Here is a 72,089-nt window from a genome sequence, read left to right on the forward strand (position 1 = left end):
GTAGGGGTACAAGAAGGAGAAAGAACCAACACAAATTAGAGCAAAGCAAAGTACTAATTTCTGATGCATTTGTATAGCTACTATGAGAGAGAACATGTTTTCATTCATCAAAAGTCAATGATAGATAAATATGAAATTTGTTTTGAGGTAAAAAAAAAAAATGTACTTCTCCCTGAGAACTATATGTTTTGAACAGTGTGTGTTTCTATTTTTTGGTGTATTGTTTACTGACTGATTGAAAGTGTATATCATTTTGAACACTTTGTTTATGATTTGACAGCAGTGTTTGATTTTGAGCACAGGTAAAACTGTTTTGAGGCGAAAGTTTCATTTTGCAAGAGGATTCAGAGGTTTTGTAAATAGTGCTTGAAGATGAGGTTTTGTGTTTAGCGTTTAGAGAAAATGAGTGACTGTTTCAAGAATGTGTTTTAGCAATTGTAAAAAACTGTAATACAAATCTTGGCTCAGTTCTGCTGGGGGGGGGGGAAGATTTATCACACTCCCATAAATCCTAGACATGCCTTACATTCTGCCCTCATATTTATTTCTGGGAATAGCTATGGTACTCACCATGGTGCCCTACATCATAAAGTGGGTTGGTTATCTCTAGCAGAGAAGCGAAATAAACATTGGTTTCTTTTCATCTATAAGGCTTCACTTAATTGGTTACTGCTACTGACAACGGTCCCAGTTTGGTGTAAAAGCTAGGGCCATCTACCTTGCTTTGCCCAGTACAGATTTCAGACCAGTCCTGTAAGGCCCCATCACAGAATGAGTCACCTTCAAACCCATGTTGACCCTTGAAATAGCACCATCCTCTCATCTGAATATGGTCCATATTGTGAATACATTTTCAGGTTCCCAAATACCACAACTCAGAGTCATGGTTTCTCGCTGAAGACGAAGCGTAATGAAGGCCACTGTGTCAATATCAAAGTTTGGATAAGTTTGAAAACACATCGATTTCTGTCTCCTGTCCTTGTTGAAACAATGACATGCTGTACAGAATGATAATGCCCACCATTACGGGTCTTATCCGACTTTGCCTGCCACACATTTAATGCTGCTGTGTATCGAAACATACATGACTTACTTATGATGACTATACTTACACTGTGTCACAGCCACCTTCTTCTTTAGTTACCAATACAAGCCATTTGTGGCAGCAAGCATGATCGCCACCTAGTGTATTTTTCCATCTGTAGATCTTTTGCAGGCATTATTTCTGTCCAATACCTAAATCCAATGTATTCTTTCACACAAAATAGGAGTAGTCAAGACAAAATAACAAATAATATACAGCGTATATTTGCTGAATGGAATGTGCAGTAAGTTGGATGAGAAAGCCTTGAATAAAAATGAAGAAACCTACATTAGGTTTAACATTAAGGGGAACTGGAGTTCAGCTATGGTCCTCAGATTTGTATATGGCTTGTGTCGGGTCCCTCAAGGCTTTTTCTTTGTTCTTTTCAAGCATGTTGCCACCACTCAGGAAGCCGACTCATCATTGTCTGCTGAATACTTATTTCATTATGATGATGCATTTTACCACTACTGCAACATGAGGCTTCTGGCACAGCTGTTGAGATGTATACACCTGACCCTCTTCGTGCTGTAGGTGTCAATGGTGTTGTGATGGACTGTCGTCATGGATGAGTATGTGCTCAAGCTGCCATACCAATGAGCATGGCTTCTCAGCAATGTGGTCAAGGTGCAAGTTTGGTACCCACAGACCATAGAGGGACCCTAGAGATGGGTGAAGCACTCACTGTGGGGCAAGAGGATGTGTAAGGCATGCCTGTGTGCGTATGGGCTTCCTGAAGAGAAGGGCTGTGTGACGAAACAAGGTCACTATTGATGGAACTGGAAATATTGCAATTTTTTTGTTGTAAGACCCTACCCTATGCTAGCATTTATATTCAATATACATTATTGCCTCCACCGAAATGTTTCTCTGTCCCTACATCCCTTACCCCTGTAACAGTAACCCTATTGAAACAGTAATCTGGTCTTGCCTGTATCATGTACTGTATTTACCACCAGATGTATGTATACATATGTCCAGTGACCAAATGCTGGCTGTGTATAACCCCTGTTGCTTCCTTTCCCCTTCTGCCACACAACCCTTCCCCTTCCCCCCTTCCCCCCGTCCCACCTTCCTGTCTCCACCCGGCCGACCTCAAGCAGATGGGTCCCCCCTTATGTGCCGTGGTTCTGCTTAAGGTTTCTTCCTGCCCAACAAGGAGTTTTTCCTTGCCCCTATTGCCGTTGTGCATGCACTAAGGGGGTTCAGGCTCTTGTATTGTTATGGCGCTATACAAATAAAATTGAATTGAATTGAATTGAATTGAATTAACAACCAAATGGAGGGAATGATCAAGTCTCTGTTAACTATGTTTTCCTTAATATATACAGCTGCAGAACTGAGACCATTTTCCCACTCAGATTGAGACCATTACAGTTTTTTACACTTGCTAAAACACTAAAACCCATTGGCTGACCAAAGTTCTCAGTTGCCTGGACTCATGAAGCTAATTGGGCAGTCTGTTGTCAATACCTTAAACTATTTCTCATGGTAAAACACAATTTGCTGATCTCACTTAGACTTTTTAGCAAAACTCTAAACACATGCTCAGTCTCAAAACACATTCTGCACTCTAATGCACATGTCATCCATACTGGTAAACACAAGTGGCAAAAATCAAATACAAATAGAGAACAAATGTCATTGATTGAACACAACCACTCAAAATTGATTTAACTTCTATCAAATGATGTGACACAACCAATATGAGCCAGTTTAGAGAGCAAACAGGTTGTTGAAGGTGGGAAGGAGAAAGTCTGAGAATGAATAGAAGAAACAATGTGAGGGGAGGAGGACAAGTAAACACCACGTTGACTCCTTTGATTTGTGTCCCTTTTACAGTACTGTGGTAGTGTACATTGTAGTAGGCCTACAGTGCATTGTAGGCTGTATAAGGACATACGTAAACAAGTGGTATGGCCCTGAACATTGTGCTTACTATTTGGTACAGTAACAGAACTGATTCCTCAAAAGATTTTGACTGGTTGCAGGTTCATATCAACAAAGAACAAGAGTGAGTTGTGAGTAGTGAGATGCAGGGTTCAGTACTACTGTATAGGGGTACAAGAAGGAGAAAGAACCAACACAAATTAGAGCAAAGCAAAGAAGTAATTTCTGATACATTTGTATAGCTACTATGAGAGAACATGTTTTCATTCATCAAAAGTCAATGATAAATATGAAATTAGTTTTGAGGTAAAAAAAAAAATGTACTTCTCCCTGAGAACTATATGTTTTGAACAGTGTGTTTTCTATTTTTTGGTGTATTGTTTACTGACTGCTTGAAAGTGTATATCATTTTGAACACTTTGTTTATGATTTGACAGCAGTGTTTGATTTTGAGAACAGGTAAAACTGTTTTGAGGCGAAAGTTTCATTTTGCAAGAGGATTCAGAGGTTCTGTAAATAGTGCTTGAAGATGAGGTTTTGTGTTTAGAGTTTAGAGAAAATGAGTGACTGTTTCAAAAACGTGTTTTAGCAAGTGTAAAAAACTGTAAAATGAGTCCAAACATCATGCAGAATTACTTTGCAATCTTACATTCTGGTTTAACCCTCTCATCTCCAACCCCTTGTCCCAGGCTGCGGCCTTGGTACGGGAAAACCCCCACTGGACAACTGAATCCACAGGGTGTGAGATAAGGGCTCCTTACCGGGGGTAGGTGTCGATAGAACATAACTTTATGCAAACCATATGCTCAAAACCTTTTGTGAGTGGCCCCATAAACCGATCCTTGCCCCCCAGCACTGAGTTCATTACCCTAACACAGATAGAGTTCAAAGCATCCTTGAGAACAATGGGTTCATTCTTGGTCAGAACTTTCTCGTTAGATTCCAGCAGATTCTCCGGACCCATCCAAAATGCCTTACAGTGCGGTACCGCTGTAGACCCAAGGCCTGTATATGTAACTGTAGACCCAAGGCCTGTATGTGTAACTGTAATCTTGATTCTACAACTGCACCTACTGATGTGTAATATGACTGCCACTCAAAGCGAGAGAACGAGTATGGACGGATTATGAAATCAGATCAAATCAAATGAACGAGCATACCCACGAACTCCAAGGCATGTGGGCACTCTGTGCTTAAATTACATAATCAATACCCACCCAGCTTTACCTTTCACGACCAATCAAACATTAACGTATCACAGCGTTATTCGAAGCACATTCATATTTTTTACTATTTGTTAACTGAAAATAAATATGCCAAAAAGTATTAGTTTTTCACATATTTAAAATTCCCACATATCCTTAAGGTACAGGATTTTAGGGGTTAGAGTTTAACAAGCGTCTATGTGTGTTGGAAGGTCGATAAAAGCTGCACACGATTGCGCAATTGCTGTTGTTTTTTTTCTGGCTCGAGTAATTCACGATGCACGGCCATGGAGCACCGAACGAGAGAGAGAGAGAGAGAGAGAGAGAAAAAAGAGAGATTGCATGCTCCGCCTACGTATAAATACTTCCAACTTTCCTAAACATTCTTACTCTCGATGTAGCAAAATGACAGCAACAGATTCTGAAACGAGATGCGCTCCCACTGCGTCTGGAGATGGAAATTGTAAACAGGTAGGTAGACCTGTAGGATCAGACCTACATTATCTTTCCCATCTTATTTTTAAGGGGGCAGAACTTCTTCTATTAACAACTGTGAATCGCGCCAGGGATGATCAAGAAATTAAAGCGATCCGAGTTCTGAATCCTAAATAGTTTTACAATGTTTTTTTCTATGTGCAGACACGTAGGGTATCAGCTTTTATAAGCTATAAAGTGTCTTGTATTCTTCAACGTGCTAGCGGCCTGTTGGAGCCACGCACATCTAGAGTTGAAAGATGTAGGCTAACGGTAAGCAATCGTAGTCTGAATCGTAATTATTTTCCAGGCACCTCCTGGTATCCCTTTGTACAGAAAACTGTGCTATGCAGTCGGAGGAATGCCGTATCAGATGACTGGCAATGCCAAAGGTTTCTTCATGCAGATCTTCTTGCTGGATGTTGTGCAGGTTGGTGAGACTGACTGACGTATGAGTTATCTTCACTTTTAAGGGTGTAGGTTCAAGTGTGTTGGAGCTTGGGTGCTGTTTAAAAAAAAAGTGAGTTAGCCTACACAAAACTTTTGTTCAGCAACACCCTAGTTTTAAACGTTGCATTTGCTCACTCTTCCTTAATGTATACCAACTTTGTACTTGTATGAAGTAGGGCTTCACTAATTTGACACGAAGAGCAATTTACATTTACATTAACATTTAGCAGACGCTTTTGTCCAAAGCGACGTACAAGGGAGAGAATAGTCAAGCTAAGAGCAATAAAACCTGGTGTAACAATAAATACTACTTTTTATTTTAAGAAATAGAAAACGACATAGAAAGAAAAAGAAGTGTGGGACTGTCACTGCTTGAGTGCAAGTTATTAGAATTAGAATGACTTATCTGTTGGAAGCAGAAGTTTCCACGAAGTTCCATGGACACAAAGCATAGAGCTACCAGAGTTACCTTGAATGCACAAAGCAAGAAAGAAACCCGCAGCTTAAACTTGTTGAGAAATTAGTGGAGTTTATAGAACTTCAATAGATGAGCACATGCAAAAAATATTGCTTGGACATGGAGAACTGTGGTGTGGCTCTGTTATGTGTACAACCCTATGAGTTCTTTTTGGTGGGTTACTTGATGGTGTGCAAGTGCATGAAAGCCACCTCTTATCATTGGATTGTTTTCCAAGCTTTTTCATTTTGACCAAGGTCATTATTTGCGGTCATGTCACCATAAATAGCATCACAGTCCACATAATAATTTCTAGTCATAGGTTTGGCATACATTATAGCAAACAGTTTGTCAGGTGTCCAACTAATCTGTGGCCTTATTGAGCTCTTGATATAGAAGTTCATTTAACAGACATTTTAAAGTTTATTTGTATGTGTCCTTTTCTTTTGGTGTTTGCCCAAATTTTGTTTACCAGATGACCCCCTTCTATGTGTCTATCATTCTCTTCCTTGGCCGAGCCTGGGATGCCATCACTGACCCTCTTGTGGGCTATGCAGTCAGCAAGAGTGGCCGGACTCGCATTGGCAAACTCATTCCGTGGTGAGCAAAAATAAGAGCGCCCATTTTGGACACATTCAAAATGTATCGACAGTATGGTACCATTAGACAGTAATAATTTGGCCATACCACTATATTAGAATAAGGACATGATTATGATTTTAATCTTCACCCCATCTCTGTGTCCATTAGGATTGTGTTATCCACTCCATTTGCGGTTCTTTCTTACGTCATGCTTTGGACCACCCCCAAGGACAACATGACTCCTGCCTCTAGTTTCTACTGGTATTTCATCTGGTGTTGTCTGTTTGACACCTTCATGAGTGTAAGACCAACCCCTTGTCATCACAGACAAAATATTAACACCACTCTTGCCACTTTAGCATCAAATTCTTCATCAAATTCAGTTTTCCTGTAACAAAAGGGCCTCAGTTTCCCCTATGCAACATTACCATGGTAACAGACCATGTTCTGTACATGTACTGCACATATTATCTTCCTTCCTTGTTGTGTTTGCTTAGTCATAGGATGCAATCTTTTCTGTTGTCCTAGTGCTACCATGTTCCTTATTCTTCACTGAACATGTTCCTTGGTGGAGACCAGAGAGACAGAGACTCTGCCACAGGATACCGTAAGAGGAAGTTATCTAAGTTTTTTTTAAATGTTCAGTACATTACCATGCTTGAGGAGTTGTTAAGACTGGAGAGTTAAGCCAATTCTGTGATTTAGTGTGAAGTCATTGGGATCTGACACTCTGATGTAGAGGATATCATTTTATAGAGCAAGAAATGTCTTGGGGTGATGACCAATGAATAAATAGATACATCCTGCCAACAACAAGCCAGAGAAAGGAAGTGTTTTGAATGTCACAAGCTCTGGGGTGACAATTAGTTTGCTTTTTTCATCAGTGGATCTCTTTCTCTCGTTTTTTTTCTTCCTTTCTGGCTCTCTCAGGAATGGGAATGGAGGTGTTTGCAACACTGGCTGGAGCAGCAATTCAGGGTCAGATTGTCGGGGTTTACCATGCAAAGAGGGCCCACGACTGCAATATGCTAAACCAAAGTGAAATTCTTGGTCCATCTGACTATAACAGTACTTCAGCCCTTACAGACACCCTGCACAATACAGTGAGCTGTTCACACTGTTGACATTCCTCCACACAAAAACACATTCATGTTGTGGTCTAAAAGAATAACCTGACTAAAATCTCATTCCTACTGCCTGTTAGGAAATGAGAATGTGTGAAGTTTGTTTTTTGCTCCACCAATAAGTGCACTGAGGGGAGTGGTATATGGTTTGACTGGCTGTGAAATCTGCCTGTTCAAGGCTATTTATATGAATAGTTGCACATCTCTTAAGTAACTGCTGTAGTTATTGTTAGTTGAAAAACAACAGCTACACACATTTCTTTTTTTTACACTCTTTAGTTCTTAGTAAAACTTCTTGTCACTTGATGCGTGGAGAGAAAAGGGAAGTACAAACTTTAAAAATATCAGGCAGATTAAAGTGTGAATATTGTATGAAGATTGTGAGGAAGCCTTTTTAGTTTTGAGGCCTGATGTTGATGTTGATCTTACAGAGAAACCCCTTCAATAACCACAACTCAAACAATTTCCCTTGATCCCAATGGACTTGATTATTTACAGAAACGATTCTATTCCAAAAGACTTTACCAACAATGGTTACTTATTAAAGGATATCCTTACAGCCGCATCGCAGCCATGGGGAAATCATTTACCAACCCCACTCTCACTTCCGTCATATTGATTAAATATAATCAAAACAAAAATGCTTTGCCCATACTGACTTCTTAATCCGCCTTGTGTTCATTTCCTCTCCATTTTTGTCCTAGAGGAGGGCCTATGTGGTGGCTGCCGTCATCTTGGCTGCCCTGTACTTCATGTGTTGTCTTGTGTTGTTCCTGGGAGTGAAAGAACAGTTGGGTAAGTACAGTGTGACAATTCCATGTGTCAGCCATTTGCAGGCCGAGATGGTTTAACTGAAAGGGGCCTGGTCCTCTTGGGTTTTCTGCGGTCCCAGAACCTCAAGCATCATCTAATTTAGCTCCAGGTCCCTCCCAGTCATCTAACTACTCACTGCTGTTGTAGCAACCATAGCTACCATACCGGCTTGCATTTTGTAAGACACAGGGAAAGGAGAGAAAACCAAACAGGAGCTGTATGCCTTTTCCCCAGTACACACTTACACAAACATATACACCTATTCATGAACCCATATCCCCACATTTGAGTAAACACAACTGTGCTGTGATATAATTAATGGACATTTTCAAAGAGATAAATGTGCAGACAAAACTTCTTTTCTTTCCAGCACTCTTACTTTTTGAATATTTTATTATATGTCGTATCGGCTCCACCCTCTGATTTGCATACCCCGCCCCTTCCAGAGCGGGGCTACCCTACTTAAGGGCCAGTCACCCCACAATCAGCTGCTTGAGTCTACCCCACTGCCAACGAGAGACCCAGACAAGCCACTGGAATTTGGTGCCTACGCCAGAGCTCGCCCCCTAATACCGTCTGCGGTGGCCCAGGCTTTGCCGGTGTTCTAGGAATTTGCACCAAGCTCCTGGAAAAGCCTCTGTGAAGGATTCCCTTCCAGTCGCTTCCTTCTTGCCATTCACAGCCATTGCAGGTTGGCCAGAAGAATTCATCATTCGCATTTGCTGCTGTGTCACTGCGTCTGATGTGGCTCAGTCAGACAGCACTGAAGTAGCATCAGAAGGCATCGCTAATCAATGCTCCCCTGTGTCCATCCCCCTTTGGCCCACTGCTGGAGGCGGCTGTTCCACAAAAGATTGATAGGAGTGTGGTGAGAAACGAGTTTTGACCAGCCACTCGCCGGTGGGAAGACTCGAGTCTCAGTGGTCAGGGTGATGTGTTTCTGTTTGTGTGTGTAGCGTCACTATCGCGACCTAGACAGAGGTCTGTTGTTTCCTTATAGAAACCTAGTAAGTCTGATGTGACTTCAGGACATGTTTTGTCGATTCAGTCACGCCAGAAAGCCATCATGTAGATTCTATGCCGACAGACATTGCTCCCCCAGTGTATCATGGCGGCAGCCATGGCCCTTAAGTATGGTACCCCTGCGATAGAAGGGGCGGGATTTGCAAATTCTTGTTGCATATGTCTTGTTTGCAGTGCAGCATGTGGAGTAGCATAGCCATTGGGGGGTTCTGTCCACACGTGTATAACTGGAGTGACATGGCTAGTAACTATGGGTCTATACTGGAGCATTCAGCAGTTGAGAGGTAAGGTCACCAACTTCCCCTCCCTCACCTGGGGCAAAGTTTCTTCGTTATTTATATCCTTGAGTGAGCTCAGGTACTGCCTTTTACTAACAGGCTTCACCGTCGACAGTAACCTTCCACTGAAAACAAGTCGTATAATCACCGAGCAGAAGAAAAGCTGTGTGTGTTTTCTATATTGGGACTCGCTCTGCTGAGACCTAAATCCCCATTACCAGTTGTTTATCTAAATCCAAAACACAGAATTCCACCACATTTACCACAACCTTACTGGGAAGAAATGTGGACGGAATGTTAGAAAAACACCATTTCTAAGTCTCCCTTTGAGTTCAGTTGTAAAAGTATTTATGGTGAACATGGTTTCCTTGTTTTGTAAAGCTACTCTGTCCTACTAAATGTGTCATTAAGTAATGCATGCAAGTCATAATGGTATACCAAGGAACCGACCACATACAGAAATTTGCATGTACTCAAATACTTAAATACATTGCATGCCACAACACATTTCCCTATCTCTTTCCATGGAAGAAACAGTGATGCATAATAGTTTCTATCTTACACTGCTGCTTTCATCATGAAGTCAGAGTTTCTCAAAGATATCACAGTAACAAAATAATCCAGTCTTATTTTCAATGGGTTTAGGAGTAATGTAGCTTTTGAGAGACTTTGAGGGTCTAAATTGTTTAACCAGATCTCTTAGGGTGTAGTAACCAGATCTGGGCATGTCTTTTTGTCACTGGTGGCTGACCAAGTTCTCCCCCTTCTGCAGCCCCACTGAGTAAACTGGATCGCATCCAAGTGCCATACCTGAGCGGTATGAAGATGGTGTGGAAACACAAACCCTACGTTTGGCTGGTGTTCGGCTTCCTCTTCTCCTCACTCGCCTTTCAGGTGAGATGCCTCACGCCTACGTGCGTTTCCATAACTACGGTTATAGGGGAGATCATTATGATGATAGTGAAGGTTACTGTCTTTCTGTGAAAGAATGCTTGGTTGTGGCATTTTGTGCAGTGACTAAAACGCAATGATGCCTCTGTTTGTTGTTGATGTGCAGATGGCTCAGGGTAACCTTGCACTCTTCTGCACCCATGCTGCTGGAATGGCAGGGTATTTCCAACACCTCGTACTCATCCTCCTGGTGAGAATGAATCTTGCTTTAATATCAACAACTGATTGGGGCAGATGCGGTGTAATGTTTTGGTGGTATATGGTCGTGTCGTGTGAAGATCATGATGGGTGGTATATGGTCATGTCGTGTGAAGATCATGATGCTCATGACATGAACGCACCTTTTGTCAGTGCTAGCTCTTCTGCTGTTGTGCTTTGCAAGGCAAATGTTGCCCGTTAGATAGTTTGCTAGCACATTTGTTAGTTCTAGAGAAAAAAAATCAATATAGTCTCTTTAATCAATTGTAATTCTTGTGGCATGGTGTGATATTTCAACAGCCTTGGAGGACATACACTGATGACCAATATGTACATCATACGTGTAAATGAGTAAATGCGTTTAAACTGATTACAGAAATTCAGCTGTCAATAGACTCCAGAAATAAGATATTGGTCATAGCTTGCTAAATCCCTGTCTGGGAAACCATTCAACAGGATTTGAAACACATACCAACAATAAGCCTCCATTAATACCATCAGTACATGGTGGATAGTCAGACAGCTGCACTGCACAGATTGTTGTAAGACTTAGTGTTCAAGTAGCTGAAGACATCCCTGTGTACAAAATGCAAACTGCTCACTGATCTTTTAATGTCCTGGCAGACAGCAAAACAATTACAGCATGCATAAATACTCAACAGCAGTATTCGATCTTAATGCTCTTATGTAATGCTTACAGGCTTCAGCCACCTTGGCCATCCCAGTTTGGCAGGCTGTGCTGGTGAGAATTGGCAAGAAGACTACCATATTCATCGGCCTGTCTGTGAGTCCCTGTTCCTAAGAATGTAGTGATGCAAACGAGTATGGGGGTTAATGACCGACATTGGTGTGATGCTTGAGAGGTCCAGTGAAAACAACAGAAATGCATGAATCCTAAAATGTAAAGAGCATTTCTGTAGTAATTCAAATCATAGTTTTAACTCATCTAAAGGGAAGGGGTCCTGCTTTCCTTTTTGTTAAATTATTATTTTTAATTAGGGCTTCATTAGTACTTTAGTTTCAAGGGTGTTATTGTGGAACAGATTCACTCACTCATTTTTTATTTCTTCAACTAGAGTTTATATACTGGAGGGTAAAGGAAGAAAAGGATAACAAGAGCTAACCTTGTTAAGTAATGTAATTTAGTCTTCCAACCTCATTTATATCATATTTCAGTGACTCATAAATAGCACAGTATGAAAAAATGAATGGCAAAAGTAGGTTAGCAACACAATGCTAATAATGAGATGATATCACGTTTCAGTACATCTTAACTAATCTTTTCTCCCCTAACTCTCTGCCCCCCCCCCATTCCCAGATGTACATTCCTGCCTTGGCAGGGATTGCCATTGTTAAGAGTAATCTGGTTATCTTCATTCTGATGTCAATATTGGCTGGATCTAGTCTTGCTGCACTTTACCTTTTACCATGGTGAGTGTCATTTGCCACTGATTATTCAAGGACAAGGCACTCATGACGTGTGGGGAATGTCCTCTTGTGGGTTGAGGATGAGTCACATTGAGTTTTGCAAGTTCCTGGTGATCAGAAAAAAGGATGTATAACCTTTGAAAGCTCTTGTGAAAAGGGTCTGTGGCCTTGTATGTCTATCTGGACTGTGGTTTTTATTGTATGACCGCTGTTGACTCATTAGTTGTAGGATGCTGCAAAAACACATCAGCACATCAGTTCCTAATCAGAACCCTTTAATAATACTGCTTCAATATCCTCAATACCACTTAAATATCCTCAACATTTCAGGGAATAAGAAAGTAGGTTTGTGTTTTGATTCATGTTACTGTTGTCAACACTGACACAAACTACTCATTTATTTGACAGTCAGATTTATAGATGCAAAATACAAGTGAACAGTTCTACAAAGATAATGGACGATGCAGGGCAAAGAACTCTACGACACGCAGCGGAGTTGCTCCGCAAAGTCCAAAAATGTTTTTATTATTATTATTATTTAGAATTTCCTTTATCTTTAGGAAACTTAAGATGAATTCCTGATTTGAAGCCTAGTGCTCCCGTTAGAGAAAGTAGTGAGAAAGTAAAAAAAAAAAAACGTTACGTTGGTTGTCAATGGTAACCATTCAAGAGCATTGATATGGAACTGCGATTTAACTTTTCTACTGGGACTACGTCCAAGGTGTCCGGTTATACAAACTAAATGAACACCCCATTAGCCAATCAGAAAACAGTATTTCGTTCCAGAGGTAGATAAAAACAAATGTTATTCGCCTGGGCAAAGCAATATGAAAACAGCTGGTTGCTTGTTTCCTCAGGCAGTTTTCTCAGTCATATTGTCAAGAGCGAAAGAACAGGAAAGCTTTAATCTGTTTCTCATTAGGTACTTATTCATTTTGTTGTGATTCAGTGGGATCCTCATTTTGTGATGTTATGTGATGCCTAAAACCCTTTTCTTTGGACAATGCATTCCAAACATTTCTATTTGCTTTAACCAGGTCAATGCTCCCAGATGTGGTGGACGACTTCAAGGTCAGAAATCCCTCTTGCACAGACCTGGAGCCTATGTTCTACTCATGCTATGTCTTCTTCAACAAATTTGGAGGAGGCATGGCTATAGGAATCTCCACGCTGGCTCTTCAGTGAGTAGTGCATTTAGCACAGGCTTCCCTGGATACGAGATGTGATGTGATGTGATTTAAATGTATATTATGTGATTCCTACTTTTGGACTGGGTCTCTAGAAACCTTCTTACAATACGTTTCTAGAAGGGCAAAAATAAACCCAGTGTAAATAACATTAAGTCAAACTTCAACTAGGCTCACAAATAAAGGTGATTTGTTTTTTAAATTGTGAAAAAAAACTCTAACACACCATGTATTCATGACTAGCATTACTTGACACTGAGCAACTCTCTCAGCTTATTGTACCATCTTCTTCGTGCTCAGTTTTGCAGGTTACAAGCCTGGTGTGTGCAAACACAACACAGTTGTGATCACAACCCTGCATGTGCTGTTTGCCCCTGTGCCCATCTGTCTGATCCTGGTGGGCATGGCCCTCTTCTACTTCTACCCCATCAACGAAAAGCGACGACAGGAAATCAGGAGTGCACTTGAACAGGCAGCGTGAGTAAAATTCAGCTTTATATATGATGGCAGAACAGGGGAATTTTTGTCTCTTCACCGCATGAGTGTATTTGGAATTCATGAGTGTATAAGTTAACACTATTCTTTTACTTTAACTGCTTCCAAACACATTTAGTGGCATCCACTCCACTTATAATTCTTATCACATCTAAAATCTGACATACAGCTAAATGCAGAATGTCGATTCTGAAAATGGATTTAAAACCAAATGAAGGAAGTAGGTGGTAACGATGTAATATACTGCCCATGAATGTGAGGGTATGGAACTATGTCCTACTGTATATCTGTGTACAATACACTCTTTACACTGTCATCAAAGCAAGAGGCTGAGTAATGTCCATACTTGTCCATGTCCATGTTTTGACGATGTGTTGGTCTACTTTAACAATCTTTATAGGCTGTGAACCACACATGTCTGAATAGATATTCAAAGTAGCTGATCCAAAGGAACACATCAACAAATACCACCACCTTTGTTCGTTTTTTCTTTGTTGCAATCTGGATTTAAATTAGCAACTGAAACGTCTTTCAGATTGTTTAAACTCATCATGTGGTCATGGTTAGCAAGTCTGGGGCTTTGAAATGGAATGTGCAGCTGATTCCACACCCGAAACAAATACGTTTCTCTTGTTCTTTTGAAGCCTCTTAGGATCACTCGCATCCCAACTTACTCCCACTGTTGTGCATCAACTTTGCAGTTTTGCTGAATCTGTTTTATACTACTTAAAACGTGGAGGACTTGGTAATCACTCTGAGATTTAAAAGACAGTGAGTCGTTGAGAACTTTACAAGTGTCTCCAGCTTAACTGATGTGGACAAGACCATGACTACCACTTATGGGGAAATCGGAGCTAGTCTATCTAGGGTCTATCTTACATGCTAATAGTGACCTCGGTATCAGACAAGTTTGTTTTAAAATGTCCTTAAAATTCCCTCCAGAGGCTACTTATCATTATTGCTGTTGTTGTTGTCGTTATTATATCATAATAAAAATAATAATAATAAAATTCTACAACAGTCCAAGTTACAGTGTCCTCCAGAATGATGATTGAAAGATTATTGAAAATCCTTATATAATTATAATTACAATTTCACTTTATCAGTTATTAATGTTAATGATATATTGAAAATAGAACTAGAATCTGACCTTTATTTGAGATCAATTTAGTCTGGAGTAAAGTAACCATTACTATCACACAGGTATTCTCGAGGTACTAAATCAAACAAAACACTAGACCAGCCCATAACAGTTTGCTGTCTATCACTTAGGCCATCCACTGCAATAATATATTCTTCCTAGCTACATATGTAAGAATACAGAAGAGTCTCTGGTTATTTAACATTACATATCTAGCAGGGAGGCCTAAAATAAGAGACATTGGATCCATCTGTAATTTTTGCCCAAGTATCTTTTCAGTTTCTGGCATGAGGCAATGGGTTAGAGCAGGGGTTTTCAAAGTGGGTGCTGCGGCACCCTGGGGTGACATGACACATGCTCAGGGGTGCCGTGGAATGGCCCAAGGCTTGATCATTTAATATATATCAATTTCAAAATTAATTTTATTGTAATTATATAAATAAAAAAATGTATTTGCAGCGCAAACAACAATAGGCTACAGTTTACAGTTGATTCAGGGCGTAACATCAACAACAGCTCTCTCGTTGACTTTGTTTGTTATTCCGTATTGACAGCAGTGAAGGTAGGCGCAATGGATAAACTTTTAAAGAGAGTGCATCCATCTCCACAGTAACAAACATCGGAATCGAATTTAGCAAATAGAAAAGTGAGCCATTATAACGACCCGTACCTCCAGTATGTTGCGAGTTCTGCAGGGAGACGTTGGCTAATGCAGACATGGTGCCTAGCAAGTTGGCAAGGCACCTGGAGACCAAGCACCCGACACACCACAACAAAGACTAGAATATTTTGAAAGACTTAAAACGCAGAATACCACACAGAGCGAACGCTTTCTACCGTGCGTGTCAGTGGCGGCTGGTGGTTTTTAAAGTGAGGGAGGAAGGACTGCGCGCTTGGTTGCCATTGGCCCGTTTCTACTGTTGGTGGCATAAGTATGTGAGGCTCAAGTTGTTTCAGGGTGTTTTGGTGAACTACAGCACAAAATAGCCGGGAGGGATAATTATGTGAATAAAATTGATAAATTCACCAGTGGCAGCATTGTACTTAGAAAGCTGGTGGGCAGCATGTCTTTGATGGACTAGTCCAGGCCAGAAGGAAAGGATGCAAAGCCAATAAGGATTGCTAATATACGTCGTGAAACGCATAGAATTGTGGGTACGTTTGGCCAGGTCGCTGCTTGCTGCTTGAAAACAATTGAAGTCCAAGCAGCAAGTAGTGAACTGGTCTAGTACGTATTGAACATACAGTAGCTGTAAGCGGTCAGTTAGCAGCTTCAAGCACTTCAAAATCACACCAAATGCAGCGAGAGAAATTAAACATTGTCGGGCCATACAGACTAAAATTAAATAAAGACGCAAAGACAAGGTATATCGAAAAACTCAAAGGAGTCAAAGGAGTTGATCCCTATGAGCACAGCGACTGGTCCGGGGACATCAACCTGTTGCCCAATTTCCAGAATCCATATATCTATAATTATGCCCGCGCCGACTTGTTTGTGCCGCGGATTCACAAAATGCTTTGCGTTCATGACGTCACATTAGCAATCTCTATTAGTCAAATCAGGCCTACTCTTGATTTGTAAAACTAAAAGATTCTGGGCCAATCATTGGGCCTATTTTTTCAGCTCAATGACTGAAGCTATTGGTTGTAATTTGTCTGATTATTTTCAGCTACAATTGTTTTAAGAAGAATGAAGACACAAGACCATAATTGATGCCATTTCAAATGCATCATGCTCTGAATCATTCACTTACATCCTTTTGCGCAAGTATTATTGGCTAGAAAAACGGCGCACGCCGTTGACTTGACAACTTTGACAACAACGAATGGCTGGTGTCCTCCGCCTACGTCAGTACATTCGGGTGTCACGAGAACGTTGATTACATAGGCGACTGTTGAAGTTTAAACGCAGCAGCCTTGTCGGCGGTTTCAAAAGTGTCGGCGAAGTAAGTTTAAAATAACCTTTAGAGTAACAAAGGCAACAAGTAAAAGAACAACATGAACATTATTTCACAACTATTTACATGGGTAATATAACCGATTGTTGATAATGCTACCAGTCAGCCACGAGTATCTAGCAAACCATGTAGCACTCACGACACTGACTCTGCCGTTGCTTTTGGTGATTTCAATCTTTGGAATTGGTCTACCTGTTGCTTTAATGGCCAACTTGTCATTGATTGTAACTCACCCCATGGAATGGTTTCTGTAATAAAACATGAACAATGTCCTCGGTTTCCATAGTTTACTTTATTTGCTAATTTGCTAATGTGTTCTCATTGTTAAAATGATCAGGGGCCGTATTCACAAAGCCTTTTATCTTTCCACTAGGAGTGCTCCTAACTCGCGCTAAAACCTTTTATGTAGGAGTAATTTCTTTAAAGTGATTCACAACGGCTCTGAGACCTACTCATACTAAGGATAATACCAACTCCTAAGCTTAAGATAAAAACTCCGTTGCTATGGATGACGTCAATTCTCATGCACGAGTTTAGAAGGGGTGAGGACGGTGATTGGTTGTTGATAGGCTCTCTCATTAAAAACTCATTTGTGACGTCCCTCTAACAATCCCACTATATCAACTGAAAATAAGAGAATAACCTAGGCTTCAAATTAAGTCATATTAAATAGTTATGGACAGTGCAGTTAGCAGAATGCACACGCATGATGACAAGTTTGTGCATCCAACGGGAATGACACTTTGCACGATAAGATAATTAGAAAGCGATCAATATATAATATGGCAATTGCATGTAATCAAGGCAGTAATAATTAAAGCACCCAGCAAACTGTTAGGCTATTATATTTCCAGCCCTTGACCACTTCAAATATCAGCACATACGGCCCTTCAAGCCCTCCAATCTTAATTGATCAAAGCGAAACGAACGTGAACCGTAGCCTAGGCGAAAGCCTACTGGTCCCAGGACCAATAGCCACTGTCACCCCAGCGGCATCCAGCTGGTAAGTTCTCAAAAACCGGCGACCGCTCTCCGTTGAAATGCACGAGTCATCGGTACATCCAGGCCACGGTGGACGAATTATTGTAATGTGTGTCCCGTCACTGGACATTCCTGCGATCGCCATGGAATTTACTTTGATATTGTGTAATAGGCGATTGTCCAAAAGCAACTGGATAAACTGTTGGATTATGTGGGGTCTACAGTGCGTTGATAGTTTGATGAATTAAACGGCTGACTGATGATTCCCAGTGTCGTCATTTGCGTTTTCCGCGAAGCCAAATAGGCTATCTTTATGTTTCCAAACATTTCACTTCGGGACACATCGTTGTTTAAAGGCGTCATTGCATCCTGCGCTAATTCTACGACAATATTAATACCTTCACGGTTTAAGCAATGTCTTTAATCAATTCCAAGTCGGCTGCAGCCATCTTACGATTTTTTGTGAATAGGTCTTATTGATTTAGGAGTCCTCATGAGGAGTTTTAAGCTGTCCTAGACTTAGGTGCTACTTTTAGGGATAAAATATTTTGTGAATTGCTCTTAGTAAAAAAAATTAGGAGTCCTACATTTAAGACTGACACGCCCATTATTTTTAGGAGTTTCTCCTAAATTCGCCACTTATGAGCTACTTTTAGCCCTAAGATTCTTTGTGAATACGGCCCCAGATCTTCTTGCTTAACTGTGTCTCTTAGACTGAGCAGATTATCTTTCGTAGCCTAGATTTGAGGGGATAACCCCACCCACCATATCCAGGGCTTCTGCTTATTGGTTCATAGCACAGACGTGACTCCAGCCTATGCGTTAATAGATTTTGGCGCTATCCAGACCCCTAAACTAGTCACACCCTCTCAGAGGAGGATCTTCCTCCTCTCTGCCATTGAAGTGAACGCATTCCACCAGCCGCCCGTGCAGGCAGAGAAATGAATGGGAGTCAATGGAGGGTAGAGGGAGGAAGGTCCTCCAGCAGTAATTTTCGATAGCGATAGGGGGTGCTAATGTCATCTTTACCCAGGGAAACTAACATTACATATACAAAGGTATTAAAGTAGTCATATTTAAGGGTTTTAATTAATCACAGTAGTCTGGGCAAAGTACATTTTTATTCTCAAAATGTTAAGGAGGATCTTCCTCCCTCTCCTCAATGGAGAAGCCTCCACTGGTGCGTGTGTCTGAGAAGGCACAAAAGACTAGTTTTTTAGTTGCCGAGTTGCTTGCCAAATCTAAAATGCACACACTTCAGAAAAAAATCCCCCTCTGATAACACGATCAAACGTCGCATTGATGATATGTCGGAGAACATGGAATCTGTACTGAGTGAGAAACTACGGCTAAGGGGGACATTTGCGCTTAAAATAGACAAGTCCACTGATGCTAGTGGCCTTTGCCAGATGATCGTTAACGTGAGATACGGTGTGTGGATGAGGACAAATTTACAGAGAACTTTATTTTGCAAAGAACTGGACAACCATGCTAAACTTAACGGGACACATGTGCCCGTCTTTGACTGCAGAGTTTGTTAATGGGAGGAGGGATTGTGGACAGTGCAACACCTGAGGCAAAGGCTGTCAGTTGAACAGGACCTCCGTGTTGCACTGTCCACAATCCCTCCTACACCTGAGGCAAAGGCTGTCAGTTGATCAGGACCTCCGTGTTGCACTGTCAACAATCCCTCCTTGCATTAACAAACTATGCAGTCAGAGACAGGCACATGTGTCCCACTCAGTTGATAAGTTGTCTGAAGGTTTGTTCCTGCTATGTTTTGTTACTGCCAGCTAATTTCTCGATTATTACCCATACGTTTTGGCTGTGATATAGTTGTGAGAGGGACGGACCTTGTCTGTTCATATTCTGACAATTTATTCAAAAGTTCTATTACATTAGTTGAATTAAAGAGAGTGGTTAATTTGAATATAACAAAAATTAGATAAGCCTCACCTTCTTAATGTAATGCCTTTAATAAAAGAAGTTATAGCCTATTCAACACATCACACATTAAATCAAATGGCCTAAAGTACAAATATGACATAAAAAATAGGGGTGCCGTGGATGGAGAGAGATATGTTTAGAGGTGCCGTGAGCCAGAAAAGTTTGGGAACCACTGGGTTAGAGTACCAATCCCTGTTTTACATTTAAGACACATTGGTGACAAAGTTGGATTGAAATGATGTCTGCAGTTGGGGGATATATGCATTCTATGTACAATTTTTAACTGTCTTGATTTGGCGCGATTACAGACTGAAATTGATTAAGCGTAGGTAATAAGGGATATTATATTTCTCAACCACTTGTTACTTGTCCACTTGTTAAATGACAATGTATTATCAGAAATGAGTTCTTTCAACACATAAATGCCACAATCACGCACGCCACTGTCTGAAGCCAGCATCAAGTAGTCCTGGTTGGAAATCGGGATTGTTCAAAATAGGAGTGAAAACTGTTTTGACCTCCCCTGAAGTCTACATGTTAGTCGCTAAGCCTTAATTGTGTTGAGAGTAACAATATTGTCACAGCATGACCTAACAGTTTAAAGCTCTTGACAAACAGCAGGTCCTTCAGTGGGTATTTTGACAGGGAGGTTTCCACATCCGGCCAGACAGAGGCTGTCTCATTTAAGGTTTAATCATAAATATATCGCAAATGAGTACAAAGCTGGTACCTTCTCAAATTTGGTAAATCTACTCCACCTTTAGAGCTTGGCAGTTGTAAGGTAGTCAACTTTAGCTTTGGTCTGCGTTTGCTCCATATAAATGCACTAAGCCAACCATTACGTTTTTTCAAGACTCCATTTGAAAATAACACTGGGATCATTTGGATAGGGTAAAGCAATCTAGGCTAAAATCTAAAATCTTAAATCTTCATCTTAATCAGGGCTATACGACCTAGCCAGTAGACTGGCAAAGAGTTCAAACGCTCCAAATCTTGCCTCACCTTCTCAAACAATGAAACAAAGTTAGCCTTATACATTTGAGCAAATGTAGGGATTATGAATATACCTAAATAGATAAAGCCAGTGGGGACCACTTAAAGGGGAAAAAGGGCAGTGTTGTAGGTATTTTGACAAATTAATTTTATATCCAGAACATTTGCTAAATAAACCAACAACATCAAGTAACATAGGTATTGATGTTTCTGGACTTGAAATATAAATTAAGACATCGTCGGCATAAAGGCTTATCTTATGATGTACTCTGTCTACTTGTAAGCCCTGAATGGAGGGTGTTGTCCTTATGGCCTCTGCCAATGGTTCAATAACCATGGCAAACAAAAGGTGGGACAATGGGTAGCCCTGCCTTGTTCCTCTATGCACAGGGAAACCGCCAGACCTCAGTCCATTAGCAAGTGTGGCTGCTTGAGGATTACTGTACAAGACCTTGACCCATCTAATAAAATGATCCCCTAAACCAAATTTAAATAAATATGACGATTCAACTCGGTCAAAGGCTTTGTCTGCATCCAGGGAAAGTACTAAACCATCAACTTGTCTACGCTGGAAAACCTGAATGAAATTGAGTAGACGCCTAACATTGTTATAACAGATTCGCCCCTTTATGAAACCAGTTTGATCCTCTTTTATAATTTAAGGCAGGAGACTTTCAAGGCATTTAGCCAGAATGTTTGCCAAGATCTTCCGATCTACATTTAGAAGAGATTTGGGCCTATAAGAGGCACAGGACACTGGACATTTCCCCTTTTCAGTATGAGTGAGCTATTTGCTTCTCTCAAGGTCTGAGGTAACTCTTTATTTGAGATAGCATCATTAAACATGCTGACTAAAGGGTCTACCAATACGCCTGAAAACTCTTTGTAAAATTCAATGCTGAAAAAAATGCTGAACCCATCCGGTCCAGGAGCTTTTCCATTCTGAAGAATTCCTACGCATTAACCACCTCTTCTCTGGAAATGGGTGAATTAAGAGCAAGTTTATGATAAATCTACTTATCCATTAGAACAGATGCATCACTTGGCTGTTCAGAACTGTAGAGATTATGATACAATATCTTAAAGGTGTCATTTATGAGCTTATTATCATATATACAGCTGCCTTGAGAATCACAAAGGGCTGCAATGGTTTGTGACTTTTTTTGTGAGATATGCCAGGTATTTCCCAGGTTTATCCCCATGTTCATAACATTTTTGTCTAATAAATCTGACTTTGACTTCCTCATCTTTTGTTGTTAGGCTGTCTAAGGTTGTTCTGGTAGCAGATATTTCTGTCAAAGTAGTGGGAGACGGGGACTCAGTGGCGTAGCGCGGGGTGTGCGGACCGCACAGGGTGGCCAATTGAATGGGGGCGGCCAATACTGTAATTGTATTACTTTCTTGTGATTTTTGTTTTGTTTTGATAATAGTAGTTTTCCCAAATGGCCAATTTAGAATATGGTGCTGTTTTGTAGTGACGCGGTCTCCCTAGCATCCACTTTGCAACGTATAAGTTCGACAGTTTGTAAACAATCTCCCACAACCTGCACGTGTGAACATCTTGGTGACACTTCTTTGTGTTTAGTGCCAAATTGTACTTCTGGACTGCACTCTGCAACATTTTCAAGCAGGGTATCCTAAGTTTTTGAAGAACATTATACACATTGATGTGTCTACTGGTTGTTTTCATATTTCATATCAGCATTCTTGACACACACATAGGTAAGGTAATACATGCGCTGAACTCTTCGTGTTAATATGAGTCAATATGAACTCAAGGAGATGAACTTGTTCATACAAATTTGCACAGGCACCTTGAGGGTTTCTACCTTTTCCCATTATAATTGTATAAGTTAAATCGAGAAGACTATAACATCAGCTAGATAACTAGCTATCAAATTATGTAAATGGAACTCTTTCATTTTAAAAGTTTAAGCAAGGTTATTTCAAGTTTGCTTAGCTAGCTAGTTAGCTGGCGTTTGTCCACACCGCCTTCTTTACCATGCATTTAATATGCATAGCCCTCATTTGCTAGCGGTTGGGTTGTTTGCATCTGTTTTGTCACTCAGAAAATGAAATATGCAAAATATAGCGGCCAAAACCCCCACTACGCCACTGCTCGGCAAAAGCATTTTCTTTAGTTTTAAGTTCAGCCATTAACAGATTCTGCTTTTCTCTTTTTTGCCTTTTTTTACTTGCTGAAAAGAAAATAATCAACCCCCTAACATATGCTTTAGCAGTTTCCCAAAGTTAGGCAGGGCTGTCTGTGGACCTAGTGTTAATGGAAATAAAGTACTGAAATTCAGTGGGTAAATAAGTAACAAATGTATGATCTTTCAAGATGGATGTGTTCAGTCTCCAGAACTTCACTTCACTATTTACACCCTTGAAGGGGAGGTCCTTTTACCTCGGCATGAAATTACCTTGGCATAAAGACTGCCACTACTTTACAGTTGAGAGTTAAAATGCTACAGAATGTTGGTGATGACCCTAAACTGGGGTTGACCCTTAACTCAAACTCTGACGCTAAAGATTTTATTAAATAGTTCATGCTGGTGCAACTTGTTCTTTTTGCAGCATCCTGTTGTAGTTGCGTATGGTTACAAACGTTATTTATGACAGAACAGGATATTTGACAGAACAGGATAGCTTTGCAATCTTGACTTATTGCAGTGTAAGTTCCAGTTTCTTGAAAACATTTGATGGTCTTTGGCTGATTGCAAAACTGTTCCATTCTCCTCTGACAACACGCATTTTCCATCGTCTTACTTAATGACAACGTGATGAGCAGTGACATTTCAAGAGAGCATGTTACTGGAGGGACATCTAGTGGACATGTGCAAACTGAGCCACTAACAGATCAATTATTTGGGGATGACCAAACATTCTTTAAAGAAGCAAGCTTGCAAGCTTTTCTTGCAAGTGTTTAATTAAGCACATTTTCCCTGTAAAGTTCAATAGGATGTGCTTTCTCTCCACTGAAAACATTCGCCTTTCAATGTTCCATAGGAATGGTGGCATGGTGAGAGAGGACTTTCCCCTCTGAAGACAAGTATCAAGCCAAGAGACCCAGACACAAGAGTCAAGCCAAGAGACCCAGACACAAGAGTCAAGCCAAGAGACCCAGATCCACGAGTCAAGCCCAGAGACCCAGACCACTGATCTCAAAAATAAACTGGATAGCGCATCCCATGGTTTCTGACCGTTTCAAAGTGAGGCCACACGAATTTGCATATTAAGCCTTATAGTAATTGGCCAGGTTCTAATCATCAACACTAATAAAATCATATAGAGGAACAAGTTTCAATATTTGACAATATTTATATATATCAAGCCCGCACAAGCTATATAACAAGGTTTATGAAAACTTGAAATTACTATAAGGCTTAATATGCAAATTCATTAAATAACTTATATCTAATATTCATCACCCGTCATAATCATTGGTCTCAAGCAGGAAAGTGGTCCCAAAAAAATGGCCGCCACGATTTTCGTGTGGCCTCACTTTGATACCATGGGATGCGCTATCCAGTTTCTTTTTGAGATCAGTGACCCAGACCCAAGAGTCAAGCCCAGAGACCCAGACCCAAGAGTCAAGCCCAGAGAACCAGACCCAAGAGTTAAGCCCAGTGTGCAAAGGAGAAAAGTTATTTTTTGTTTATTAACCTCAAATTTTTTAAGTCCGTTGAAGAAGTTTGAAGTCACCATTATATTTAATTTACAAATGTTATTGTAACAATGAATAGTGATATTGCTAGCTGGTGCCAACCTGCTGTTTGGGACATTATTGTAACATTAGATGAGATGACTGTTAAATGCTATCATGTCTGTGAACTTGTCCTTCTATCCATGTAGCCTGATTTTTAAATGCACTATAAGATTTTATATATGATGAGAAATTCAGATACAAGTTATTAGTGCATTTGTGCTTATCATATGGTGACACAAATATGTAGTCTGGGAAGTCCCGCCCCACTTCTTCCGGCCAAATTGATTTTGCCTCAGAACTGGGTCTGGCCAAGTTTGCATACCCGTTCATTTCAAGATTTCCAGAATCCTTGGAGCCAATCACAAACTGGCTTTTGGCTACCTGGCGCGCCATTGGCGGATTTAAAATAACCACGTCTACATAGCAAACGCGACGGCAAAGAAGGTTTGAAAACATTGGACATGGAGGCCGCCAAACCTCAGCAAAACTTCGATACTGCTCTCGCGGCTGTCTTGGATGATTTCAAAGGCAAGTTTTCTTTGAAAACAGAACAGAAACTTGCCCTGGAACAATTCATACAGAAAAAATATGTGTTTGCTTTATTACCGATCGTTGTATCGTTGTATAGTATCGTTGGTCTGATTGGTTAAAGGACTGTCCAATCAGGTGGCTGAAGTGGAGCGCCGTTGAGAGTTGGCCAGACCAACTGAACAAATGGAATGCAGTGAAGGGGCAGGGAATTCCCAGACAAACAAATATGGTGAATTGTTTTTGTTTCTTAAAGTTAAATAGAACAATATGTAAAATGTAAAAATATATGCATTATTTTAATAAGTATGCTGTTTTCATCCGTGTGCTCAGAAAGATCAGCTCTACCATTTTCTGTCCCCCCCCCCCAACCTGTGCTTGTGGGTCTTCCAGTCCCTTTGTCTTTGGCTCCGTGGTCTTTCCCATTCTCTCTCTGCTTCTAACTGTGCACCTTTGCTGTTTCTCAACTCTTCTCATGTGTGGTGTGGTGTGGAGGGGCCTGCCCAAACTGCTTTCACTTTCACTTGAGTTATGCACATGCACGTGATTTGGCTGTTTTGACCAGCTAAAAAAGCTTTATGCACCATGAGTATCTCCCATGAGGGCTTCCCCCCAGTAGTGATGCTCACCTCAGCGCAGACTGGATAACCGAGAGGCTGTTGTCTCTACCCCTGAGCATAAGAATCTTCACTCATTCGCATAAACAGAAAATTATGGAATTGACTGAAAGTGGCCTTGCAGAAGGTAATGAGAGATTACAGGAGTTTTTGGCTGTTTCCAAGTCCCCCCTAACACTGGGTCTGGGCCTCTTAAGTGTATTTGATAGTAATGTATCCTCCCCGTCACAGCCAGACTTGGTTATTCAAGGTCAGAGGTATGTGGATTGTTTCTCCATGGCCGCAACAGATGTGTAGTATTTCCTGAATGAGACACACAGCCTGCAGATTGGCATGCCCCCTCTGTGGTAGATGTTAAGAATAACAACTAGAATGCGTTTCGTGAACGAACTGCGAGAGTGTGCTTGCTCTGTTGGGGCCATGACCGAGAGAACAAGTGCCTTGGAATTGCTGGATGAGCATGCACAAATGAGTATGCACAAATGAGTATGCATGAGTGAGTATGCATGAGTGAGTATGCATGAGTGAGTAAACATGAGTGAGTATGCATGAGTGAGTATGCATGAGTGAGCATGCATGAGTGAGTATGCATGAGTGAGTATGCATGAGTGAGTATGCATGAGTGAGTATGCACGAGTGAGTAAACATGAGTGAGTATGCATGAGTGAGTATGCATGAGTGAGTAAACATGAGTGAGTACGCATGAGTGAGTACGCATGAGTGAGTAAACATGAGTGAGTAAACATGAGTGAGTATGCATGAGTAAGTATGCATGAGTGAGTATGCACGAGTGAGTATGCATGAGTGAGTATGCACGAGTGAGTAAACATGAGTGAGTATGCATGAGTGAGTAGAGCCCTGGTATGGAAGGTGTCTCTTAATATTCCTAGTTATACAGTTGAATGGAGAGGGACAGAGAGAGAAGAGGAACCGTGCGCAGGTGTCAGTGAGAGTTGTCAGTGAATCACAGGTGCAAGCCAGTTTAATGAGCCTATTATGATGTCATAATGCCTCAAAGTTCTGCCATGCAAGTCTATGGAGAAAAAAGGTGATGGAAAAAGAGGAATAAAAAAGGAGTGGCAAGGAGTACCGCCACGAAAAGCATAGCAGCTTGCACCGGATCGGGCCGGACGTTTTGGTGTTCGAACGGCATTTCTATCTCAATCGGGCGAGGAGTAGTTAGCTGCAAGAAAAACTACTAGAATAAAAAAAATAGTAAAAAACGAAGCACAATAGTGTGCTTCCCTTCGGGCAAGCACACTAACTATGCTGATAGGTTCATGATGACCAGATAACAGCTGTGTGCTTTTAATCCACAGCTTTCCACACTACATCCTTCCAAATGCTTAGATGTAGCACCACCAGGCGAAAGACCAATGTACGAACATGAATGGTCACTGACAGATGTTCAAAATCTTTATATTGGCAGGGTTGCCATACACTTACCCAGTAACTACCCACCCATTTTGCCCTATCATAGAGACTGCCCCCTCAACCATATTGATTCTACCAGATGTATACAATCCTTGGGAAATTCTTCAAATTCAAACTCAAGATTTTGAATTAGTGAAAAGTCAAGAAAATAAAGTTATTTTTAATATCGATGCCCACTGAACTGGCAGTGGCCAATCAACATGTTACAGGTACTTACAGAACAGGCCCTGCAAGGGATGACCATTTCCTCCCCTGCCCATTCTTTAAACCTCTGTGCACATTTTAAGCATGGTTATAAGAGTCATACAGAGTTAGAAAGAGAGCAATCAGATAGTTCATTTTTCCACAGAGCGGCGAGTATAAGTGAACACAATTTTAAGCACAAACAGCTCAACATTTGGGATTACCAGCAACAAAGAGAGGGAAACTAAGTTTGATGTCAGAATTTAGTTTGATAGACAATGAAACTCTGGAAAAAAACAGTACTGAACCTCAATTCTTCCACGTGCTGGTTCGATACTTTGCTTACCAACTTTTTAAAATCTGTTTTTCACCTCTAAGCAGCAAATGTGCTTAAAATCGTACATACAGTGCCGCTTGAAAGTATGTGAAACCCTTGAGCAGTTAAGAGTTTTCTGTTATTTTACCATGATTTTTTCAATTTTTTTCATCACCAATTTTCCATATATGAAATGTCAGGTTTATGTTAATCTATTGCATGTACTTGTTTAGAAGGATTTGTGTGAGCAGCCAACTAAACTAAAAAAAAACTTGTTTGTGAAGTGTGAGGAGAGATTAAGGATTGCTTCTCATCTTTGGAAAAAACTGTTTTTACAGTGAAGGACATTGTAAAAAAAAAAAAAAAAAAAACCTTATAAGCAATAACAAAGTCATATTTTCTCCAAAGTAGAAGTAGAAAAACTGTATGCCTTTATCTCCAGCAGGGCTGACTGCAAAGAACTTTTCACAGGCCTTCCTATTAGACTATTCAGCTTGTACAAAATGCTGCTGCTAGAGTTCTTATAAAAACCAAAACAATTGATTAATTATTCCAAAAGTAAGGTCCTTACACTGGCTTCCAGTAAGTCACATAATTAACTTGACTTGATCAGTTTGGCAATGTGGCAATTAATGTGCAATATGAACGTGCACATTACCTCGCTGAAAGAGGCCACTTCCAATGGGGAATATCCTTGCGTTAAAAAGGATTGTGGTCTGCAACAACAATGTATAGGTAGGTGGCATACGTCACACTGACATCCATAAATACCCCGACTGAGGGTTTCCCTGCGGAGCAGCACATCCCTTCACATGTTTATTTATTGTATTATTTTTTTGAAAAAGGGCATCCCGATCCAGCATCGCAAATCTAGTGCCTGGTCTATGTGGTACCTTTATCATACTATGTAAAGGAAAATGGGACTCATTGTCCATATTTGAAAGAACTAGGAGATGCTTTATTCCTATCAACCCTCACGACCCAGACATAATTGAAAGATTATCTAGTTTTTCACCCAATCATATAAATGTTTAAAAGCTTCAATACACACACTTCGACACAATCAGGGACGGACCAAACAGTGTCAGTAGCTAGTAATAAATAGGAGCCAAACGGTTTTTGATAACGGAATAGGCTCTCCTGTGTTTTAAGCATACATGGCTTCATAGAAAGACATATATAGGTGCTTACATAGAGCTATTTAAGTCTATGGGGTGGCTCATCCGTGATAGAAGTATTGTGTTTATTTCCTTTTTCGTCTTTATGTTTCCGGCGTCGAAGGTCGGACCAGCGTAACCACGCTCTGGTACGTTTAGGTCACGTGGTCTTCAACGCTGCATAGAGACAGCTTGGAACAGCCGCGGAGAGAGCAGATTGCGGGAGGGTGTCGTTTTTGGACGGAGATACTGTCGAACAAAATGGGAGTCGAGGTTGAGACAATAACCCCGGGCGATGGTAACACAAAACCTTATACATCCATTATGCACAATTAGTATTTATAATATTTGGTGTATTTTGTGATTATTTATCTGATTTTTATCTCGTTTTTTGACCGCGTTCTCTTGCCTGTTTTCCTGTTTTTCTCTGCGCGTTTTAACAGGAAGGACTTTCCCCAAAAAAGGACAGACGTGTGTGGTGCATTATGTTGGTGAGTCTTAAATTGATTTTAACAGGCTGAGTTGTGATTATTGTTTTAAAATGAAATACATTCAATGAAACTGGACGTTAAGTTGGTGAGATGTGTTCTAGATGTTGGTATACAGATCTTTTTAGCTATGTTCTAGCAACCCTTATCGGAGTCCTATCAAAGAAGCCTGGCTGATGGCCCCAGCAATGCCAGTATACAGTTAGCAATGTCTGCTAGCTGGCTAGAGAGCTAACTCCATGCACCTAATACGGTTTCTATTAAAAATTACCATACAAAACAGAGAGGTTTTCTCTGTACAGGTCAGCATGCCGTTGTGCTTGTGAGCTCATTCAGAGTAACGCTGAAACCATGCATTTTTATCTTCGTTGACGTTACACAATCATGTCAAGCCATTAACGTTAGACGACCACATACGTTAGTAACGCTAGGTTGTCGTTAGCTAAGAAGCGGTATCCCCGGGTACAACACCAATGAAACTGGGTGTATATAGCCATCTTTAGTCTTCGCTGACGTAAAATCAGGATTTAGAAATTAACTTTTTTACGTTTTAAATACCTAGCGTCACATTTGAAAGTCAAACACATTAGTTTTTGTTCGCGGTGCACAGTCGTCCACAGCCTTTGGCATCTGTCTGATTCAGACAAGACAGCCCTGTTTTTAAACCCTGTCTGTATTCTTGCCTTTGTTGGAGCTGGAAGGATTGACGGCGTTGGTTAGAGCGGATTATCACCGTCTGGGCTGATTGCCTCCATGGGATATTGTGATACGGTGTTATTGGCTGTAGTGCATTAAGGAGTTTTGGGCGGTTAAGTCGATAATTCAGTTACCGATCAGGTGCACTGGGTATCGTTTTAATTTTCTTAAAAGATAATGCTGCAACGACGAGTTGAACTATTTTAAAGCGCTAGAGAGAAGCTATTAAGCCAGTCAGTTGCCTGTAGAATACGTCGGTGTCGGTGGGACTGGTGTTTGATTATGTAACTTTATAGTAATACCCGGATTCTTGCCGTCCTCAATTTTTTGCCACAAATATTTGACAAAGGCAATTATATTTTAGTTATTAGTAACGGTAAGGGAAACCAGTGAAATTATTCCAGCTTTTGAAGGAGCTATCTACAGAACACCATAACTTACCATTCTTTACCGATTTCGAAAACTGGTCGACCGATTAATTTGTCATCTCATGTGTAAAGAGGTCAATACGAAGGTACAGTTCTGAAACGCGATTATGTTTCTCATTAACCTGATGCGCAGATAAAAAACAACATGTTCATAGAATTGGTGCTAGTCAATGAGTTTGTACAGCTGTTGAGCTACTTGCTTTTGCCTATAAGCGTGCGTGTACGGCCACAAACAAGTTACATACAGATGCTGTCTAGGATGGCGGTAAGATATCAGCTTTTCTTTGTGGAAGATGTAACGTGCGTGAACATCAGGTTTTGGCCCCATTTCCTCTTGCTTGGGTACACACTAGGGACAGGTGCCATGGCTATTTCTGCCTAACAGAGAATCCTCTCCTTGACACAGAAACCCCAGTATTCCCTCAGGAAGGATCACAGCTGGAAAACCTAAGATGTGCTTATTTCCTAGTACATTTGTCACACATGTGATTCTAAATTAATGTGTTGTATAACCACCTCTATGGTTTTGGGCTTTTTCCTCACACCCGTGTGTCCCAGTCTGTCCATAGTTTTTCGCCTCAGTGTGTGACTCAGAAGAGGTGGCGGTGGCATTAGAGCCCAATCTGGTTGTCTGTGATGGTTTCCGAGGGGAATGACTGTTCGATCTATTCTTCTCTTCTAGGCTCCCTCACCGATGGACGCAAGTTTGACTCTTCCCGTGACCGTGACAAGCCCTTCAAGTTCAAGATTGGCAAACAGGAAGTGATCCGTGGCTGGGAGGAGGGAGTAGTGCAGGTATGGAATGTCAAAATTAAGAGGGTAATGATCAGCTCCAATGTGTCTGAACCAACAAAATGGCAAAATTGAGCTCTGATTTTTGAGTGAAGGTTAGCTGCAAAATAACCTGTGCATGCTTACATTATTACTATTGTGTGTTTCCAGACATTTGTTGAATAGAAAAGGATGTTTGCAAATATAAGGTCTCCATACGCCATTGTTTAAACGAAAAGTTAGGTCCAACTTAGCAAGAAATGCTAATATTAGGCCTACTCTCAGCAGTGTTATCTTGGACAGAGGAGTGAGCAGGATATGCCTGGTATGCCAAACTCATTTGATGTATCCTGGTCATTGTTCTCTCCAGCACTCTCCCTGGGGAGTATTTATTTCATCTACCAAAGAGGTGTAGGCTTTCGCACTGATAAAAGGGAAAAAAAGTATAAGAGTTGTGGAAGATGGGGAATAAAATGCAATTATGTGTGTGGTGGTGGGGATTCCCCTGAGTTTTTGTAGTGAGTATCGGTCAAGCCGTGGCAGGAAACAGATTGTTTAACTCAATTTAAATGCAGTTCACTTACAGGTGTTTGACAACTGGCTACTGACTCCAAACCGGTGTAGCATACTGGATACTGGATCAATTGTGTGAATCGGGATTGTTATTGACATGTAGCTAAGAATCAGGGGAATCCTTCAATATCACTGAAATGTAGATGTCAAAGATTGGTGTGCTCCATTCAGTTATGTAGTTATTTACTTACATTATACATGCTTGTATATTTATATCTCATCTAATTGAACACTTATAGACTTGAAGTATGACCATTTAACGGTGTGGCACACTGAAAACACATCCTGCAAATTGACAGAGGTGGTAAAACAGGTTCTACAAACAGTGGCACTGCATTTTTTTTTCTTTACACAGTGCTTGTTACAGGTGCTGCTACTACTACCAGATTCATTTATAATTTTATCAGTTTGATAAATCTTTATTCTTTTCGCTTAATGCGCACTGTTACTGGTTAATGTTACTGGTGCTTTAGGGGGACATACACACAAAGGTCATCCTACATCTTGATAGTGATGCCAAAATGACTTTCCAGAATTAAATTGAACCCATAAATCAGTCCTTCACCAATCTCACCAATCTTCTCTTAACTCAATGTGTGGCATGACCATGTGTAAGTGTAGGTTCTTACGTGGGCTCCTGACCTATTTCCTTGCCAAACTGATTGACTCTGACATTGGGGATGATTCCGTTTAGTAGAGTAGTGCCGACAAAGGAAATTGCCACTGTTATTTTTCTCTAAGTTTAATCAGGTAGGCACTCCACCCAATATGCAGCCGTTTAGATGCACATTGACCTGTTTCTTTACTCATCAGTCGCGTTGGCAGTACCACCTCTGTTCAGCGCAATCCAATTGGTGTTTAGTCAGACACTACTTTACTATTTTCCAGATTTTCTTTATTCTGTGTCTACAGTACAAAAATTAATTTGGCTAATTTTCTGGTCATATCTCTCTTTAGATGAGTGTTGGCCAGAGGGCAAAGCTGACCTGTACACCTGACTTTGCCTATGGCAACAAGGGTCATCCAGGGATCATCCCACCCAATGCAACCCTCATCTTCGATGTGGAGCTGCTCAGCCTGGAGTGAAAGCTTCTCTTCAGCCTATTTTTTTGTTTGTATTTTTTTGGTGAGTGAAAATGCTTCTCTGCAGTGGTGGTGCATACTTATATTATACTTTGTGTGGTATGGCTCTCTTCAAATGTATCTTTGACCAATACTCAGGTATGGGTCTAATTACTTGCATATTCATTATCTTACTCTTTTCTCTCATTTGCAGTTTGTCTCCTACCTTGGACACTTGGAAAGAAGCTAGGAGAGTCTGCACTGGATTCTTTAAGAGTCCTGAGTCTAATCTTCCATCACTTGGGTCACTATTTTATCCGTATAGATCTGTGTTTTTGTCAGTGACTGTTATTATTCCCCTCCCCTCCACATTCTTCCTATCAAACTATGGGCCATAACCTAACAAACCTCGTGATGTTCTTAATCTTGAAAATACTTAAATTGTGGAATTATTTTGCTGTTCTAGTTTGTGCATGATCAAGTGTAACTACAACATACCAATGAACCATAAAGCAGAGATCTCGTTTACACAACAATGTACATTCACTCATTTATTTTCCACTGAACGGGTTGTCCACGTGCAAGCGACCATGTTTGACTTCTGAGTTGAAGATGTAGAGTAACAAAAAGCACATGTTGTAATTCATACCTCCTCCCATCTGGAGAATAGAACAAATATGAATTTAGCGTAGGACTTGAAAATCTAGCCTGTACTGTTAGTTTGCATAGAGGTGTAGCTTTTAATCATCATGGGCTATCCTTTATGATGTCAATCAGGAACTAATTTAAAAATGTTGATTAGAAATGAAAGTCTTTATTCTGCCCTTCAAATTTGAATTAGGTAGCTGTGATTAGAGTGGCTGTGATTAGAGTGGCTGTCCATACACTATTGTGGTTAAGTTTGGTAGTGAAACTCAGCATCCCTGACCCTAGTGCCTCTTAAAAAAAAAAAAAAAAAAAAAAGAAAGAATAGCAGCCCAATGACCACTGATATATGTCACAAAGTAAACAAGTCTTGCTGCAAAATGTGTCTGTAATGTTGTGTTGCCTCAAATTAGAACAATAATCTAAACAGGCCAGATGGAGGGGAAAAACAAATTGCTGTCTTGTGGTGGTTTAAACTTTGCTTTGTACAAATCAAAGGAATCAAGGGTTTGAAAATTGCAGTGTGTGCAAAGGATTTCAAAATACTTGCAGGTATATAACAACTACTTGGATATCTGCACATCTTTAGCAATGATGTCAGACGAATTTTGCAGCCACATTCAAATTGGATCGACATGGGGTATGCATGTCCCATATTAAGTCCTGTACTGAGGTTTGAATTTCACTGTACTTAACTTTTTTCCAAGACGTTTTAGAGATTTAGTATTCATCAAGCCATTAAGTTTCTCTGCCATGCAAAATATGGGTATGTGTGTACATTTGTGCACACAAAATTATGTTTTGCCTTTTTTTTCCCTTGCAGAAATGTTATTGCTAAACTAGGGGAGTGAGTAGTCTACATAATTGTGACCTCCCCTACATTATTTAGTTCAATTACTTGCCATTATTTGTATTTTTCAGATGCCAACTTTCTAACACAAAGTAATACTATTCTAGAGTTGGACTTTAAATTATAAATTTGTTTTTTTTTGCAAGCTGCCACTATTAATACCGTTGTGGGCCACATTGCCTAAACAATTCCTTTGTTTTGTTGGCATGACAATTATGGCAGCAATGTTTTGTATGAACGATAAATGTTTTAATGAAGAGTTAACTGAAAATATAGCTTAAGGAGATGCTGGCCTTTGCTACTGTTGAAATTCAAGCTATCTGGATATGTGGCTTAAAGGGTCCTTTGCTGCACTGTTCATTTGTGTGCTGAGTAACATAGCGCAGGCAAAACCAATGACGAAATCAAAATGTGCCGTTGCAATAAAGTGCTTTCTACCTGCTTTGAGAAATGTGCCTTCTTTTTTCAGATACCCACCTTAAAATTGTTTTTCAGCAGTCTTCAGTGTGAGCGGAGTTCTTGTTTTAACTGTCCCCGTCACTAAAAAAAGGTAATTGACATAAGACTTGCATCAAGTATAACCGAAAATTGAATTATCCCATTAAATATGGGTATCAGTTAATTTGACAATAAATTCCTGATTGGAAAGGTGGAAGGAGCTGCCAAGAGTCATGCGTAAAAACTTTCTCAATATTCAAAAGGCAGCTGAAAACCCAGCTCTGAGGCAATCTCTTATGTACCTCAAAAAGAAAAACTCCACTGACCTCATGTCCACTGATGACCTGAGGCTGCTGTTTCTTAACAGTGCAAACCAGACCAGGGACTTTGTAGCTATGCACGTGTCTTTTGTCATATGACATAGTCGCAACAGTCATTTTGGTAGGGGGGCTGGCACAGCTGTATGGCTTAAAAGTTTGACAGATCTCCGTTCTGACTGAGTCCATGTCAATATCATTTATATTTCTCTAAACCAGTAGAATATAAAATTATATATTCGATATACATTCTAAGAGCTTTAAATCGATGTGACCGAGCGAGGACAAGTGGAGCAGTAGAGAAGCTAAACCAAACAGCTGGGTTAAAGGAGGTCTTAAAATACGTCATTCAAGTCCTTGCCTACCAGGAAGTTTAGCAACGAAGTTCCAGTTAACAGCGCAAACAAGAAGTACTGCGGTTCGGACGTGTCTGTTTTTGTTAGCTCGCTAGCTACAGGAATCTTATCCTGCTCAGTTTGTGCTTGGTTGCAGTGCAGTGTAAACTACAAGGTAAGGTCTCTTCTCTGATTTAGCATTCTTGAATACAGACTCATGGATACTGTTATTCGACTTGCAGTACACCGGAGCTGTTAATGTTATGCTTTTAATTATGTACTCGCTGTAGAACAGCTAGTCAGCGGTTTGAGTTGCACCATTAGCTTAGTAGATAGCTAACGGTACCCTAGCTAGCTCACAAAGTGGTAACTAGCTGGCTAGGTTTTTCTCAAAAGAACAAAGGTAGGTAAACAACTATCTAACTTTGGTGTTTTATTAAGTCATTACACAACGCCCCTTCAATACGGAGCTAACCACTGTTAGGTAGACATCGACATTGTTGTGAAAGCTCGCTAGCAAGTAAATCAGTTGTAATAACGCCTCAAAGTAGCGTATCACCTGGAATCCCACCCCGTTATCCTAGCTAACTGAACGCGATGGCTATGATGGCGCAGTTGAGCGTTATGTGTCGTTGCTATCAAATTCCCCAAGTTAATAGATATCGTACTTATTTGTCAAAGCAAGCATGTTTGCCTTAACTTCAACTGGCTAACATCACTTCTCAATAATTAGCGTTAACGGTAGGTAACAGTTAAACACTTAACCATAATATTATGTGTGCTATGGGAAGTGGGAACATTATCAAAATCTTTAGATATGCATCATCATCATGTGATGACAACAGTTGACTAGCTAATGTGCTCGGAGCACTTTTGTAGTTGGCTTACTCTGCTGTTTCCAACTTATGTTCAGTAGTTTAGTCAGTGACGCTAATCTTTCCATTAACATTTATATCGATAGTTAACATGTGTATCGACTTGCTACCCCATCCATGAAATTTGAAGACTCAAAAAAAGCTTTGGGTATTAACCTTTTTGGAGTATTGTGTATTAATCTATTGTGCTTGGGGTATTAATCTATTAGACTTCAACAAAAACACCCTTGTCGATCATTTAAACTTTTTCTTAGGTAAACCATCCTAACCGTAGCCAGAAATTATCTGGTTAAAACTCGGTTGAGGAGAAACGGGGGATTCCAAAATGACATCATCAGTAGGATTATGAGAAGCCAGTATCATTTCAGACCCGCTGAAGTGCTCAATATTGGTCTTCTCTTGTTCTAAACTAACAGGGAGAGGTCTCATTTTAAGTGTGACCAAACTTATTTCAACAGTAGTTGATACTGCCATACAACTTCTTTTCTCTGGCCTATCAATAGGGCAAGAGTCCGTTGCCATGGGTGACTCATTTGTCATGCTGTTCATTCCGTCAACCTCTTCCATTTCCCTGAAACCCTTCCAGGACCAGACTTGTACAGTCTGCTTTTGCTTTGTCTGATTAGGGAGGTCACATTATTACTGCTAAAACTTTATGGATTAGTCCCTTTTGATTGCTGTTCTAAAGATTTCCAGAACAGAGAAAGTGGGTGCTGTTTGTTTTGGCAAAGTAATGTAGTTTGTGAGGGAGCTGGCTTGTTGAGAAGTAGTGCAGTCTAATTCTAAGGGGAGGTCTTCAGCTTGGTTCTTCCAGCCAGTTTTCCTGTGCTCATGGTCGCTGGACTGTTTGGATGGTTAAAAATCTGACCTTTTCATCTGTTCCTGCCAGCATTTTCTGAATTATTCTGACACATGATTTTTGGCTTATTTTGTGGTGTCTTGTTCTTCTGTTTCTAACCGAGTTGGTCTTCATAATGGCTCACTTATGAACTACGAGTAATGGAGGTTCTAGGGAGAACAATGGAGGTACACAGATCTCTGAGTGATGGACTGGAGTTCTCTGACTCAATTATGCTGTTGGTAAAGGCACTCAGCCATTTCAGTGGAGTGCCTATTACTCTGGCCAGGAGTGGCTTGCACTTTTATTTTTATTTTCTTATTATCAACCTTACCACTTCCAGTCAATAGCAGACTTGGAGTCTGTCTTTATTTCTTCTTTAAGGTTATGGAAGCAGGTTATGTTGCCAGGAAGTCCAAGGTAGGCTAATGTTATTCTAAGGTCCCTTGTTTTAGCCAACACACTTCAAGAATGACCCACCCTTCTCAAATCAGAGTGCAAACATTGAGGGCGATTTTACTGCCTCTGCAGTGACAGAATGGAGGGATTGTATGGCGTCCTCAACTAGCGGAAAGGAGAAATGTGTCGTGTCCCATTTAATGTAGCCTTTCAGTAGTGATGTTTATTGGTATGATTATGTTTTGTCCACTCACTGTGGGCATTGAGTATTTTAAGGTGCCCTCTACATGTAGGCTAGTTAGTCCAAAGGGATAGAGGTGTGAGAAAGCCTAGTGGCTAACCAAAACTAAGAAGACTACTGTGTTATCAGAACACACAAATCCGACATGATGAGCATTAACATGTTGTACATGATGCACACCAACTTTACTTGAGTCTGAACATTGCCATTAATGTGCACAGCTTGCAAAAGCTCACTGACACCAAGTTCACCCATCATTATCTTTGAGACATGAAGGCTATTTTATTTACGAAGCATTTTAAGGCACATTTGAAAATTCAGAATGTTCAAAATGATAATTCCCCATCCGACTTTAATGGGTTCAAATGTAAACACAATAATGTGCTGATGACTCATCAGTGGATTATCCTACTGCTGGGTATTGTGTGCAACTTCATTTTGACACGCTGCATCTTCATGAACCTTACCATGTAAAAAAAGTTTTTAACCTTGATATAGTCAAGGTCTCTCTGGTAGGCTCTGTTAGGTTCTTCACCATGTTAAGAACTGTGTCAAATGGATTAAATGACATGCCTCACTGAAGCCACAGATATTTTCTTTTTCTTGTTTAGTGGAGTCAGAGCTCCAACTTTGAGTGGTGTTCTAGTGCAATTTTCAGAGATGGAAATATTCAAATTCCGAGTGGTATTGAACGCAGCATTATAAGTGAATTAAACATCACGCCTATGATTCCGCAAAACTCTTGGGCAGCATTATACCACCATTGCTAGGTTCAGTTTAAATAAGCAAAGGCATCATAATGAGGGGTGTTAACAGCAGTATAGCGGAATCTTTGTTAAAAAACAGAACACGGCTAAGCTTTTTGAGCAACTTCAGCATGGCCATTTTGTGGCTGCAAACAGGAGTATTTTCCTGAATGTCATATGGAATCTCAACTGGGAGCAGATGGTGGGCCGTGCTCTGTGTGGCCCATATGTTAAGGGTCAGGCTGTTGTAGGGCTGGATGAAAATATCGACTTTTTAAAGTGACAATAGCGTTTATATCGATATAGTTCTATATTGTGTTACAAAACCTGTTTCTTCCATAAAACCCCTGGGCGCCTACAACTGCCATGTTTCCATAAATGTAGAGTTGGAAACGGCATTTAGGACTTGTATAACCTAAAACTACTTCAGGCCCGTAGTAAATATGTTTACCTTTCCTTGTCAACAACATATGAGAAAGTGGAGGTTCTGTTTTGTGCAGTGCCGTTTTTCTCTGTATGTTTCCAGCCACAGAACAACTCACATTCTATATTGTAGCCATCTCTCTCATAACATCAACAATCACCAAAATATCTAGCAGACGTTGTTGTTTGTTCAAGAAGGGACTCTGATTTTGTGCATTCAATCGCTATTGGAAATTAAACTCACATTTCCCATGTCAGATATCATGCCCACTAAGAAGTGAGTTATAACATTAACTTGTAAATGTAGCTTAAAAAGTTAGGAACTAGCAACGGGTCTAATTGGGTAATTGTTAGTTAGTGAAGCTAACATGGTTTGTCAGCTAACTTCAGTCAGGTGCTGCACAACAATTGTAACGGAGTAAATAAACGTACTTCTCAAAAAGACAGAAGACAATTACCGTACCTGCTAGAATCAATTCATTGATTTCGTCCAAAGCACTTAAGGTTTAGTGCTAGCATAATATCTATGGACAAAACGAAAAGAGTCTGGCAATTGGGGTGCTGTCCCTACATTTACCTTACTGCAAGTTTTATCGGTAGTTAGGTCAACAAAGGTTTTAAGTGTTTGATGGCAGATTATAATCACACAGTGTCATGATAACATAGCTTTTTAAGAGTAAACCATCACTTGAAGAAACTGTCGAGGATATTTTTTTAGCTTCGTCGTTAATGTGTTTACAGCCTGCCCTGGACTTCAGGAAATAGATCTATGTTGGCCTGGCCTATATTTTTCCAAAAACAGTGTGGGTGATTGTTAATCATTTTTTGCATAATGCAAATGTTTGTAAATGTACAAATCAACATGTTCTGCAAAACAATGTCGAGGCTGTTTTAATAAAAGTATTTGTAACATCTGACATGCAGCTTTGACTGTTGGCTGTTGGCCTGAGTTGATGGAAAGGATGTGAACATTGTCCCAGGCCAGCATCTGATCTAGTATCTGCAGTTGAGAGCAGTGAAGTTTCCATCTGATTGTGAGCCGTGTCTACACACCATTCAGATACACCAGAGACCTTGGTAATTGCGTTTGTAAAACAATGGTTTAGTCTCTTGAAGCATGTCGTGTCTTTGTGAAAGGAAGTCTTTGGTAGATGCCTTCTTTGTGGCGAGGTTGGCCACCAAAGTGCTTCCTGTTTTGATGGGAACCGATTGAGACTCGTGATGCTTTCTCATGTACGCACACACATTCACCCACGCTGAAGGAGGATCTCCATAGGGAAGTAAACCATCCCCGATAAGACTCAGTGGGGGCTGTCGTTTGCCAATTTTTCTCCATGTAAAGTGAACCTTTACAGGGTCCGGCTCTACGACTTCCGCAACTGATGGGCTGTTACACTAGGATACAAAAGTGTAACTGTACATAGGTGTTCTGTACCATGGGCCCCTCCCTATATTTCCATAACATGTGATCTCTTATGCAACGGCACTTGTGCTTTTAACACCTTAGTGTATGCTTAGTGTCGGCTTGTTTGGCTACTCCCACTCAGTACACTCAGTATTAGATCCTCAAAGTGTAGATGGCTCTCATTCATGAACACCCCCATGACTTTTACATAAGGGTGCAAATGTCAGTCACTTTTGTAGGCTAATCATTGCAGGGATGTTTGAATGGATGTCTACAGCATCCGCCTAGCAGAGCAACAGCTGACGAGAGGAGCTTGTGGAGGAGCTCAGCTGACTATGAGGTCATGTGACTTACTGGCTTAAAAAGCCTTTCAGCCCAACCCACCCCTAATGGGTTTTTGTGAGGTCTCTGCTGCTCATTAAATTTCCATTTCCTGGGAAACAAATCAGAGTTTGCCGTCACAGCCTAAACGCATCCCCTGTGTTTGAGTTTGGACTTAGCATCCCCTGTGCGTAGTACATTCCAGTTTTGCAATCAGAAAAACAGGGATAAAATCAACCCATATCTGCTCAACAATTGAACTTTTATTGCACAGGTTGTCATTGAGCGTCATTGAACTTTGCCAGGTGTGAAGCAGCGCGTTGGCAGTGTGAAAGCACAGGGTTTTGACACACCCACTCCTTCTCACGCTCTTGCTCCCTCGTCCCATTTTCTCCCACACTGACACAAGCGTGCAAAGTGCCTCATACCGTTCTTTAACAGGTTTTACGTAATTCGCTCAACACCCACGGAAGAGTGTCTGGAGGCTGTCCGTGTGAAGGATGACACATCCTGCTCCGCAGTCTTATCCATTTGAATTGTGGTGCAGTAATATTTGTGCTTTAAAATAATAAATCCACTTTAAGCCACAACCAGCTAGATATGGTTCCTTCCCAACCTTCAGCCAACCTGAACTGAATCCAGGGAGAAGGGCATGTATGGGCATGAGCAAAGCCTCTGTGGTTTCTGTCTAGTCCCCTCCCTAGGGGAGGCTCTGCTGTCCAGGCCATTGAAAGGCCCTGTGTAGGTGGGAGAAGTATGAAGGAAGTGGTTGTGTTGCCGAAAATACTGTCAGCACTATACCGGAAAAAGGCAAACCGAGGATGTGTCTGTCCTTTGTTGGTTTGTCTGTGTTTTCTTGTATTGTGAAAGACTGTTAGTGCCATGAGGTTTCTGTTCTCAGTTTCTTCTGCGGGTTTGGTTGATTATATCCCCATAAAATGATCATGAAACAAGTGTAAACAGCTTCACTCTTTTTGGAATCATTTGAAAATGCACTGCAAGTGCACAAATGAATACCCAGAGTGAAGAATTGGTAGGCCTATGTGATTGTGCGAACAACATTTCTTGAGGGGCATGATCCACGATTCTGCAGCGGTGTAAAAATAAAAGTAGACATCCACAGTTTTGCTTGTCAGGCAATAGTCAACATTATATGTCTGCCTGCTGTTTACAGGTGTATCTTTAATACTGTCGGTACAAGCCCCAAGTCCTCACTTAACATGCCACCTGTTTTAAAGACTAGAGTACAGTATCATGGCGGATTAGTGCAGAACTCCATCTTAAAGCTGGAATCTCATTAGAGGATCGAGGCCTAAGCAGCTAGGCTAAATGCCAGCTGGGCACTTTAGTGTAAGTGTCTGTGTAACTCAGACTTTCACCTGCCGAGTCTCTCCTCTGTACTCTCCTCTGTACTCTCCTCTGTACCCTCCTCTGTACCCTCCTCTGCTCTGTGCTTTGTACGTGTTTTATATTGTTAATCATTGTGTTTTTGTTTGCAGGATGTCGCTCTATCCATCCCTCGAGGACCTTAAGGTAGACAAGGTCATTAAGGTAAGTCAGAAAGGCCATTCATTTCTAGACAGTTTTTTGAGAACCACTGTTGAACCAAGTTGATTGCAAATGTTCTCTTTGCAGAGTAAGGAGAATATTTGGTTGTTTAGTAAGAATTAATAATAATGTTAGTGATGATAAACATTCAAAAAGCATATTATTGATGTCTGCAAAAAAAAACACATAACCTTAAACATGACCAAGTGTCACTGTCAGTGATTGGTCATACATTGAGATGGTGCAAGATGCCAATCTCATGACTTTACTCGAGAATCATCTGAATACTTCTGAGTCAGACATTTTGAAGTAGGACACATAATAGCTGTCATATGGCAGGCAAGCTGCTAGGCTGTAAGACTGAGTTGACAGCTTGAATGATGCAGCAGAGCTGCAATTAAATTAAACAGTGTGACAGGTAAACACGGACATTAAAATGTGAATTTGTAAAGAAGTTAAATGCCTGTTTGGTCAATATTTATCAAATGCGATGGCAAATGTACTGTCTGAAGTTAGGCACACATTTATCCTGAAGCAGAAACCGCCTGCTTAACACTATTCAAGCCTCATGCTTCAACTTGGAAAAGGTCCTGAACACTACTAGGGTCTCCTAAGCTTCAGCCCCTCCACAGACGGAGATTGTTGCTCTCTGACTAAGACAATAAACTGCAAACAATTCAATGGGCCACTTCTCAACCACCGAAACCAGTGTGCGTCGAAGCGATAGTCGTTTGCACCTTTTAGATAAATAGACATAGTGAATCATCTCCTTTGAGTTCAGTCATTGAGAAGTGTCTGTTGAAAATGGTCCTAACATATAAGGTTAGTTATAAATCTGCCAATTCAAAACTCTTAATGTTTATTTTCCAATTGAGTCTTAAGGCATGAGATTGAATATATCATTATTTCTCAGTGAAGGCTGGCTAGGTTAGCCATTACCATCGCTAAAAACAATTCATTTCTTGTCCTGTTTTGAAACTTGACGTGTTGTAGCAGTGTATTCTGAGTGAGCTTATGGTCTTCTGTCTCCCCAGGCACAGTCTCAGTTTGTCCAGACCACCACCCCGGCCATCACAGAGGGGTCCTACCAGCCAGTGGCAGCAGCCGGCCTGGGGACACCTGGATCAAGTGAGTCCTCAGCTATTATGCCTACACACCAAAAATGTGTGTCTCTCTCTCTCTACCTCTCCCTCTCTCTCTCGCTCTCTCTCTACCTCTCTCTCTCTCTTCCTCTCTCTCTACCTCTCTCTCTCTCTCTCTCTCTACCTCTCTACACCCCATTCCCTCTCTCCACTGCTGGAGGTCTCTGTCAAAAGGGGTGCTTTCTGTTGGCTGAAAGGCCTGCTGCTATTCTGATGTGCTCTCATTCACAGAGATAAAAGCATGCATGTGGATGGGGGTTGGGCTTCTACACAAAGTACATCTCTTCCCCCCCACACCACCCCCTTTCCTTCTTGGGCTCTTTCCTCACTGTTAGCTTATATAGCAGTTTGAATGTGAGTAGTAGGCTAAGATACTTGCGCATCTTGGGCAAATCTCCTCATTCAGAAGAGAAATAATACAAGAAGAAGAACACAAGGTTTTAATTAAACAATAATCCATACGAGATGGACAGAGGTCTGAAAGGGTTTGACAGCATTTTTCTACCCCAGTCGTTCCTGTAGTACCCCCCCCCCCCCACCCCTGATGGGATTCCCTCAGAGCCTTAAGGCTTTTGTTTCTCTGTGTGTCAGTGGCTGAGGGTCGCCATGGAGATGTTGTCCTGGCAGCAGGGATGGAGAGGGCCAGGGTGGGGGGTTGAGGGGGGTGTGGCTATATGGTTGGCCTGCAACCCAGCAGTGATGTCAGGTTGTTTCCTCTGCTTCTTTTAGCTTTCCTAACAGCTTTTTTCTCTCGGTCATTCATTCCCTCTGAGTTTCTTTCTTTCCATTGCTTGGTTCTGTGAAGAGCGCTCTCTCTCCTTCACTCTGTCCTCCTTTCCTTCCCCTCCCCCTGCTCTAGATTTCCTTCCATTATCATGCTTCATTGCTACACTCACTCTCTCTCCTGTCTTCTCTTAAGCTAACCCACTTGCTAGCATTCCATCTGTACATGCTCTGCATTTACCTTCTCCCTGTCTTGCTATCTCTTTCATCCTCACCCTATTTATTGCTCTCTCTCCACCCATGTATTTTTCCGCTCTTCCTCTGACCCTCCTTCAACTCCACCGCCTCCCTCTTTCCCTCTGACTCACTTTTGTTTTTCTTCTTAACGCCCCTTTGGTTTCTCTGTCAGCTGTCCTGTGCTTGTATACAGTGTTTGTATGCAGTCTGACCGCTCAGCAAGAGGCCAATGTTACACAGGAGTTCAGGAGTCAGAGCTATGTCAGTTCCGTCATAAGAGGGTGTGTGTGTGTGAGGCCGGCCACGTACCCTCCAGTTTTTGTGACTAGTCCGAGCGGCTACTGAGCTACAAGGGCGCCAACTGTGCGTGCCAATACTGCATGGACTACTAGAATGTAGTATAACAGGAACAGAAACACGCTGGTGGTGACCACTGCTGTCTGTGTGTGCGTCAGCAAGCGAGTACAGTCATGGTGATACGCCTAGACCGGATCTTATCCACAATAAATGGCTTCAGGCTCAGTGTTCAAGACTGCTAAACCAGAAAATAATAGCTTCCGATGATTTTGAAAGGATTCTGTTAATTGTAAACGTCATATTTATACAGCTGCACCTTTTGTTTGTCTTTATTTGATCGTTTGAGTGCCATTGTTTTTCTTGGGGATGTCGACCTAACCCACATTGTGTGAAAGTACCTTTCAGTGTGACATAGGTCTTAAAAAATGTATTGATGCAGGAACCTATTGTATGATAATGCAAGTGTCAGGATATTGCAAAGTGGCGCTTTCACACACTGTCTAATTATCTCAGATATCTTGGTTGTTCTTCTGTGGCTGGTGTTAACAGTATGAGGGCAGTACAACACTGCAGTTATATAAGTATGTAAAAGCCAGTTGTAGTTCTTTTACCTTTTCCTGTAGTAAGCTGGGTAGTGTCCTGTATTCTGCTGTATGGTTGACTTTGCAGGTAAATGAGACTGGAGGCACTGGTGATAAGTCTCAGTGAGGCCCCCAGGGAGTTGTGATAAGGATCAGGCCAGACATAAGCCACCCACTCTCCCGTGGAAGTACAGATTGTACAGGATTTGTGTTCTGTTAATGCAAATATGTCTCTATATGGGAGCAGCTCTAAGGGGCCACATAAGTGTGTGTGTGTGTGTGCGTGTGTGTGTGTGTGTCTGTGTGTGTGTTTGTTCTTGCAGTGTTAATCTTGGGCTCTTGTGTTCTGTGAAAGTAACCTTGTTCACTTTAGTGGAGGCTAGGCATTGTTCTACTTGAGGTGTGCTGAATATTGCAACTGATGACTCTTCCCCTTTGCACAATGGGCCTGTTTTGACCAAGGAGTTACATAGTTCCTTTCACCTTTAGGAGGATGTGGTGATCTCATTGTTGCCATTGCTCTGCTTGATGACTTGTAGTAACCTACTTTCCACTGTTCAAAATAAGTGGGATAACTGGATGGACAGCCACCTTTTATATGTTGAAGGCTGTTCAGCCGTTTGACCTGATTTAAAAAAAATGTATGTCATATTTGATAAGCAACATTTCTCCAGCTAATTTTCTTCCATACTTTGTTTCTCTTTGCTCCCCATCTCAGGCCTCTACCCAGATCTGCAGGAGATGGGTGAATACATGGGCTTGAATCTGAACAGCGATGAGGTGCAGAAAAATATGGCTCTCGTGCCTGTGGCAGACAGCGTAAGTGACCATTTGTTTTTGTTTACCTTTGTTTCCATGCCCTCATCCGTCATACAGTGTGCATGTGTGTGTCTGTTGTGCCCTCTTTAGTTTGCCAGTCAGCTAGGTGTGGTCAAGAGGTTGGTGGGGTCATCTGACAGGCCAGCCTGTTGTGTAATGTCTATTTTTAATACACTGTATCGAGTTGATCAACAGACCGCCTGGTCCAGCATCAATAGACCATTATTAAATTGCGTCCTTACACCAAAGGAAAACAACAAGGACCTTGACAATGTGTTTCATCTAAATGCTTCATAATTTACAGACCAGCTAAATCACAGTGATACAAAAGCGTTTATTAAAGTGTGTTGGTGTATGTGTGTGTGTGTGTGTGCGCAGAGCATATGGAGTTTTACGTTCGCCCAGAGATTTATTATGAAGATTATGGAGGCTTATTTGTCTGTAACTGATGTCACTGCTTGGTTAACCAGTACATTGGACTAAACTGGGTTGGAGTTGAAAGTAGAGCAAGTGGGTGGAGGAGATGGTGGATGTTGATAATAAATATGATATATGTTGACGATGTTTGGATCTAGTGCGGGGGTCGGCAATAGGCGGTCCGGGTCCGGACCCAACTGACGTCCTCTCCGGACCGAGACACAATTGCAACAATACAATTAATAATGCAATTTTTTTTTATATATATAATTTTGACCAAGCGATTTTAACACCTGATGCTTGGGTGACTTTTATAAACCCGTTAAATACATTAAATTAACTATAACTTTATGGTAGGCTATGTTTTTGTTTAAACCTTATAATGCCAGTAGCCAATCAGATGATGGCCTATACGCAGCACGTGCTCGCTGTCAAAGCTGCGAGCTGTGGGACTGGTGCACGCAAGCGCTGCAAAATTGACAGAAGAAAAGAGTGCCTTCAGTTGAGAGAGAAAGCTTCATTGCAGTTCAAGAGAAAGATGGCGTGCTCTAAGAAGAGAAAGGTAGATAGTGAGAACAGAGCTTTTAAATAGGATGGACAGACTTATTCATTCTGCCTGCGTGCAGCTCTAAGCCTGTGTGACTGATATGCTCCGAGACGGTGGCGCTCGTCAAAAGCAGTAATGTAAAACTTCACTACGAAATGAGCACAAAGAATTCGATATAAATTACCCTCTCAAATCCGAAGTCCGTGCACAAAAAATAAACAATCTTAAAGCCCAGTTTGCCCGATCTACAAACATGTTGACTAATTCATTCACTGCCCAACAACGAGCAAACGAGTGTTCATTCCGAGTAGCATGGATTTTGGGTCAGAATAAAAAAGCTTGAAATGAAGACCTTCATTTAATCTGATAGTCAGTTGTTGACCAAACAGACACTGATACTACTAGCGCCTAAAGTACTTATATTGGCTAAATATGCCTCTGAATCATAATGCACACCTTGACTGTTGGTACATAAAACACATGCAGTCCTGTGAAAACAATGGTCATAAAAAATGTGTGATAGACCCCCGGACCCAAGCTTGAGGATTTTTTTTTAAACTGGACCCATTAGGATTTTAATTGCCTACCCCTGATCTAGTGGATATGCTACCTTAATCTTTATATATCTGCATCACAAGTGATACAAAGCAAATCAACCCTGAAACAATACTTTATCGCATATGAAATATAAATGTTCTTAAATAATAAACAATACCGTACATTAACTGGAATGATCATAGCTTATTCAGCAGGCTTTGCTTCAGGCTTGGGCTCCTGCCGTTCTCATCTCATCCATTTTAATGCAAAGTGCAGACGGGCAGGCCCACAGTGTGTTGTGTCATAAAATGGAGGAAGGGGCCTTAGTGAGTCTGCCGGATATGCAAGCCTCTGCAGCTCAGTGTTCTTGGAATCATCACAGGCGGAGACAGCACTGACTCACCAGCAGTCTGTGGGAGGGGGAGGGGGGGGGGGGGGGGGCTAGTAGTGTGTGTGTGTGTGTGTGTGTTTGTGTGATGAGTTGTTGCTGGAGGCTACACTGTCTGAAGCACTGGCCTGAGAGGCTGTGAGAGGCTGATTTGTCTGGCCCTGGTCTTTGTGGCCAATCACGGGATCTGTTCACACTGCATCCTTTAGGAGAGAGGCTATGTGCACACACTCTAGTTACTGCACCACGGACCAGGGTGGGGGTGATGAGTGTCGGTTTGTCTGTCTATATCTGTTTGTTTGTTGTCCTTTCTCCCTGATCCTCTACCCTCATTTGCACGATGATATGTTTTTTTTTTCTGCCTAATTAATTCGTTTTTTCTTAGTATTAGGCTGCTCCCTGCCTCGTGGGCATTATCATCTCTTTCTCATGTTGTTCCTTCTCTCTGTGCCAGCAGCAAGTGGCAGTGCCCGCGGGTATGGGTGTGGCCGGTATGGTGAGGCCAGTGACGGGGACCGACATTGGCATCAGGAGGGCAGAAATCCGCCAGGGTCTGCGTGAGATCATCCTCTGTAAGGACCAGGACAAGAAGGTCGGCCTTAGGCTCAGGGAGATTGACAATGTGAGTCACCATGGCGACCAGTCACTTCAACAGAGCAGCAGCTCCAGTTGCTTCACCCATCACACCCACTTGTATTTCACATCCCCACTTCTCTACAGCTCACAAACCACTTCAGTTGCAAAACTCAACCAAAGCACTTCAGTTTGGGTGGAAATGTATTTCAAGAGATATCTGAGGGGGACATACAAATTAGCACTTGATGTACAGTTGTCTATGACATGAGATATATATTCGAGAGAACACATACAAATTTAGTCCAGACGGCGTCTCCCCCATAGAAAAATCTGTTTTACCATAACATGATTAAAAGCACTAGGAGACACTGATAATTTAACTATGTTATAAGGAGTTTCTTCCAATGCCAGAAGAAAATACCTTGGACTATGACTAATATCAAAGAATACACCCACCCATTAAAAACATTTGATCAAGCTTCACAATCTGAACAGTAGCTCACAGGTAGTAGGTTAAATAAACATCAGCTAACCGCTTGCTAGCTGATAAACAATGCAGTGAAAAAATTGTAGTATAGTAACGATTGTGAACGTGTTTTATTCTAATGAGTGGTGGAAGTACTGAAACGTCTGGAAAGGATAGCTAAATTCAAACGACAGGATATGTCAAATGATCCCCCTCCGCGCTTCTCTCATTAGAAAACGCTCTCACTAACCCCAGACTAACTGACCGCTCTCCCTCTTCATCCTCAGGGCATGTTCATTCAGCTTGTGCAGGCCAACTCCCCGGCCGCCCTGGCTGGCCTTCGCTTCGGAGACCAGGTGCTGCAGATCAACGGGCAGAACGCCGCGGGCTGGAGCACCGACAAGGCCCACAAAGCCCTGAAGGCAGCCGCAGAGACACGCATCGAGCTCATCGTGCGCGACAGGTCAGTGCAAGCAAGCGAATGTGATTCCGCATGAGTGATTGGCAAAACCATATGTTACTTAGGCACACAGACATGGGATGCTGGTGATTTTAAAGTTGAACTGAAAACTCCAAAATCTATATAAGGAAATTATCTGTTAATTTGGCACCAGAATGTTTTCCCCACCTAAGTATTTTTTTGTGTGCAAATAAACAAGCAAACAAAATATCTGTTTTTTGCATGTTTATTTGCATCTTTTTTTCTGTTTGTTGTCAACCTGACCTCGGCCCTCCAGGTTATAAACATTCAAATATGTACCATCTTCTCTTACTGAAGTGGTATATTTTTTTGTGGTTTGAGGGAGAGAGTTAGGGAATGGAGAAACAAGTCAAAACTGGGTCAATTTTCACACAGGATGGAAACAGTGTAAACCATCGCCTGCCACCGTGTGATTTTTATCAATATTTTAAACCTGTGTTCCCATCACACTGCTCCGGCTTTGGCAGGACCGCTGTCTTTAGTCACAAGGTTGTAATGCATTTTACACAGGGGCTATATCAGAGCTGTTTGTACTGCGTTCACATATGAACACGGCTTGGTGACACAGAAGGCAGTTAGGTGGTGTCAATGTTTCCATTGCGGAATTATAGGGCAAAGTCCACATGGGTAAAATGTGGTTTCCTCCCCCCACCAAACTGGAATGCATCTAGGTGATCTGGCTCCCCCTGGTGTTCTTAATTGCGACCGCACATAACCAGTGACTGTTATTTTGTTCACCACCTGAAAACAGCTAATACATATCACTTCACAGTTGCTTTACATAAGGTTATCTGCCACACTGCCTGGATTCAGAATTAATGATTCATTCACCGGCTCCTCTTAGTCATATTTTGACCTGAAGATGACCTGCACACACCTGTGTGTGTGTGTGTGTGTGTGTGTGTGTGTGTGTGTGTGCGTGCGTGTATATATTATATATATTACCCACACTGACACACCAGTCATAAATACATCATTCCTTCCTTTGATTGGCTGTTGTATGTGTTCCCTTCTGTCTTGTCTTGTGACTGACTGATGTCATGTATTTCCTTGTATCTTTCCAGGCCTTTCCAGCGCACCATCACCATGCACAAGGACAGCTCCGGCCACGTGGGCTTCATCTACAAGTCGGGCCGCATAACCTCACTGGTTAAGGATGGGTCGGCTGCACGCAACGGCCTACTGACTGAGCACTACATCTGTGAGATCAACGGCCAGAACGTCATTGGCCTGAAGGTGTGTTTGCCCTCTGGGTTGTTGTAACTGTTGTCCTCTGCATCACGAACACCATTTAATGCTCAATCCAAATGAATTGCTTTGTCTGTTTGTAGGACACTCAGATCAAAGACATTCTCACCACCTCTCCTACTGCCATGACCATAACCATTATGCCCAAGTTCATCTATGAACACATGGTTAAAAAGTGAGTATTTACCAGCATAGGAACACCAGCCACCAAATAAAATGGATGCAGTGAAGCTGAATGGGAAAATGACCATCAGTGACCATTATTATCTTTAAATATTCCTCAGTTTTATGATCTGACATAAATCTGATGCTTTTATATGACTGCTAGCTGGAAAAATAGATGTCTGTAGGTTGTGTGGTTGTAACTTGCATGACTTTTGTGCTGTAAGGATGTCTGGAGGTCTACTGCGATCTGCCATGGACCACTCTGTGCCTGAGGTGTGAAGCTCTCCACTGGACCACTGCCCTACCCTCTCCAGATGCCTACAATCTCCAGAGGCTGCCCATTTGTCAACTACAGAGACCACATGGGCGGCCTGTTTATTGCTGAACTGAATACAACTTCAAATCATGTTCATTTATCACCGCATACATACATACATATATATACATATATATATACGTTACGAGATGCCTTTTTTTCTACTGTACTATAGTTCAGTGTTTTTTCGACCTCTGTCTAGTTCCTTTTTCTACGTTCCCTCTCATGTCATTGTTTAATTGTTGTTGTCTTTATGTGTACATCAGAAAGCATCCCATTTATCAAGTGTTAATGTTTTTAATTTGGCTCATGACTGTGCACCTTTTATTGTATTTGTTTTTCTTTTTAAGGAGGAGAAAAACGAAGCCATAGGTTTGAGCTCAGAGCTTCCATAGAGGTAAAACAAAGGACAAGGATTGTGGGCATTGACTAGCACTCCTGCATTAAGTTCCCATTTGCATGCATGGGCAAGTGAATCCCCTCCCCTCCAGTTTCAGTTTTAACTACATCTTTGTTTGTTTGTGCGTGCCAAGAATGACTGATTTACACTTTTAGATTGAGCTTATGTTTAAAAAAATCACTTGATATTTGTCATTCAGTGTAATTTTTTTTAGGAATTTGTAACTTTTTGATAACCCTCGCCACCATCATTCTGAAAATGTTAGAACTTGTAAAAAATTTATATATGAATGTAACCACAAGATAATTATTGTACAAGAAAAAAAAAAACAATAAATAACTCTGATACAAACGTGTTTCTTCTTACTCTATACTGAGTGCTGTGTTCTGTCATCTGTCAGTCTTTGCGGCCTTTATCAGGCATCTGGTTGCGGACGCCAGCAGAGGGCCGAGGCCTTTATCAGGCATCAGTCCCCAGAGACACAGCATGGGCCTCTTTAGCTCTTTTGAATGCTTGTGCTCGAAAGATTACCCTGCTGGGTAGTGTAATCACCACTGCGGATACTGCCTTTTGTTTGTTGTAGTCTTTCTCCAACATCTGAGGAGCGGTGTATCCCCGCCCCCCATTCAGAAATGTGGTCCTTGATCGTTCAGTTATCAGAGGAGTTGGAGAGGAAAGCGCTAAAGTGGTTCAGTGCCAGTAGAAACACTTTAAAGACTTGTCCCTTGAGCCACAGCTCACGTGTACTCCTTCACTATCAGACTCCGTAGGCCAAGATACTTAATTCATACAAGGATCAGCTATTAGACCATGCGTATAGGGGATCTATCCATCATAACCTAGTGGTTGTTTACCCTGTCAGACCAAATGCTCCCTGTCCTTGGTGCAAAATATCTACTTTGAATTCCATAAAGAGCTGACAGCCGAAGGAACATTGACGACAAGACGACGTTTTTCACCATGCTGTTTAATATAGACTTTTGGTTTATATAGTGGAATGGGTGAAAGTGGGGTTTTATGATCAGACACATCTGTACACACAATATTGCCAGTAAAATATTTAATTTACAATTCATAAATGCTCGTTATTGATTTCAATAAAAGCAATGGCTACTTGATCCACTGGTGAGGCATCTGATAGGAACTACTTAAAAGACATTGACATCATTGAACTTACGCAACCCTTTTTTGATTGTATCAGTTTTACATCTAACAAACAAGACAAACCCAAATATCAACTGAATATGGAACTCTTGATTCATACAGTACACAAAATAAAATTATGGGAGTTCATATGTATTTATGGATCGTTTCTGTATCGGAAGCAGTCTCACGCACACCTCTTGCACATACTTCATTGTGTCACACCCTTGCTCAAGAATGCTTCTTCGGTCTTAACTGCCTTTAGGTTGCAGCTTGGACTTCTGTCGTCTACTTGTTATTTAAAGCAATGATGGTCATTTGTCAGATATTGTGGATTCATCAATTATTCTTATTATAAAATGATATGCAGCATATACATATCAGCACTGAACCTCAAAATTATTTAAGGTGACTACAAATTCAGTTTACTATAGTAAGCGCTTTAAAAACATGAAACTGATGCTGATCACTAAGATATGTTGACACTGTAACCTAGGGTGCTATGTCCATTGTTAGTAGTAGTCTGAGTTCTGTTGAGAACATGTAAAGATGCCATTTGTATTTCTGTTCAGAACATGTAAATGCTGTATGTATTTCTTTCTGGTTTGTTTGTTTTGTTGTTTGTCATATTACATCATTCTAGTAAATCTGGAAATATCTGTTTAGGTCAACAAACCACATATTGCACCCTTGATACTGAATTTACTCTGTGGACAGCATTCAGATTAAAATCCACTCAAACCAATAGAAAAGATCTTTAACCCCAATACCAGTTCAGACACTAGGGGTAGCGGGCAAGAAATCACTACTATTATTTCAGGCATGCCAAAACTGAAACAAAGCAAGGGCATCTGTTGGTTCACATTCGGATGCATGACTTAGATGTGTCAGAAAAGCAGCAGACTCCGAGATCACATGTAGCATGACCCGTCACAGACGCAGAGTGCTGACGAAACCTCATGAGACTGAATTATTGGTGTGACTGTCTGTGACCCATTAAGGCCACGCTAGTTAGATGGCTTACAAAGGGGGCAGCGAAAGCTAGAGGCTGTGTGTAAAATATGAGTAGAATATATGCAGCATTGAAGTGGGGCCAAGTAGGTTCATTTCAACTTGAAGTAATATAAGGGCATGTGAGTAAAGGTCCTACTTAATAGCAGTTTACCTTTCATTGGTTATTTACACACACACTCACAGTCACACACACGTCCCCTTTGTAGAGGAAAGAGGGGTGTGCAAATTGAGTGTCCTTCAGCTGGTGGAGACCAAAATACATCAAAAGTGAAATATGGCTTAAGAGGCACACTGCCTAGCTTGATACCAAGGTTCAATTATATTAAATTTGATTTGCTTGGACAGTGCCATTAACAATGGACATTGTCTCAAGGAGGATAACAGAGGTCGAGCTCATACTCTATCTACATAAAGTTTAAATTGCCAACTGATTCAGGGGGGAAAAACACTTGATATATATATATATATATATATCTTGCACATGGTCAGAGTCTGAATCTTTACATTGTTTAGTCTTCTGCTCTCATTCATAAAATGCCCACAGAAGTGTGTGCCTCTGATTTGACCAACTGAATAACTACCGGCCCAGTCCTCAGTCTACAGTAGAAGATGGTGACTCACAGACTGGTACCATAGAAATCGAAAAAACTAAAGGAGAAACAGACTCGATTGTCGAGCAGCAGCAGGAGAAAGCACGTGAAGAAAAAGCTAAAACGCCCCCCATAGGTACCTCATGCAGTCTGTGTACAATAAGGAAGCATATCAGACACTCCACCCTCACACAATAGGACAAGGCCACAAACACAGTACCAAACAAAGGGAAAAAACATGGACATAAGCCAGCTGTTCTGAGTGGAAAATCAAGACAAAAAATCTAAACCTGTGTACCTTCTGTTTAATTAGAGCATAAACTACTCTTAACTTAGGAGCATCCAGTTCATATTAGGGTAGCCTATCCTTATTCAATATTAGTTTAATTGGTTCTAATTAGTCTTATTCACAATAGCATAGCATTCACAATGAATAAATATTTGAGTGAGACAGATGCTTCTGAGCCACAAATCCAAAATGGATGCCCTCAACTTTAGGAACACAATCTTAAATTCAAGTAATTGTCAATCTCTTAAAGTGAACAATAGTGCAATTAAAATGTCTATATATTCAGTAACAACATGAAACATCTTACGAAAACATAAGGATAATTTCTCCAACACGCTCAGACCAGAAAACAGCATAGAGGCTCTGAGTCTACATCTCAGTGGCAAACAATCATTATTATGGGTTCACTTTCACTACATGAGATACACAGACAACACGACAAGAAATTACTCTTAACATCTACAAGGACAGGTGTCTGTAAGCTCCGTGTCAGATTTCAGTAGATTGCAACATTCTCAAGACCTCATAGTCATCATGTCACCTTTAACCAATCTCCTAACCTCCCTGAAACCCTGTCAACAATGAAAGCCTCCGTTCCCTTATATACACTTGATCGTTTCATGTCGGATTGACTTTCACTGAAAGCAAATAAGAAATCAGAAGTAAAAACCAAATCAGAGTCAGAGCATCCACACCCAACAGAGCCCACTAATGAGAATGAGGTTTTGCATTCGTTTCCATAAAATGTCTAACATCTAAATTTGGTGTATACAATGAAAGGCGGGTTTGTCTCTTATGGGCAAAGAGCTAGGGGATATAACAGCTCACCATTGGTTAATGCAAAGCGCATAAATAGTACAGCAGCAGTTTGATGGCCGTTTACCTATAACTCAAGAGTAACCATTTACTTAACTAGGAGAGCACAGACAACAGCACTGAGGACAATTATGACAACCAGAAACACACACACACCACACACACGCACACGGACACGGACACGCACAAGCGCACGCATACGCACACGCACACGCACACGCACACGCACACGCACACGCACACACACACACACACACACACACACACGATGTCTTAGCAACAATTCAAAAAGAAAATTGAACAGTTATTTCAGACTGGCTGTTCAATCCACATGATTGGGCTGCTACAATCAGTGTCCATCAGGTCTGTATATGCATTCATTACCGCTGCCAAGGAGGTTGTTTTAACTGCGGTCTGTTTGTATGTTCGTCTCTCTGACTATCTGTTTGACAGCAGGATTACGGAAAAACTAATGACCCAATTGTCGTGGACCTTGGTGGATAGGTGCAGCCTGGGCCAAGGAAGAACCCATTCAATTTTGGAGCAGATCCAAATAACTGGGCGGATCCGAGACTGAGTTTACAATTTTGTTAACATGATGCTTTGGCGTACACATTCATTTATTCTTTCATTCAAGTTCATTCTGTATTCATTCAGTGTCTAACACATTCATAAAGACATACATACACACACACACACACACACACACACATTCAGTCCTGCAGAGCCAGTAGTAGTGAGAAAAGGGTACAAAAGGAGAATTGCTGGAGTTTTCTAGATGATGGTGTTTACGATGAATAACTCTCCCTCTCTCTTCACAGCCAGTCGCCATCATGGCCCTCTCTCTCTGGTTGTTTTGCAGTAAGATGGCTAGGTCCAGATCTGTCGGACCACCGGGGAACCAGCTCCTACACAACTCAGAGGTCCCTCGCAGCTATGTTGTGTAAACAAGGGTCGCTTCAATTATTAAGGGCTGTAGCCCCTCTCTTTTCCCGTCTCTGCTGAGAGGAACATTTCTGAGCCTGCTGTCTAGGAGCAGGGTGGAGTGGCTCAGTCAGTCTCAGCTGTGTCTCACCGCTGATTTCAGATCTGTGCCCCAGGAACCCCGCCGCCACCGGCCGGGTAGTGGCGACCCCCCCCGCCTCGGCGCAGGGAATGCAGGGCTACTGTGCAGCACCCTCGGAGCAGTGAGCCAAAGTGGTACAGGGGCTGGCCATCGCCCCGCGGAGCCCGGCACAGCCAGGCCACAGTAGGAACCACGGGAACCGCCACAGCCAGGAGGTCCACCAGGAAGTGGCGGCTCCAGTAACTCTTCACCACGGGCCCTGAGGAGGCATCTCCCGGTTCACCTGCGGCCTCTTCGTCCTCCTCTGCAATACTCTCCTCATCCTCGTCCACCTCCACCACTGTCACGCCGCCCACTACCAGAGGCTCCCCAGAGGGCACGGGGGAGCCAGCACTCCTGGGCTGAGAGGTCTGGGGTGGAGGAGCGCTGAGGTCATGCTCGTGCAAGATGTCAGAGGCGTCCACCTGAAGTGGCAGGATGGCTGAGGATGAGGCAGAGGCAGGGCTGGGTAAAGGCGGGCTTGGTAGGTCCATATGCAAAGGCGGTTCCGGTGGGTCGATAGGCAGAAGCACAGATTCTGCCTCGGGGGCAGTGGTGGTGGCCGTCATGGTGGTTGTGGTGACGGACACCGTGGTGATGGAGTCCAAATCGTCCCCCTCATCAGAGAGCCAGGTGGAGGTGGGGCTGCAGGCCTGCGAGCGAAAGGTGCGCTGCTCAGCAATGGTGTCCAGGTCCGAGGCCAGGGGCCCGTAGCCGTGTGCGGGGGCCGACGCCGGGGCGAAGTCCGTCTGGATGCCCTGCTCCCTTAGGTGGTGCAGGTACAGGTGGTGGTGCGACAGGCAGGGGTGGCTTGCGCTGCCCGACGTCCCCGCTCCGCAGTGCAGCGGCGCCAGCCTCTCAAAGGTGGAGGAGTGTGGCACACACGAGTAGGAGCTGATCAGCGAGGCCGTCTCCTTGGACAGCAAGGCCGCCTCCATCAGCAAGTCGGTGTGGCTGTCCGCGCTCTCGCCGCAGCACATGAAGCCACTGTCCTGGGTGCCCTCAGCCGACAGGCAGGGGAAGTCTCCGCCGGCGCCGTGGACGCTGCCGCAGGTGCTCCCGTGGACGCTGCCGCAGGTGCTCCCGTGGACGCTGCCGCAGGTGCTCCCGCAGCTGCTGCGCTCTCCGGGGGCCTGGTCACTCAGCTTGGTGTAGGTGGAGCTGCGGGTGAGTGAGCGGGCCGGCGAGCCCTCGCACGAACCCCCCGCTGGGCCCTCGCCCACCTCCAGCTCCGCCGGCACCACAGCCGGACCATCCCCTCCCCTCGCCTCCCCCTGCTGCTGCGGCTGCTGCTTGTGGACCGCTCCGCTCTGGGCCAGCTCCATGCTGTGCAGCAGCGTCTCCAGCTTGTGGTTCTGCAGGTTGATGTCCTGGAAGCACTTCTGCATGCCCGTGTCGGTGCTGGAGCCCAAGCTGGAGCGCACCAGGTCGATCACCTGCTTGAGCTCCTGGATCTCCCCCTGCGCCTCCTTCAGTGACAGCTGTGCCTCCACGCGGTGGCACTCCTCCTCGATCCAGTCCTCCTGCATGCGTGACAGCTGCGTCCGCAACTCATCGATCTCCGAGTCCCTGGGGAACAGAGATTGTAGTAGAGAGAGAATAACAATATGGACTAGAATTACATTCCTGGAACCGAAAGCATCATTAACAGAGATGGACAGTGTTTGTAGTCTGTACACTCTCCATTGTGGTAAAATTTCAAAAGATTGGATTAGCCTTCAGCCTTTGGCCTAGCATCTACTAATACTAATCTCCTCAATTGCCTCTGATACACAATGCTGCTTTTACATGTAATCATCTAAAATAACCACCACAATTTGTGATTGGCAGGAGTGAAAAACTATATATAACTACCAAATACTATATTCAGATATCGGCTTCCAGGCTGATAGTAAGTACGGCAGGAAGTAAGATACATCAGGATAGCATTTCATTCAAAATAGCATCCAGCAAATAGCTAGATCAATGAGCTTTCATTAATTCATGACTAATTACACCATTCATGCAGTCTTGTTTGATCTGAAATAAAAGCCTGTCAAATTCGAATTACCATGTAACTGAAAATCTGCACTTCAAAGAAGAGATATCTATTCCAACACACTTGTATGCCTTAAGCCATGATAAAAGAGATGTTGTTATCAACATCAATGCCAACATCTGAAATTTACTCTTGAATTTAATTTACACCGTTCAGATTCATACAACAGGTTTTGCATATGAAGAGGTAAATCCCTAAATCACAAAAGAGTTCGGTTTTCACCACAAGGTCAGCAAATGCATCCTCCTCATCAGCAAATGAGCTGGATTAGTTTCATGTTTCAGTAAAAGATCAGAATCTGATGACTTGATGAGGCAATTCTGATGACTGTAGTTTTACATTTGTCAGTGTTTCCCTGTTCTCCATAGATGTCAGATATGGTTTCATTATTTCTCAGCTCTCACGTAATCAAGCCCTAAAGTGAAGTGGGACACGAGTGTCTTCATGCATTATCCTACACTGTGCTTTGCCTTAGATTTGTATGGGCAGAATTTTGAGAAATATATTGACATTTTGAAGCCTAATGAATGCGGAGTGGCTGTCAGTGGATGACTCACCTGTCCTGCAGCCTATCGACGGTATCTTTGAGGCGGGCGCGCAGGTGTCGGATGCACACCTCCTTTTGCTGCAGTGGTGTCAAATACTGCTCCGGCGGAGGGGGGCGGATGCCATGGTTGTCCGTGCAGGACGTATACTTCACGTTACGCCTGCCCGAGAAGACAGATCACATGAGGAGGAGGCATTTACCATACGTCCCAGACTGTGAGTCACACATACTGCAACCTATGCTCCTCATTGCTAATGCTATGCACCCCCTTTAAGCATGAGGCATTATCAACAACCACTGTAACCGAGGAAAGAAGACAATGTTTAGATAAGAAAACATGTAATTTTATTGGGATAATTTCAACATAATTTTGGACAAAATACTATACACTACAGACACCAGTTGGCTGTAATATGAGGTGTGGATGCCTTACCTTGTTGGGCTGCAGTCACTCCCCTTGCAGGACCCTGAGTTGCTGCTGCTGAGAGAAGCATTGCCATAGGGATCTCTGCTGCTCACCGGGGCAGGGGTCCTGTAATAGGACCATGTAGACAATACTGCATCATCCCAAGACAACCACATACCATGCTGAAAGTTCTGAAAGGTGAGACTAACTCACGTTGACTCTCGATAAAAAAAGGCTTTTTTACCTAACACAGATGTTGAAAGAGACCAAACAAGACACAAAATAAGACGACACATCATGCCCAAAAATACACACACAAACATGCCCACAGACAACACCCATAGAACTGGAACTAGAGAGGCCAGTAAACCTGAATCAAAGCAAACATTGAAGCAAATCCAGCATCTCAAAAGACACCTAAAAGCAAACAAGCAGGATGGATGAGAATTATGAAAGTGATTTATCCACCATGTAGTTTATCCATAGTGGTAAACTGGCAAAATCAGAGCACAACAAGAAAACAAAACGATAAAGAAACCACGGTTGCTTTTAATCAGCTGAAAAGAGACCACGTACGCAAGCAAACAAGAACTCATGGGCTGAAATGTGATCCCTGCCAGCAGTAACTGAGGAAGCGTATGGTAGTCCGTCAAACAACAGGATTCAATCTGTCCACCAGGACATTTGCCCTTCACATCTGACAGCATGTGACAGGGGGACGGGTGATATAAACACCCCATGCTCACTCACTCAAATACTCAAGCAGACACAATAAATCTCACAGGGGCAATGTTCTTGATGGAGAGACAGAACCCAAAGTTGACATTGAGACTGGATGGAAGCAAAGAAGGAGAATGAAAGTAAGGATCAAACAGGATAAAGAAAGAATGAATGAAAGAATGAATGAAAGAAAGAAAGCGATGAGGTGCTGACCGACAGTGGTGCTCTGGAGACTTCTGCGTCAGATATCCTCGGGTGGGTCGCATTGAAACCATTAAGCCTGTCACCAATGGAATGTAGTCTAGCTCTATCAACCTGCAATAGTCAAAACTGACCAAAAGACAACACACTGTTACAGACAGTGATAGGAGAGGAAACACCTGCATTAGGAAAGGGCTAGGGTTTGTGTCTCATTTGATTGTTTGGATAAGGCTAGGGTTTGTGTCTCATTTGATTGTTTGGATAAGGCTAGGGTTTGTGTCTCATTTGAATGATAAGGATGAGGCTAGGGTTTGTGTTTCATTTGATTGATTAGGATAAGGCTAGTCTGTGTCTCATTTGATCGATTACACAAATATCTCCAGCCTTGACTAAATACATTGTCTGTGTGCGGCCTCACTTGAAAACGTGCACAATCCCCAGACAGATAGTCTGTCTCTAGAAGCTATTTCCCAAGACTCCCTATTTGACTGAATGAGTGAGCACATCAGGAGCCATGAATGAGATATTGAAATGGAGACTGGGCTGCCTATGATCTGATACTGCTTTTTGACAGCTTCTGTGAAAGCACAGCTGAGAATGGAGACGGCAGTCAATGCCATAGGTGCATCCTCCATCATGCCCTCAGCTAAACCACACATAGCCCCTAAAATGTCTCCTTTTTCAATGGATCAGTTTTATGCCTCCTCACGCAGGTTCAATTAGTCTTTTCACCCTTTATCTCTATGCCCTAGGAAACTCAGCAGGTTTATAAATAGCTTGGGGACTGCATTGTGCCTGCACCTTTTCCTGCTGAAGAAAGCCATAGTACATACACTCTCCCCAGCCCCTACCTCACGCAAACTCCGCCTGCAGTGTCTGGGGAAAATACCAACCTTAAATAACCCCCTTAGAAAAACAACAAAAGCACATATCACAGACGCAGCTCAAGGATACCTCTTAGTTTGAACGAACCAGGACAGAATGAAACAGGTGGAAGTTTAATCTCATAATCCTTCAGAAAAAGAAATTCCATGACAGAAATTAAATTCCGGAAGGCAAATATAAAAGGTAAGGTATAAAGTATAATAGGTGTTTATGACCTATTTCATCACCACTGGTAGGTGAGTGAATGGGGAGGACTTTTTGGGTCTGATGGGGTTGTGATTGTCAAATCAAGCGCTGGTGGGTGGTAAGTTCAGCACGAGTTTTAGTGAGGTTTTCCTCTAGTATACACAAAGCTTTCGAGAACACCGTGGAGAGCCATGACATGCAGAGAAATGCATTTGCATCTAAATTGGATCATGATCAAATCTGTGCCAAATAAATTGTACTTGGGATAGCCTACATAACCCAGCCAAGGAGCTGCTAGAAAGTGATGAAATACCTTATCAGACAGTCACACCCTTCATTCAATTCCAATGTCAGCACTAGCATTAGCTGCCTTATATAAAGGCAGGCTTATGTAAACGCATCATATTTAATAAAACCATAGTATTCAGCTCATTAGTTTCATCCACTGCCCCATTTAGAAATGTCATAATCACAAACCCATCAAATATAATCTGTCTTTCAGATCAGGCTAGATAAGAGCAGCTATTTCTGTATCTTTGGTTCAGCAAATACAATCAACTGTATCCGGTGAGGAAACACCACCATAGCTATGGCTGCTAACATTGTGGGAAAAGTCAAGATAGCAAGATCATAACAAAACAAAGCAATAATGTACAAACAAGAGAAAAGAAAAATGAAGAGATAGAGCAGCAAAGGCATGCCTGTAAAGGGGAGAAAAGGTAAATCAAGTAGCGTCCAAATCATGTAGGATTACAGGGAGTAAGCAAGCCAACGGGATAGATAGCAGCCAGGCTTCTTGTGAACTGAATGTGGACTTGCAAAGGGGAACAACTGTGCTGCGAAGGTGGTGTGATGGTGCTACTGCTACTAGTACTACAACTAGTGAATGGACAGAGAGCAAATGATGGGGAAGCATTACTAGGGAGTAGAATGACAAAAAAAAACCTAGTCAAGAATTAAATGAGGCAAGGATGTTTTTTCTGTGCTTTTCCACAGTGAGATCTTTCATTGGGGTTACTGCCCGTACATTCCATGTTTAGTTTTATGTCATTGTGTACACTGAATGCAAAGCCCTGTAAGGAAACCACATCCCTGCCCCAGTGATTCTTAGTTCAGAAGCTATGGCTCGGGCCACCATGGCTGGTGCATGGTGGTATTGTTCGGAGCCATCGAGGGTCATCAGCACTCAGTGCGCCAAAGAGCATGTGTGCCCCAGGGATATAAACAGTGCTTTGGCTCACGCGGGGAGCGAGGACATGGATGCTGACTGAGGTGCTGACTGAGCCGACAGCATTTGCTGCAGACGCCGTTTGGGCTGCAGAGCCTTCAACGGGTTGAATCTGAGGAGAGAACCAGAGGGAGAACCAGAGCTGTGCTCCACGGCCCGTATGCTGTCAACACAAAACCATTATATCTACTACAGCCAGCAGACTACAGTGCAAACCACAGCTATCGCAGCTTGTGGTACATGCACTACGATACTTATACCACTCCAATTACTTTAAGAAGTATGGCGGCTTAATATACTAAATCCACAAGAATAGTGTTACTTCTATTACTTCTGTACGAATAAATATTCTGAACGATAAATCACACTGGAGAAGTAGCATATTCCACCAAAAATCTCTTATTTTTAGGCTGTGGTACAGACACTGCATTCACTGCAGTTTAAATACAGAGTACAGATCTATTTATTATTTTGTTATCTATTATATGTATGTAGTCATCTGAGTGAAATATATATGATTTTGTATGTACATTTTATCTGTATTCTGTAAAAAGCATCTCATGGGGTAATTACACAAAAATATGTTGTATTATTTGCTCCATTTACTGTATATGAAAATAACATTACTGTTAATTAAGTAAACTGTTTAGATTGAAGTTTAATGTTGTCTGTCAGCCAAAATCTAAGAGAAAAATACTACACATTTGGGGGGAGGTTAATGATGATATAACTGCTTAAGCTGAAATATTGTCTAGGTAGTGTGAAAAATGTGACTTACCATCCGGAAAATATGCTTAATGTGCTACAGTGAGAATAGGTAAATGCTTAACCCACTTAGAACTACTGTAAACTGAAGTTTCCCAAACAGTGAACATTCTAGGGAGCCAGGGGGTGACTTTAGTCAAACATCTGTGCTTCTGCATCATTATAAAAGCAGTTATTCTAAACTTAGTCAAATTAAACTGTGGTTTCTTGGGTAAACAACATAAACTGTTCACCCAAATGTGATCTGTCCTATTGTTAATTTGTACAATGAACATGTTAAAATGCAGTATCATCTTTAATGACTGCAGGCAATTCAGTTATAAGCATTAGCATTGTTAACCCTAAAAACATAAATAGTGTGACAAGAATATGTCAAATCTTTTGGAAACTCCACAAATAACTACTGAGAGGGTTTGCCATTAATGAGAAAATATTAATAACATGAATGACCCTGTGTAGAATGTATGTACTGCTGATAATGTATGTACCCAGTGAGAAAATATTTTTTTACATCCAGTAAGAATTGGCCATGGTCCCTCCTATCAGACTTTGCCAGGCTAACGACACAGCATTAAAAATGGGAAGGAAATGGATGAAGGTAAAGCAGCTGACGCAGAGGCGACTGCAGAGAGAGGAAAGTGTTAGTGTGAGCTCAGCAGCATTGATGAGGCCCAGCAACCCAAGAAAAGACAGCAGCAAAACCCACGTCTACTGTTCCCTGCAATGCATAGTGTGTGAGACAGTCAAAGGGTTAGACAGTCAAAGGTCTGAATTATAAGTGACTGTTTACTTAAAATGGACCTCAATTGGAGAAGAAACATAAAGGCTTGAATGACCTGTGACATATTTCTCAGAAAAACTAAGTAAACAAATCCATGTCATTTTTTTTTACCTGCGTGATCCTGCAGATCTCCTATTGACAGGAGCAGACATGGAGACAGGCTGCCTTTTTTCCAACTTGGCCTTTTCAAAATGGTGACTCGCTCACTCGTCTCTCCTCCTTTTCCTCGTCACTCTGTGTCTCCTTCTCTTTCTCTATTCCTTCTCTTTCTTTATTCCACTCAGGTCCTCAGCTTCAGCCATCCCTGAAAAAAAACAACAACACAAAACCAGACTGCAGTCATTGTCAAAAGTGACCAAAAGTGAAATTGTCCTTCTCCTTTATTCAGACAGAATACAATGCATTGCGTAGAGAGTGCCCTGGAGTTTCAAATACAGGGACGACACAATTGTTTATAATCAGGTGTACACAATAAAACAACCACGAATCAGGCACCTGCACAATTCAAACGAGTCATAGAAAAGACTTACATAAATTGTAACTACTAAATGTCTTAATACCCAGATCCAAGGTGAGAAATGATTTAACCTCTGACATCAGAAGGCAACTAAAAATAATCTGCGACTGTCAAACGGGTGAGGAGTCACTTAATCCCAGGACACTTTTACTTGCTTACAGCATCACAACAGAAGATTCCTGCCGAGTCAAGCTTACTGAGCGCTGGGTGGGCAGCAGTCCAGGATCTGTCACCGATAGAGTCAGTACACCAAGACAAGGCCAGACAAAAGCAACACAGCCAAGAACAACCATTGAGGCAAGACATGCTAGGACCCTGTACATCAAACTGGTGTAGGCCCCTCTGTAAACCCCACAGCATCTTGCTTGGAGGTGTTGTAGTCAGAGCTCCCAGCTGATATATGTGATCAGGCACTTGGCTAGGAAAACAGCTGAAGCCTTTAGCGTGCATCATATTGTCTAGGAGATGATGAAGGACACATTGATTTCTATCTTGATGTTTGATCCTGTAATCTTTAGACTGGTCAGTGAGCAACTTTAACAATGTACCGCACAACCACATTATCTTTTAGGGAACAACCAGCAACTGAACACTATTTCAATACGTGGTTACCTTCACATTTAGATTGACGGAATATTGTAAAAAAAACTTTGTTGGACATGGTTTGCCTGTTAATCATGGCTCCCAGCTAATGAAGCACATTAGTTAGTGTATACAGGGAGGGACTCTGGAGAAAGGGTGGGGCTTGAAAACAGCTACTTATAACTCTTCCACACTTCCAACTGTCTGTTTGTCAACATATTGGCTCTTATTTAACCTGGCCATACTACCATGCACCATAGAGTAAAGGAGCGGATTATTGGCTTAAATAATTAAGGCAGAGCTGCTCGGATTCTTCCCCCACAGGCTTCCTCACAGCCCCTCGCTGTCAGGCCCTCTGTCTCTGTCGCCTCCTGAGGCTGATCCAAAATAAGCAGCACCCACCCCCTTAATCTGACCTCCTTTTGGTGCACATATTCAACAGCAAACCATAATGGGCAAAATGAGGCCAGACATGAGGAACAAATGGTATTCATTCAGAGATATTTAGAGATTTAGAGTATTTATGGTTGAGGTTGCTTTGTACGTTTTAGTCTTAAATACTTAAAAACATCCCTACTGTCAAGAATTGGGGTGGATCTGTGATATTGGATGGATGGCTTTTCTCTAAAGATCCTGGATAATGTGCAAGGCAAGCTCATTTGTTAAGTTTAGCACAGAGTGTCCAAGGACTCTTGAGGCATTCTGCATAGGAGAATGGTCTAAGATCCCTCGCTACACATTCACAAACCTGATTTACAAGATACAACTTGGAAATTAAATAAAGCATTCAATGCAGGCCTTAAAATGACTATTTTAGGGAAATACATTTATCTTATGATAAGCTTTGTCTTTTACCACTGTAAAATGGAGGGAAATGGGTACTGAACTGTTGGAAGGTACTTGTGAGTGTGATAATGCTGAGAGAAGAGAGCCCAAAATGAATAGGGAGTGGGGAGCAAACAGGTTGCACATTTTAGCAGTTATTATGACATCTCATTGGCTGTCTCTTAGCAGCCTAAACTACTCTCACATTCAGTGCCTCTCAAGCGCTCTGTCCCTGAGCTGCCCCACCCAACAACACACACACACACACACACACACAGCAACACTGGCTGTGTATGCTTGCATGTAGAGGTAAAGCTGTCACAGGTATGGAAGCTCTCTCAGGGACATTTCCAGACCCAGCAGGGGTCAACAACACAAATAAACACACACACACACACACACACACACACACACACACACACACACACACACACACACACACACACACAGAGACATAAATACACACACAGCCACTGTTCATCAGGAGTCACCTGGTGAGGCTATATGTGGGAGAGAGGATAGTTCTCTTCTAGCAATCAGGATGGATGGGATTTCTAAAGCCCTCTTACATAACACGACTGTGACACAACCAAAGACACGCACACACGCAAACACAAACACCCACTGACCTCAAGAAGGTGTGCACGCACACACACACACACACACACACACACACACACACACACACACACACACACACACACACACACACACACACACACACACACACACACACACACACACACACACACACCCACACACACCCACTGACATCAGGGAGATGTGCACGCACACACCCAACTTCAAAGCTGACAGAGGAAATGAGGGATAAGCAGAGGCGCATGGAGAGGAAGGGAGACGCTAAGACGGAATACTTTTCTTTTATTTATCTAACACAGCCTGTGGTTATTCATAAGGAGACGGACAGGTACACGTACACACACACACACGTATAGGGCACACACACACACACATACATGTATAGGGTGCATCCACACACACTCACACACACATATAGGGCACATCCACACACACACACACATGTATAGGCTACATCCACACACACACACACACACACACACATATAGGGCACATCCACACACACACGCACACACTCATGTATAGGGCACATACGCACACACCCTGTCATGTTACAGTCATGAAATACGCATGAACACTCCCAGATCTCGGTTGTCCCGCCCCTCTGCAGAGGAGTCACTGCAGATGCTCTCGTCAAGCAGATACAGAGACACCCTGGCCTGGCAAAGGTCACCTTGGCTAATCTTTCAATTTAACTGTACACACACACACACACACTGAAAGAAGGCCTATATATGAAACAATTGGGTATTTTGTAGCCTTTCCGTGCAAGGGTGTATGTTAAAGAGAGAGGGGAGATTGGGAGATGGAAATGTTTGTTTACTACTGTATGTATGTATGTATGTATGTATGTATGTATGTATGTATGTATGTATGTATGTATGTATGTATGTATGTATGTATGTATGTATGTATGTATACGTTTCATTATGGTGAGTGTGCTTAGATTATCTGACTACACTCGCATGTGGGATTCCTGTCTAAATTCAGTACTGTTCCGAACTGTACTGAGTAGCGCAAGAATAGTGCAGCGTGATGGAATTGTAACCATAAATGTTGTATGTGTATAAACGTGTATGTGTGTGCGCATGTGTAAGTGTTAGAGGCTGCATGTGTGTATGTGCGTGTAGAGAGAGGTGGAGCACACTGCAGCGAGGCTCACTGGGACTCCCTCACTCACGACCCACAGCTCTATGGAGACGTGTAGATAGTGTGAGTCATTGTGCACTCACACACACACACACACACACACACACACACACACACACACACACACACACACACACACACACACACACACACACACGCACAGTGTGAGTCAGAACGCCACAGGAGCAAAGCCAAGCCTGTGTCCTCCAGCACAAAGTCATACACAGAACTCCAGACACAGACGGATCATGATGTCCCCCTATGCACCACAGTGGAAAGAGATAAACAGTCTCTCTTGTAATATCCCCTTTGTTCTTAACTTTACTCTTTCAAATGTCACCAGTCAGGTTGCATTATCGGATCTGATATTTTATTGCTTTATACCACATACACATTTCTGCTAAATGACTAAATGTAAATGTACTTCTTTTCCGCTGAACCCCATGTCCTTGGCTTCTAGTAGTGAGGTAGTCAGAGTACTCAGAACTCCACGGCGGGATTGGAAGGGATACACACAAGGAGCGGGAGGAACATCTGTGCAGATTTACAGTCGCAGGCTTTAGAGTACGTCTGTGTGTTTACTCCTCTCCTCATTGGCTGAGTGCTGTGATCCTCACTTTTCTCTCCTACACAAACTTCAATAATTCTGCGTTTGGATAAATAATGGATGCAGTACAGTAGGTTCCAGCACTAGCTTCCCTGCCTGTCTGATGACTCACCCTCCTCCAGCAGGACAGGCTGCAAACTCAGCAAGCAGCCCAGAAAATGGCCACCACCACTCCCCAGCACCTCCCTAGTGCTGCAGGAACGTACAGCAGCAAACACAAACATCGCAAAAAAACACATGTATCACACAAAAATAAACACACAAAAAACAGGCACGTGCACAAACATGCACACACATACACACTAACATATGCATGCGTGCACACACACACATACATACACGATCACTCAAAACGGGATAAGAATGGCTTCACTGCGAATGAAAAGATGATGCTAACATTAGGCACATGTGTGCAGCTGCCGCTTAGCCTCTAGCGAGATGAGTGACTGCACAATTTACTGCATGGGGACGCAACAAAAGGTCAGTGCAAAAGGCTTGATCTGCACACCTGGATCACCAGAGGGCGGCCTCGCCCATCTGAGGCCCCACGGGAGGAAACAGTGAGGGGTTCCTTCCTCTGCTCTGCACCCACAGGAGCTGCGCTGAACTGCCACAACACACGGTTACAGCAAATGGAGATGAAGACTATTTATTAGCGTGTGTGTGTATGTATACAACACAACAACCACTGCACAGAGGAAAACCAAAGTAGAAAGTATAGCTTCATCTTCATCAGCAAATCAACTGTAGTTAGACCCACCAGCCACACAATAAAATGCTGCATCATTCTCCTCAGCAGGTAAAAGTGGTGACATCGTCATTAAGGGGCAACCCTCTGTGTCACTGACACTTTCAAACCGGAGCACTCCAACGACTACAGATGAAAAAGACTTGTATAGCACCAACACCTTCTCACTGTGCACACTATGCATAATCAGTATAAGAAAGCAATAATATCCTCACACAAGCTGTGATCCCATGGACAATGACCTGGCATGTGAGGACAACTGGAAGATGATACAAGCACAAATCTCTGTCCTTACACCATGCTTATAGAGCACTACTGTAAAACAGGACACAGAGGAACATTGTGAACCGGAACCCCACAGAAGCAGTATGTTGTAATCTGAATAGCAAGCTGCTGAAAAACAGGAAAGCAAGTGAAAGCTCTGTAAATCGTACAGATTTGATCCTGGGAGCACTCCAAGCCTAACACTACATTAATATATGAGAAATTAAAAACATTTTAGACATTACAAAGATCACGTTTGATAGTGAATCAAGACATTGAAAGGAAACAGACAAACTGAGTTCTAGCCTGACTAAGGTATTTGAGCACATGGGCATTCATGAATTTATGTGTCAGCCATCCAGCCAAGATGTGCCCACAAACACAAGCTCAGTTCAGAGATCCGCCTTATTTTTGAATGACTACTATAATGGTACATTAGGCTGGGATAATTTCCTATCACTGGGGGCCAAGATGCTATTAAGGATGCAGTTTATGGCTTTGGCCCATGTTTGAAAGTACCAGCCCACCCTCCAAAACAGTAAACAAAACAACAACAAAAGGATGGGGTTGGATGTGCAGGACAGACAGTGAGATCAAGAATCAGACACTGCATGCATAGGGTACCTGCAACAACATTGACACATTTATGCATTTAAACATTTGATGTGGATATCCAAAACAACGGCATGTCCATTTACCAGTGTCCTTTTAAAAGCCACTAAACATCCTTGGTGAAATTACATTCGTGGTAACCGTAAGGCTGAGGCAGACATAGACTGCGAAGGATGCAAGCATTGGACAGGAGCGGGCTGGTGCGAAATACCATGCTGAGAGGATGATGGGTGTTGCCATGGTGACAGGTCATTTAGCCACTATACTCTAGCATAAGCAGGAAAGGACTTGTGATTGACTTGCAGTGCATGTGCTTGTGCATGGGAAGTGGACGTGAAGTGTCAGAAATTACTACATAGCAATACATGAGCCTGCAACTAATGCGATATCAACCTAGCTTATCATGTATTCATGTGTAAGTGATGTGAGACCATTTATACATGTGTTTAACTATTGGTCCGTACTGGGCAGAGTTAAACGCGGAAAGACACCAACGACATATTTATTTTGACCGTAGTCACATGACCGAATACTACCTAAAGATGATTGCATATTGTATATTTAAGTGTCATTAGCTTTTATATGTTGCAGGTTCAACTAAGTTCATAATAGACGAAGTATCGATTTTAAATGCCTTTATCCTGCAAGGTCAAATATGCAAAACACCTGCTTTATTTAAACGATGTCAGCCAAATACTTCCACATACATTTAAACGTAAAATACATGAAGAAAGATAATGGAACACAATATAGCACAGGCATTATGATATGTTATTTCATAATAATGTTCAGCTCTAAGTTTTTATGAACGGGGATTCTACAGAGCCAGTCACATGGAAACACACACAAACACGTACCCAAGGCCAAACCTGCATCATCATGTATTTCCAACTCAACTGCAACATCTGTTACATGCAACGCGGACCCCAACTACAGGTGCACAAACCACTAAACTGGTAGAAAATAGCACTAACCGTGCGTTTCGCATAAATATGTGACCGTGACCTCGTAGTATGAAAAGAGCTTCCATGACATGACGTCCTTGAAAGCGCATTTGTCTCAAGTAAAACCTTACTATTCTTCAGTTCAGGCTTTTCAAATAAACTATCAATAAGCAAGATTTGGGATTTTCCGGAATAACATTGCAATTCGCATTTCGCCCTGACATTATTAGAAAATTAAAAAATACGAAAGAGTTTTCGCTAGTTACCTGGATGTCCCCACCCCATTCAGCTGAGGCTTCCTTCATAGAGGCGCCTGTAATGTCGTGCTTGCCCCGCGATACTCGTCCCCGGCAAGGACTCCGCCAGAGCGGTGCGCCTATGCGCGCGAGGACGACTGAATGGGGATGGTGGCGCGGCCGGTGGATGGCGCATGAGATTTGTTTTAGAGCCGCGTGAGAGATGGCAGACGTAAGCCGGGAAACCAGATGCGTAATATTACGTTGGATTTGTCTTAAAGGGCTACACGACCACCGTCAACAAGTTGTATGTCCAAGTGAATTAGGCCATGCAAGCCGGCTGTGTACGGTATATTTCACAGATTCCTTTCCAAAAACCGTGGCATTGATTTTATTCAGCAGTGATTTGTTCGGGCTTTTGAATATGTGATTGGTTGAAGAACGAGTGACAAACTTAATTCAGGACTCCGTGTTGTTACTTTACTAGTATTGAACTTGTAAAAGCATTACAGGCAACCTGCGTCAGACTCGTCAATGTAAATCGTCCTCACACTACGCATGCGCAGTGCCTAGTTCGAGGTATTCAAACTGATCTCATTACTTATAGTAAATAAGATAAACATAAACAAATCTTCTACATCCCCTTATCTTAGCTTATGGCTGTGGGAATCAATAAACAAACATGTTCTAATACATGTGCATTAACAAATGAGTGCAATGCCAATTTCACTTGAAACTAAATCAGTTAATTCTAAACTCAAACTGAAAAAAAGGTAAGGTAAATGATACTGTTGGCATATCATGTATCACAAAATCATATATCACATCATGAATTTCACAGTTTCTTTTTTTTTCATTTACAGTCCCATTAGCCTAGTGCCTACTGCACATACTTTGGCTTAAAGGCTCTCCCTGAGCGGGTAATGTACTGTAAGTTCTGTTCGCTGTC

General features: G+C 42.1%; 4 protein-coding genes across 4 annotated transcripts; 3 read left to right on the forward strand and 1 right to left on the reverse strand.

The window, feature by feature from the left end:
- The first annotated feature begins 4,517 nt into the window (after window positions 1–4,517).
- On the forward strand, window positions 4,518–24,637 carry LOC308376952 (sodium-dependent lysophosphatidylcholine symporter 1-like). The gene is made up of 14 exons (XM_080853461.1): window positions 4,518–4,650; window positions 4,964–5,083; window positions 6,036–6,160; window positions 6,311–6,443; window positions 6,671–6,749; window positions 7,073–7,245; window positions 7,971–8,061; window positions 10,153–10,274; window positions 10,438–10,521; window positions 11,230–11,313; window positions 11,848–11,960; window positions 12,995–13,138; window positions 13,445–13,621; window positions 23,669–24,637. Exons 1-14 carry the CDS (start codon window positions 4,522–4,524, stop codon window positions 23,703–23,705), a joined length of 1,611 nt encoding a protein of 536 aa, XP_080709587.1. The 5' UTR covers window positions 4,518–4,521; the 3' UTR covers window positions 23,706–24,637.
- A 4,138-nt stretch (window positions 24,638–28,775) lies between these two features.
- On the forward strand, window positions 28,776–34,557 carry fkbp1ab (FKBP prolyl isomerase 1Ab). Its single transcript, XM_080853666.1, has 5 exons — window positions 28,776–28,901; window positions 29,047–29,094; window positions 30,898–31,010; window positions 32,517–32,685; window positions 32,836–34,557. The coding sequence occupies exons 1-4, from the start codon at window positions 28,865–28,867 to the stop codon at window positions 32,643–32,645; spliced, it is 327 nt and encodes a 108-aa protein (XP_080709792.1). The 5' UTR covers window positions 28,776–28,864; the 3' UTR covers window positions 32,646–32,685; window positions 32,836–34,557.
- Window positions 34,558–35,233: 676 nt separating this feature from the next.
- On the forward strand, window positions 35,234–51,665 carry sdcbp2 (syndecan binding protein (syntenin) 2). Its single transcript, XM_080853265.1, has 9 exons — window positions 35,234–35,381; window positions 41,954–42,005; window positions 43,037–43,130; window positions 45,701–45,801; window positions 48,148–48,312; window positions 49,020–49,195; window positions 50,278–50,449; window positions 50,545–50,636; window positions 50,851–51,665. The coding sequence occupies exons 2-9, from the start codon at window positions 41,955–41,957 to the stop codon at window positions 50,903–50,905; spliced, it is 906 nt and encodes a 301-aa protein (XP_080709391.1). The 5' UTR covers window positions 35,234–35,381; window position 41,954; the 3' UTR covers window positions 50,906–51,665.
- Window positions 51,666–56,277: 4,612 nt separating this feature from the next.
- snphb (syntaphilin b) lies at window positions 56,278–64,208 on the reverse strand (the record flags this gene model as incomplete). Its single annotated transcript, XM_080853489.1, has 6 exons — window positions 56,278–57,868; window positions 58,895–59,044; window positions 59,318–59,416; window positions 60,224–60,340; window positions 62,524–62,622; window positions 64,168–64,208. 6 exons carry the CDS (start codon window positions 64,206–64,208, stop codon window positions 56,278–56,280), a joined length of 2,097 nt encoding a protein of 698 aa, XP_080709615.1.
- Between the last annotated feature and the right edge of the window lie 7,881 nt (window positions 64,209–72,089).

Source organism: Sprattus sprattus (genome assembly GCF_963457725.1).
Source record: "Sprattus sprattus genome assembly, chromosome: 16".
In the NCBI taxonomy this organism is placed as follows: domain Eukaryota; kingdom Metazoa; phylum Chordata; class Actinopteri; order Clupeiformes; family Clupeidae; genus Sprattus; species Sprattus sprattus.

What these genes read in the sequence shown, in the direction of transcription:
- fkbp1ab (XM_080853666.1), top strand. Translation starts at nt 28,865, where the DNA reads ATGGGAGTCGAGGTTGAGACAATAACCCCGGGCGATG. An exon ending in GACAATAACCCCGGGCGATG is followed by an intron (nt 28,902 to 29,046) that starts GTAACACAAAAC and finishes GCGTTTTAACAG; the next exon opens with GAAGGACTTTCCCCAAAAAA. An exon ending in GGGAGGAGGGAGTAGTGCAG is followed by an intron (nt 31,011 to 32,516) that starts GTATGGAATGTC and finishes ATCTCTCTTTAG; the next exon opens with ATGAGTGTTGGCCAGAGGGC.
- sdcbp2 (XM_080853265.1), top strand. Translation starts at nt 41,955, where the DNA reads ATGTCGCTCTATCCATCCCTCGAGGACCTTAAGGTAGACAAGGTCATT. An exon ending in AGGTAGACAAGGTCATTAAG is followed by an intron (nt 42,006 to 43,036) that starts GTAAGTCAGAAA and finishes CTGTCTCCCCAG; the next exon opens with GCACAGTCTCAGTTTGTCCA. An exon ending in AGAACGTCATTGGCCTGAAG is followed by an intron (nt 50,450 to 50,544) that starts GTGTGTTTGCCC and finishes GTCTGTTTGTAG; the next exon opens with GACACTCAGATCAAAGACAT.
- LOC308376952 (XM_080853461.1), top strand. Translation starts at nt 4,522, where the DNA reads ATGCTCCGCCTACGTATAAATACTTCCAACTTTCCTAAACATTCTTAC. An exon ending in AGACTCTGCCACAGGATACC is followed by an intron (nt 6,750 to 7,072) that starts GTAAGAGGAAGT and finishes TGGCTCTCTCAG; the next exon opens with GAATGGGAATGGAGGTGTTT. An exon ending in GGGAGTGAAAGAACAGTTGG is followed by an intron (nt 8,062 to 10,152) that starts GTAAGTACAGTG and finishes CCCCTTCTGCAG; the next exon opens with CCCCACTGAGTAAACTGGAT.